Raw genomic sequence first — 72,089 nt, forward strand, 5'->3', positions numbered from 1 at the left:
AACCAGGACGTTGCATCCATCAATGCTGGCAAGGGACCAGCACTGTGCAACAGTTTTTAAGAAGCATCCCCGGGAAGAGAGTCAAGTCCCAGCTGTCCCAGCTGGTGTGGACATGGCACACCTGATGTTAAATGGCTGGGGAAGCAAGAAGCTGAGCAAACATCCAGGAAGGATGGGGGTTTGTAAGGATGGGGGTTACTGGCATCAGCTTCTGGCTTAATACAGTAATGTGGAAAAAAACCTGCTGTTGTGATGGGCCCAGGGCTTGGCCTTTGGAAGGAGGGGCTGCCCTCGGGCTGTGATCGATACAGCTCTCACAGGACTGACTGTGCTGTTGACACAGGAACTGCTGAGGGCAGAGATGTCCCCAGTGGCCAGACAGAGCCAGCAAGGGCCAGACACTAAATCCAGAGTCACAGAATCATGGAATGGTCTGGGTTGGAAGAGACCTTAAAGACATCTCATTCTCACCCCCTGCCTTCAAGGGACATCTTCCACCAGACCGGGTCGCTCCAAGCCCTGTTCAACCTGGCCTTGGACACTTCCAGGGATCCAGGGGCAGCCACAGTTTCTCTGGGCACCCTGTGCCAGCGCCTCCCCACCCTCACAGGGAGGAATTTCTTCCTAACATCTAATCTAAATCACTCATCTCTTAGTTTAAAATCATTTCCTCATGTCCTTTTGCTATCTACCCTTGTAAAAAGTCACTCCCCCTCCTCTTTCATGAGTCCCGTTTAAATACTGAAAGGCTGCTATGAGAAGCCCAGAGCCTTCTCTTCAAGTGAACACCCCCAGCTCTCCCAGCCTGGCTCCAAAGCAGGGGGACTCCAGCCCTTGGAGCATCTTCATGGCCTCCTCTGGACCCAAGAGGTCCATGTCTTTCACGTGCTGAGGACTCCAGACCTGGACGCAGCGCTGCAGGTCCACGTGTTCACCCACACCTGCTCAAGGATGGAGCCCTTCCCTTGACTCAGCTGCATTCAGGGGCAGGGCCAGAGCAGACACTGACCTGGGCTTACGAGGGGATGGTATAAAATCCTCTGGGATTTTGTACTGGCAGGTGCAGCTCCATGGCCAATGCACTGCTGTAAAATGGGGATTCCTAAGGCGCCAGCACAGCACAACCAGCTCAGTGCAGGGGGCTCAGCACCCTCGTTCCCACACCGTGCAGGGCTCCTGCACCTCAGGGTGCCCTGAGCACGCTTCTCTTGGTTCACGGGTGATCTCACAGCCCTATGGCAAATAATGGCATCTGTGGCTGGGCTATGGGAACCACTGGCTTAGAAGAACCCCTTTTTGATTTCTGCTGCTGCATTAAGCTGAACTAGGCCTTTTTTTATTCCAGCTCACTTTGAAACAACATGTCCAAAAAAGGAGCCCCCCCAGCTATCACTGAAAACAGAACCCATCTGGTCTACATATATAACTGAGATCCTACCTTTGAGAAATGACCTTGGTTTTTAAAATTAGATTTTAACATTTGTTATATTATGACTAAGGTCATGCAAATTCTCTGAGTAAAGAGAAATTTTCTCTTTTACAAAAGAGAAAACTAAGTTCAGTAATGTTAAAATTTAAAAGTTTATGCCAACATCAACAGGAACATCACCCCTAGACCAGTGCTCAGTTCAAATGTTTTCTAGATGCAACGTGTTTAGTTGTTCTTTTATATTCACCTAACTGCAACTTAAAAGCATAGCTGTTCTCACTGCTGTTCCCTTCCATTCCCCAAACCAAAACACTTAATTTGTCACTGAACGAGACATTTTTGGTAACTCTAACTTTTTATCATTCACCCAGGGAAAAAAAAAGTTCATCCAAAGCATTACGTTTTGTTTAGGCAGTAAATCAAAGGAAATCTGTATTTCAAACAGCTTTAACAGGAGCTCTTGTTTTAAATAGCAGAGCGAAAAAGGAAAAAACTGCTCTTAAACTGTGAATAGTTCAAGCAGTAGAATATCAGAGTAATGAAACAAATACTCACTTATTTTTTCTCTCTGGGTGGTGACCAGCCCACCCTCCAGTGTGGGTTCTTTGGTCATAGCCCTAAATTAGCACCGCAGCCATGCAATGGGACGGGGATGTCAAGGAGCCAGCCAGACACTCCTTGTGCAAAGACAGGAATATGAAACAACTCCATGCTAATCACTACTTTTGTTATCCCATTGTGCTATTCATTTTGGGGGAATCGTGTTTTTACACTTTATTACCCAGTGCTGTGTCCTGCTCCATTAAAATCAATGGCAGCCGAGCTGGCAGTCGTTTGGTTATGGCCTTCCAGGCAGCTCCAACACTTCTGGGAATCAGGAGCACAAGAATAATGCCTTTCAATAAGCAGCTTATCGACCAAGCAGGAGTTAAGTGAACCTGTGGTGTACTTCTCAAGTTTCTCTCCTCTCACATGATTATTGCACTTTATTCCTGCTTTGCTTTTGTTCCTTGGACAATCGATCCCTTGGAAGGACTCGCCCCAGCCCAGCAGGATGGGTGTGCTGGAGTAAAGGGACAGTGGCTTTCTCCCCTGGGTCCCACCAGCTCCTTCTCTAAATTCTGGGATCACCGGCTGCTGCACCAGTAACCAACCCACTGGAGGAGGATTTCCAGCTTTCCAACCAAAGCCAGGCTCACAGCCTGATTTTCAGAGGGGCACATGGAAGGAGGAGAGGCTGCACAAGCTTCAGCACAAAGATTTCCCTCAAGAAGCACAGGAGACATTGTCTATGCTTTCTCCCAACCCCTTTAAACAATTTCACTAGAGGCACTGCAAAGAAATCCAGGGAGGAAAAAAGCAAAGTGCAAAAGAAAAGTCAGACACAGTTTTGATTTTTTTCAGGGTTGAAATGGAGAAGCCCAGCAAGAAGCAGTCTGATGAGTCACAGTAAAGCCAAAACTGGGACATGACAGACCTTGTGCTTTCTCTTTGGGGATGAACTGATCACCTCTCAGCTCTGGCTTGGCTGGGATGTCCCATATCCACTACAAACAATGCTGGTTGGACCTGCTCAGGTGATGGACCCAAGAGCAGCTCTGTGCCCCAGCACACAGAGCTCTGACCTCAATGCCTCTAATCACAGGGCTTCCCACAGACATCCCAAAGCAGAAGAAGGAAATCTTAATGCAATTTATGCTCCAGTGTTACAGGAGAGACCCAGCACTGAGGCTGAAAGTCTGCAGGCCCTGGGAGCTGACATCTGTTAAACACCTACTCAGGTAACTGAGGCTACACTGCAGAACCAACAGCTCCTGACCTCTGCTTGGTACCAGGCAAGGCACACAGCCGCCCTCAGAGGTTTTATTTCTTTAATTTCATTATCTGGTGCATTTTACAACAGTTATGAACAGTATCTGACACTCTCAAAGACAGTAAGCATCCATGGATTACAACCTGTACCCTGCAGCTCCTCTGTGATGTGCAAAGCAGCATTAAAAGCATTATTTAAGCTCCAGCCAGGGACCATCTCATTGACCAAGACAAGTAGAGGTGAAAGCATGTTGAGGGTTTCTCCTGTGCTCAGAAGCTGCTCCCATGCCTGCGGTGTGCACAACATCTGCTGTGCAGGGCACCTGCTGCGGTGCAGGCGCGGGACGTGTGGGAAGATTTTAATTACTCACCATGGCAACCTACATTAATAGCTGTAATCCCCCACAATAAAGTGGGTTGGTCCTTCTTCCACATCCACAGGAATACCTCCAGGAAGGACATTCATACTGTAGATGTGCTCTTGGGCACCCACCCGATGCCGACTGTGGAGCCTCAGCGTGAGGCCTCGTGTTAAACTGGAACACATCCCTGGAAGTGTTCAAGGACAGATTGGATGAGACTTGGAGCAACAAGGTCTAGTGGAAGGTGTCCCTGCCCATGGCAGGGAGGGGTAGAAAAAGATGGTTTTTGAAGCCCCTTCCAACCCAAACTGTCCTATGGCTATGAAAACCAGCCTGCCCCATCTGTGAGAGCTCTTTGGTCCAACTCTCCGGGCCAGATCCAGGGGGACCCCTCTATGTCCATCCCCAAATCCACAGAGCTTCCCATATTCTCGCACCTCTGGCAGCTGAAACAAGCTCGTCTTGTGTGCAATTAACCAGCTTGTAGCTGTTACAGGATGGTTCATCCTGAACTCATTGATCTCACCCCATTGATCCAAAGTTCGGATCAATTTGAAGCTAAACCTCTCCCATCAGTGTCAGGGAGATGGCTCTCCAGGAACCAGTGCTGATGAAACACGGTGTCCCTCCTCCCAGCAGACACCCCTGAGCCACACACCTGCATCTTGCCCTCCTGCTGCAGCCAGCAGCTCTGCCCAGGAACAGCTGTGAGGGTCTGTGTGCCGTGCTAGCAGGATACCAACTGCCCTGCATTCCTGCAAGCAATGACAGACCCTGGGAAGTGCCAGGACAAAGTTCAAATTCCCAAAGGAAAACAAAGTAAGTTGCCAAACTTCCCGACTGACTGTGCAGGGGTGGATGAGGAAAGTTCTGCCAAATTCAGTATAGAGCTGCTAAAAACTGCAACCAAACTGCAGAGACGAGACAGGGATGCACCAGGTAAGTGCACCTTTGGTGTTTTCACTTCTCCCTCATCTCTCAGTCCATAAAGGTGATCTGGGCCACTGCCAGAATCATCACAGCCACTTTTGGCTCTTGAGTTCCACTTCTAAACACATCACAGTTACTCCCAGATCTCACAAGCCTCCTTGGTACCAGGTTGTAGGGCCATGAGCTCTGCAGCCCCTCCTGCCACGGGCAGCTCACCACCACAGCACTGTTATGCAGCCAGGGCCAACAGCAGCAGCAGCTCAGGTTTCCCATGTCTGTGGTACCAACATTTCATATCTGGGTACTGAGCCCATCCTGGTTTCTTTTACACAAAATCACAGAGGGGCTCTGGAGATGACTGGAGCTACAGCACAGTCAATGCAAGGTGATCCCAGGCCCTCCTCAGCCTTACCCAGATGGACTTTTCAGCATTTCTCTTGGAGCAGTGTCTGTATTCATCTCCTACTGTGAGCTGTCAGTCGCCTCTGGGACACTCCCATGAGAAGACAACAGCAACATCTGTGGGGGACAAGGCTGCCCATGGAGCTCAGAATCCCCCAAAAACCCCACAATGGATGGGAAGAGAGACCCCCTCATTTCCTCATTCACTTCCTTGTGCTGAGACTTTGGGGTCGCAGCTTCCCTGGCTCGTGACCGAGCCCCTTCCTCTGTGGGAGCACGGGCAGAGGGTGACATTAATTATCTCAGAGGCAGATGTCTGATAAACAAACAGCCTTGGAGAAGTGTTGTGGCACTTCAGCTGCAGCGTCCTCTGCCTCACCTTGTGGGCTCCTGGGAACGTGCGTGGCTCAGGGCACCGGGCTTTGGGCACTGGGAAGGACCAAGGAGGGGAGCAGCTCCTGCTCCTGCACTTTTCCCTCCTTATTGCAAGAGCTTCTCATGCTCCTCATGCTCACCTCAGACTTGGCTCTTTTTTGTGGTTTCTTCTGGTTTGTGTTTGGTGTTTTTTTGTTGTTGTTTTGGGTTTTTTTTTGGTTGGTTTTGGTTTTGGTTTGTTTATTTGGTTTTTTTAAGTGGCAAATCCACTGACTCCAACAAAGCAAAAGTGCCTTTTGGGCAGGTAAGGACCTGGTTCTTCCTGCATTCACAGAAACACTTTGCACAAGTTTCATGCTATTTGTGTGAAGATTTTAATCCATCTTCCACAGTACAATCCCATGAGATGGACTAATATACCTATTTTACAAAGGAGAGAAAGAATAGCAACACAGAGGGTAAGCAAACTATTTAACAACATGCATTTGAGACATGGTCTTTGCTACAGATCAGCTTGAGGACTGGCAATACTGGGAGAAAGCAAAATTCACCTAGCCCAGATTCCTAAAAAGATGTGGATGTGATCCTGCTCTGGCATTTTTTAACAGGACCTTGAGCTCGTTTTGCAGGACCCTGGCCATCTGAAACCTGGATGTTCAAACAACCCCCAAGCCCTCCCAGTGACATCCAGGTGATGACGGCCTCAATAACCTCTTTCCAAACCAAAAAGCTCTCCCTGGCAGCGCAGGCAGGAGCCAAGTGCTTTTGTAAAGATTGTCTGGATTTTGGGTATTGTCCATGGGGACAGCTGAGGCAGGCAGGAATGACACCAACGTAGTGGGGGTCACTCCTACCATGACAAAAAGGCTTTTCCCAGCAGCCAGCTTTTGAGGCTCTTCCTTTCCCCACAGAATGCTCCTTTCCCACTGTCCTTCCCTGGGGATGTGCAAGAAGAGTTGATTCTCAAAGGCATCGCTCTCCTGTGGGTGGGATCCACGTGTGCCTGGCCCTTCCTCATCCATCCTGCACATCCTGGGAGATTTGGGCTGCCTGAAGCCACAGGTGACCAAATTCCACATAAATCCAGTAAAAGCAGTCCTGAAAGGGTGCCAGGCCCTACCGAAGGTAGGATTAGGCTCAGTTGGCTCTTTTGCAGGGAGGAGGGAAGAGGGAAAAAAAAGAAAGAAAAGAAAGCAAAAAAATAAAAAGAACAATGTTACGTTGTTTATAGATTATTCACTCTTTTTTAAATTAAAGGTTAAAACAGAGCCCTGAAACCTGAGAACAGACATTTTAGCAGAGGGCAGTCGCACGGAACCAAACCTTAAAAACCATGAAAGACCTGATTTATACCAGAGGGCCATAAAACACCAGTGGAAAAAGAACAGCAGTGTCAGTAGGAGCAGACTGTCATCTCACCTTTGACCCTGTTTTATACTGCTGTGTTTCTGCTGGTTTTCATCTGGACTTACTGGTGTAATTGGAACAAATGAGTCCCAAGGCTTTGATTGTGGGAAGAGGATCATGCTTGGACACTGCTGAGCACCAGCCCCAGCAGATAATGTGGTTTTGCTGTGGGCCAGGGACTTTCTATCCCTTCCACAGGCATTTGAGCCAAATCCCAGCAGGTAAGGAGACTTCGATGGCCTCAGCAGGGCCTGGACACTAGGAGTATTCAAAGGGGGGGAATCCCTCCAGCAACTAAGTTTTGCTGATTCTGTACTGAATCACACCAGACAATTACACACAGAGCTTCAGCCCACCGTGAATTAGAAGACCCAGGTTATAAAAGGACTGAGAAAGGGAACTGGTCATTAACTCCTATTGAGCAACTGGGCTGCTCCAACTCTCAAAGCAACTTCTTCCCAGCCGGGCAGAGGCCGTAGGGGTGGGCAGGGCTCTGTGTGTGTGTTTGCACAAATGAGATGCAATCTTAATTGTTTCAGCTGGACTCACATTATGAATGTTACAATTGTCCACGTATCTGGCAATTGAAATAAATACCCCAGAGAAGAGTTACAGGTATTTAGCCAGACCTGTGAGACAAGCCTGTGGAAGAGCCAGCTCCTGTTTCTCATCTCCAACATCCAACTGAGCTGCCTTGGGTCCACGGCCCACAAAGTTGAGCTTGGTTAGATCCCAAGGTAGAAATAAACTGGGCTCTTCTGTCATTTTGGGGGACAGTAACACACTCAGCTGTCATTTAAAGCAAAAGAAATTCAGAAACTCCAGGCATGGAAAGTCATGGAAACTGCAGGCACTACAAGCATCAACAAAGCAGTTGCTTCATTTCAGCAGGCAGTTTCTATTTCTCCCTCTTTTTGTTTTGTTTTGCAGACAGAGTGAGGCAGCAGCTGAGTAAGTGTGAAAAGCCATAAGAGCAGTCTCTCTTTCAGGCAACTGCCTGGTTCAGTGTAGGTTGATTGAATGGTAAGACACTGTTTGAACATAGTTGTAACTATAGCAAACAAGAAAGCTGGAAATTTGCTGTCAGGTGAGATGGGGAGCTGAAAAAAACACAGGGTCAAATGGCAATATGTCTTCAGGAAATGATAGCATAATATTCCTGGAAAGTCTGCAGAGTTAAAATTTCTCTACATCATCTTAAATATGGGGCAGATCACAGCTCGAGGAATCTGGCCATTTTAAACTTCAAAATACAGAAAGTGGATGTGTCCTGCTGGAGCTGTGCTGATGCTGAACAGGGTCACCACAATCTGGTCCTGAATACCTTCCCTGTGGTTCTGCTGAGCATTCAGGGCCCTACATAGGAGGGGAGAAAGGTGGTTTGGGGGGTTGGTTATTTTGATGTGCATTTTTGATTGTTAATTTTAAAAGCCATAAGAAATTCCTATGGAAAGATATTCTCTCCTGGCTCTTCCTGAAATTTATGCCACTTTACCAAGTAGTGAGAACTGAGAAGTTTCATGGGTAAAGGTAAAAAAGGTTTATATCTTTACAGATATTCCACATTAGGGAATTAGAGCTGGAGACCCCAAAGAAGATTCTCTGAGATAAAATTTAATGGAAAGTATTTTTCACTGAAACACACAAGAGAGAAAAAGCCAGACTGCTTCTGATGGGAGGTGGGAACCAGAGCACAGCATAACAAGGGGTTTCTTCACTGGTTTCACAGGAGACAGCACAGCCCCAGGCTCTGGCTTTTGAGAGGAATTCAGTGTTTTGGTCCTGGTCTGTTTGGGGTTTGGATCCTTGCTGGGAAGGGCTGCCCGGCCTGGCTGCTCCACATCCCTCCCACAGCTCTTGGCAGTGCAGCCCCCATGGAACTTACAGGGATGCCCAACCCTGCCCAAGGGTCACATAGAGGCTCATTCATTGGGAAACGTTAACAACTCCCTAAAGGGAAAAGAGAGAAGAAAAATTAGAAGGCTTGTCATGCTTCCTCCCACTGCAACATGAGAGTTTAAGGCATGAAGCTGACAGGCACCTGAGCAGCCTTGGGGAACAGTGACAGCATCTTGCTAATACCAGGTCACTGCTGCAGGGCAGGGGATGGTCCCCACCACACGGTCCCTAAAGCAGGTGGGGCCTGGATCCGGTTCCAACAACCCCCTAAAGACTGGAAGGACTCATAGACATGAACAGGATCAGGCTCTCTAAGCCATTAACAAAACAACACCCTATAAATCAGGCATTTCAGTTTCTTTTGAAGTGTTCCTAATAGCAGTAAATTTTAACAGCCTTTTCTTCCCTCATGCAACTCTGCATCCCCTAAGTAAGACTGCCTGGACCCAAGGGACTTGGTGGCCCCAGCCAGTACAGCCACTGCTCACCACAGGATACTCTGAATTAAAACAATATTCCAAGCAATAAATCACAATGTCTCTCCACTGAAAAGTGGAAGGTGTGAGCTGGGAGAGAGAAGGAGGGGTAGGAAAAAAAATTTAAAAGAAAGATGAGAAGCTTATCTAAATCTATTTACATGGAATGATTATTCAATTAATTTTTTCATTACACTTGCCAAAAAGAATTGCCCGTGTCTTTAATGCTGTGTGTGAGATTTCATTAATAATTAATAGCAGCTGCTCTTTCTCCTCTGCTTAGCAAGCAGGAGCGTTTGCCTCTGGGGGTCACACCCCACACCTGCACAGGGGCACAGCCTGAAGTGGGGGGACTCTGCACCCCCCAAGGTGTGTGTGGGGGCAAACTTGTGCCCAGCTGCTGTCAGTGGGCTTTCAGCTCCAGCAGGGTGGCGTTTGCCACTACAAATGCTGTGTCAGGCAGACACCGGATCGCAGGAACGAGCACATCCTCATTCCCACCAGACCCATCTCCTGCCTGGTGCTGGTCCTTCTGCTCTCCATGCCCCGCTTGGGGAGCCCAGTGCTGTCCCCCCACAGCTTCTCTGTCCTCCAAGTCTCTCCCACCAGCACCACCTTTGCTCCTTTCTGCTGAAGCTGCCAGCCCCCCCTGTGCTGCCCACTCCCGGTGCCACCAGCTCTCCCTCCTCAGTTCCCTGCTCCTCTGTGCTCAGGGTCCTGCCCTGTTTGCAGCAGCTGGGATGCAGAATCACCTTATACTGATCTGGCTGGAGGCAAAGAGCCATTGTAAGTCTCCTCCCACCACAGCTGCCTGAGACTTTATCAGGGCACACAAAGGGAGAGGTGTTTGGGTGGGGTGGAGGAACCTTTCCAACCTCCAGCCACACGAATGTTCCAGACTACAACCTGAGTGGAAGAGTGCAACTGCAAAGAGTGGAACTGCAAGCGCTGGCAGCAAACACAGCCAAGGCTCCTGGGGAAACTCAGTGTAACCTCTCCAGAGTCCTCCACAGGCACAGTTTCCCTGTACTGGATGTGCAGCAGAGGGACCATGGAATCACAGGATGGTTTGGGTTGGAAGGGACCTCAAATCTCATCTCATTCCACCCCTTGCCATGGGCAGGGACACCTTCCACTATCCCAGGGTGCTCCAAGCCCCATCCAGCAATCCAGGGGCAGCCACAGCCAGGACCTCACCACCCTCACAGGGAAGGATTTCTTCCAAATACACAACCTAAACCCACCCTTTGTTGGGGTGAAGCCATTCCCTGTGTCCTGTCTCTCCATCCCTTGCCCCCAGTCCCTCTCCATCTCTCTTGGACCCCCTTTAGGCCCTGGAAGAGGCTCTGAGGTCTCTCCACAGCCTTCTCCTCTCCAGGTGAACACCCCCAGCTCTCCCAGCCTGGGGCCAGAGCAGAGGGGCTGCAGCCCTTGCAGCACCTTCTGCTGGAGCCAGGGAGGTCAGGAATGCTCACACAAGGGGCTCTCCAGGACAGCACCGTGCCCTGTGCAGTGTTTGTGTGACCTTAAGTTCCACCTCAACTGTGGGACACCCGGGTTAGCTCAGACCATGGAGTGATGAAAGCAGAGTGAGCAGTGCAAAGAGCAGCTATAAATCACTCTCGTTCCTTCCAAATATAACATTTGTAAGAGACCCCTGGGTTCTTATAAATATTTAAACCAATTTTTAGCTGTGTATGTCTTACATCTGTCTTTATCAACCTGTAATCACTTCTCCACCTGCATCCCATGCCTGCTAATCCTCACTGACTGCTCCCCATGAAAATGTGTTTTCTGACCTTAGTTTGGACCAGAATCACCTGAATTCTGCCTGACATTTCTCTCCAGAGGCCTGCAGAGTAGCTTCTCATGGAGTAGGTAAAAACGAGAAAGAAGAGGTCTCTGGAGACTTAACCATTACTCAACCAAATCAATTAAAATATACATAAGAATCACAGAAAGAGTTGGAGTGGAAGGAACCTTCAGGATCATCTCACTCCAACCCCCTGCCATGGGCAGGGACACTTTCCACTAGACTTGTGTTGCTGCAAGCCCCACCCAACCTGGCTTTGGACACTTCCTTCTCTTGGAACAAGTATCACAGCTTGGCCAGCTGTGCACACCTGAACGTTTTATTGCTTCTCCTCTCCTCTTAGTGCCACACAAGCTGTATTATAATGACCTGGTTTCTTCCAAGGGGTGTGTCTCACTCTGTTTGACACAGGGAAAAAGTGGAAGGACAAAGTTTATCCACAAAATGTCAGCTGGTGTGGATTATAGCCAGAGGCTGCCATTATTCCAGCTTTCTAGTAGGAAGGAAAACAAAGGGGAAATTGTTTCTGAGAACCTCTTTAAAAAAAAGAAAAAGAAACGAGAAAGCCATGACTTCCCAAGCAGCCATAGGGCTGGTGAAAAACCTCAAGAATCTGTCAGTTCTGAATATCCTGTCTCACAGAGAGAAGATGAATGAAGGACAGGGACATTGAGGAGCAAGGGAACAGTCCTCTGAACCAAGGCTTCCCACAGCCTCATTCCTCACTCTTCTCTTACTGGCCCTCTAATAAAAGTCCTCCAGTGTTACTGTGCATGTGGCTGTAGCCACAACCACTGACACACAGCACCCCACGTCCTGGTGGAGAGGTACTGATGTGCAGCATCTCCGTGGTTATGGAGAGTGCCCAGAAGCCTTTGCACTCCTAATTTCATTATTTGATGTTGGTTGGTTTGTGATTTCCCATCCTGTTTTATGTATTAGATTATGAATATGCAAACCCCCTGTTTGCTTATGCATAAGTTCTAGAAAGTTCTCCCCTGCTTAACATCCCATTGGCCTCCTGTTGTAAACCCCTCCTACATGTTATACATGTAATCATGTTAATCATGTTGCATGTTACTCATGCAACCCATTGGTTGCTCTGTTGCTGTTCCCACCCCCTTTGCTTTTCCTCCCTGGCTATTCCCCTCAACTCCGCCCTATTTTCCCTGAGTATAAAACCCTGGACCCTCTCATATTCCTGGCTCTTCATCCCTGATCCTTCACCTGCAATAAAGCTGCTCGTGGAACCCATACAGAGAGTCCCTCCTTCTTCTCTGCCTCCGCCTGCACGCCCCAACAGCTTATCCTGGGGCTGGCTCCCTCGGGTGAGGAGCTCTCTCTTTGACTGCAGACTGTCAGTGAGGGTGCAGCCAGACCTCCGGGCTTTTCCCTGGCTCAGCGTGCCCTCACTCCAGGATGATCAGGAGAAGTCCCAGTGTCCTTTTCAGATGGATGGAGATACCTCATGGCTGGAGGTACTGCTGGGCTCTTTGCTGCAAGTAAAGTGCAGGGAGACACTGATGCTCAGTAGGGAAAGAAGAAACCTCATTCATGGCTCTTCATCTGCTGCTAAGGCTCTCCTGGTGGTCTGCGATCTCCCAGGGCCCCAGGAGGAGGAAAGGAGCAATGAAAGGATGAGCTTTCCCAGTGAGCCTGGAAATCTGCCAGATCCTGGCTTCCAGCAGCTCCTCAGGAGCGCTGCTCACTCCAGAGCACCCCACCAGCCCAGCCCTTCACCCATCACTGCTGGGCCACCGAGACACAGCAGGTGTAGGGTCAGGCTGGGGAATTCCTGCTCTACAGCCCCTGCTTTCAGCAGTGGGGTAACACTGACTCCTATGAAGGACAACTCGGTGCAGGAATGCACCAAGATGCCTCCAAACCATCATCCGGCCTTGCCTCTCTCCCCACCAGGGATGTTTGCCCTTCCCACATTGCCACCAGCCGTCACAAATATCCCTTCTGCCAGCAGCTGGGGCAAGGGACCCCCGGAGGAGCCAGGACTTGCCACTCCTCCCCCATGAATTAGCATGGAGGTGCCACCTCCTCGCTGGCACCGTGAAGCTGCCAGAGAACAGCACCAGCTCCAACACATCCCCCAGGCTGCTGAGCACAGGTCCTGACACACTGCCAGGGCTGGCCCTTTGTCCTGAGCTGTCCCAGCCCAGCAGCCACAGGGACCGCGGGATCTGTGCCAGCAAAGGATCAACGCAGCATCCTCAACCTGTCCTGGCACTTCCAGAACTTGCTGGAGCTGGAGTTAACAAAATCTGGGTTCAGTTCCCAGCTCAACTACACATTTCTCTTTGTCCCTTTGGGCAAGTGACTGAGCCTTGCTGTGCTCTAGTTTGCCATCTACAAACTGGAGTAAAGTTACAGCTTTTTTTTCTCACCACTATTTTGACTTGTCTACTTACATTACAATCTTTAGGGAGAAGAGGCTGTACATGCATATCTACCAAATCTAATATAAGTGATCTAATCCTGGTAGATTTCTCTAGGTATTACTGTCACACAAATTCCAAGGGCTGTGTCTATATAGACAGCTTAACCTACTCTCTGACGCCAGTAAGTGACTTATCTCAGCACTGTGCCCATGCACCAAGGTCTCTGATTGTTTTACATTTGCATTTCAGAACCTGAGCTCCTGTTCCCTGGGATTTCCAAGCCCAGAGACCTGATCCAGGTGTCCCACCCCATGCCTGTGGGCACAGGGCATTGCTGTCATTGACTCCAGAGCAAGATCTTCCCATACCATTCCTCATCTCTAGTCTCAGCAAATTATATAAATGGTATTTATACAGGCAAGTTAGGTCAATCACCACCAATTTTATTCACTCTAGTAAATGAGCCAAAGAGGGTTACTTCTTTTCTGTGCTTTGATAGTTCTCTTTCAATCTGTGGGATATGATTTCCTCACTCTAATTAAGAGCAGGACTCAAACATTTAAAGTTACCTACCTCCTCTCCAAGGACAATACTGTCCCACCCGCACATCCACCCCAGGGTGAAGAGGGACCTGGGATCTTGGCAGCCGAGGCGCTTCCCTGGGGAACCAAGCTGCTCTGGCATGTTTTATAGATATTTCCCCTCTCCCCATTTCTCAGCAGACACTGTCAGGACATGCCATGACTCTGCTCAGGGCTCTGTGGTCCTTTCAGGCCTAGCTCAGAGCATCTTGCCCAGGGCAAACCTCACCAGGCCCCAGAAGACAAGAGCTGCTGCTGCCACGTGTCTGTGCAAGGCTGGACACTTGCTCGCACAGGAGGGACGGGCTGGGAGCAGCTGCAGAGCAGACAGAAGTCACCTCCACATCCATACAAAGCTCTGTTGCCCACCCCCTCCATCCTGCTCTCTCCTTTGGGGTGGCTCAGCCTATTGTCACTTTTAGTTTGAGGAGTGGAAAAAGAAAGAAGCGAAAGGCAGAGCAGCAGCCTGTGCAGTCACTGTGTCCATGGCTCCCACACAGCTCCAGGGCCCCATTTGCTCCCAGGTAAAGAGGAAGCTTTGGGGACTATGGACACAGCTTGGATTTTATTTTAAAGGCTTTAATATTTGGAGCTGTATTGATTTATCTCAGCATGCCAGGGTACCACTGGTAACTAAGCAACACCGATCCTCTCTGTTCCGGGAAGCTCACGGGATTTTTGCCTATGAACAATATTACTTTGTGTATATGAAGCTAAATGGACCATAGGCACCATTTGTAAGTGGAGGATATTTGAGTTCCATACTTTTTTTATTTTTTCTTGCTTGTTATCTTTTTTGGCCTGGAATAGATTTGTCAGAACCACTCATGGGTCTGAGACAAGTTGCACACTCCCACCATGACCTTGTGCACTATGCTTTGCACTGACAAATATTTCCAGCTAAGAAGCACAATTATCTCAGAACCACAGGATATTCTGAGTTGGACAGGACCCACAAGGATCATCAAATCCAACTCTTAGCTCAGCACAGCTCCAGAAGATCCCCAAGAATCCCACCATGTGCCTGAAGGCATTGTCCAAACACTTCTGGAACTCAGACAGACTTGGTGCTGTGGCCATGACCCTGGGGAGGCTGCTCCTGGGCCCACCCACTGTCTATGTAGTATATACACAGTGTCCCCAGGGCAAACAGAAAACTCCAGGATAGCTCTCCTTTGTGCTTTCCCAACCTGGTTTCAGGCACCCAAAGAAATCAAGTCCAAAATCCAACTAATTATAAAATAACATGGAAAAGGTAACTACTCTGGGAACAGCATTGTCCATCAAGCCTGATGCTCAGAGCACCTTAGAATTAACAGATGCTTAATTTTAAGTTCTCAAAAAAAAAAAACCCTTACACCAGAAAAATACTTTAATTCCTCATTAAAAAATGTATATGTATTAATGACACATCACCTGGCAGCATAGGAGAGAAGATGCCCTCCTGGAGATGCTGAGGTGCAGGGACAGATAAGCCACTCTGATGTATCAGGCACTGCAGGCTCCCAATCTCAGCACTGGGCAGCAGCAGCAGCACAAACTGCCCCTTCCAGAGCCACTGCAGCTCAGGGCAGATCCCATGGCCACTGGAGCCATTGCTCAGCCTCTCCTGCAGCCACCCAGACACACAGCTAACAGGACAGGTTTAGGTGAGGCAGCTGCCCACCTGCTGCTGGTACCAAAATGAGCTCCACATCAGCAGCAGAGCGGTGATTAACTGATAATACTTCTCAGCAGCGTGAGCTGGATTTGCACCAGCCATCTACCAGCAAAAGCCTCCAACTCCCAGCAAGGCTCAATATTAAAAGACATCAGGAAGGAGTCTAGGCTGAGAGAAGAATGACCATGGATTAGGGAAAAGAGAGCACGAACCCATCAAGCATTTCAAAGGGAAACAAAATTTTCAGATGTCATATGGCTGCTTTTATCTGCAAATTGAGTTTTATCTGTGGGGGGAAGTATAAACCCTACAGAAACACTTAGCACAGTAGAAAAAAATAATGTTAAATTAAGCTTACAAAAATGTTTCTCTTTCTGAAAATCTTGGCTGGCGACAAATGGCTTGTGCCAAGTTATAAATCAAGTGTTGGGTTTCTTTAACGCTCAGCATCCCCTGATTTATGATGCCATCACAAGCTCTCGATTGATTTCTGACTCAGTGATCCATCTTCCCCCATAGGTACCTGCCCATTATAACGCCTTTTTCTGAGCAGCAGCACATTTCATGTCCCAGAAGGGCTTTAGAAAGGAGAGGTTGAATGGAGACCTGCTGGCTGGCAGAGCACAGGGCTGAGGGGCTCAGGTGGCCACAGAGGGAGAGGAGGTGGTCGGTGTTGGCACTCAGGAGCAGCCCTACTCACAGCATGGAGGGGTCCAGGCTTGCTGGCCATTGAACCAGCATGGCCTTCAGGAGACAGGGGTGCTGCTGGGAACAGCTTTCTGACTTGTTTGGGATGATAGAGCCTCGCTGCCTCCCCAGGGCTTAGTTCCCAAGAGCAGCCATCCCTCACAGGTGAAAACAAATTAAACCTTACAAGCTGGAAGAGTCCAGCTCACCAAAACCTTTCACCTGACAGGAAAGCCCTTTCCTCTAAAAGCATCCCACTCCTCAGCAAAGCCTGTTCCCACCAGCTGAGCAAGCCAAGGACAGCAGGGCTTACCCAAGGCTTAGGGGACCAGTGATGTGACACATTCCTGTGCAATGGTGTGGCCAAGGTGCACCCTCCATCAGGACAGGTGGGTAGAAGCTGTGCAAGGACTTGCTCAGCAGCAAAAGTCCCTAACCCCCTGGATATCCCAACCCAGAGAACACTCTCTAAGCCACTCTTGCCAACACAAAGCAGATTACCCAAGCACAGCTACTTATACTGAGCTTCCTCTAACCAAACCAACTGGTTTTCTGAGAGCAGCAGGGAGGGCAGTGGGGAGCAGCTGGAGCACCCGACCCCAAATGCAGCACAGCTGGAGGCTCTTAAGGAAACCCAAGCACCTTGGAAATGAGAGACTATGGGGATGACAAGGGGAAAAAGTAACAAATATTGACCACTCAAAACCCTTTGAGGTTTTTAGACTTCAGTCTGTCAGAGCTGTGTCCCAGGCAATGCATCAGCCCTTGGGGTGAGCACAGGGATCATGAATATGGGCTGGAAATCCCTGGAGTTCACTGACTAACAGAGCCCTGTCCGTATCAGCCAGGTTATATACCTTTATCTAATGCAACCTCTCCTATAGAAACGTTTTCTTGGGGAGTCCAGAAGCTGGCTGTCCACTCAGATGGTGCCTTTTTAACTTCTGAGATAAATAAGACTTTTCTGTGTCACTGTATGTGATTATTTACAGTGGCAAGGGCCTGTGAATGGCACGTGCTGTCAGTTCAGTATGTAAATGATGCCAGCCCCGTTTGCTAGATCCCATCAATTATTTTCATACACTTTTCTTTGCCTTCAGCTGTCAGAGGAACAGTCACCTTGATGTCTTGAAGTGGTTTTCTTCTCCCATTTCCTATGGGGTGTGTGACTCTACTTTGAGGCTTGGTGGGGAGGAGGACAGGGTTTTCAGAAGAAAGTGAGTTGAGGGAATGAAGTGAGTTGATGGCCTTTCGAACTCCCCCGAAGAGCCAGACAGAACAGCTGCCTCTCCACTAAAAACTGCTACAGTCCACAGCATCTGTGCTTCTGCATAGGAGTTTCAAGGTTGGGGTGGCCTAAGGAGCCAGCCCTGCTCTCAAGGGAAGGGTAGAACGTGGTGCTCACATCAGCAGGGTGAGCAGGATTAGGCCCTCAGCCTCACCCACGCGTATTTTTTCGAAGAGCCTTCGCTCCTCCCGTTCTGAAAGCTGAGTGCTGCTTCCACCCCCTTGTGCCTTTTTTCTCAACTCTTTCTCTACATTCATTATTAGTCTTTAGATTAGATTGCTCACTTCCCACACTTTATTGGGGTGTCTGTTTCCCATTCCCACACAGCAGTGCTGGATCAGCCCCCCTTTAGACCCTCAGCTGGCACAAACCAACTTTGTTGGACTGGCGTTGGCAGTTGCTGACCTGACCCTGTTCCTTAGAGAGAATTTGCAGGGGCTCAACAGCAGCCTTGCAGAGCTTTTGGAAGCAATGTCCCCTGTTACTTTGCCCCCTCTCTGTGAGCAAGCACATTTCCTTGGACACCCAACTCCAGCCACCCTGCAGTCGGGCAGGTGGCAGCACTCGAGCTCAAGGTGCTCATTCTCTCTTCTGATGCAGAGAGGGGGAAAAAAGGAAAACAAAACAAACCCATAAATCACCAAGCTAGCAAATGAAAATAAATACACTTAAAAATATTTCCATGCTGCTTTTTATTATTATTATTTATAATGGTATTACAGAATTTTGTAAAATTAAAGTAAATGTCAAGAAGAATGTAATAATTTTCCTTGGGGTTTGGCACATTTGTGTGCCTGACAGTTTCACATTTTTCTTTATATCTGTGAAGACAGGAGCCTGACAGGGCTATATTTTGTTACCCACTTTGTTCAATTTTGTCATAAATTGGAGCGAACAAAACAGTGAAAATATAGACACCAAATTAATCAAAGAAATCACATTTTAAAGCACCTCAGACAAACGTATGAAATAATCATACTGTGCCAGGAAAGCACATGCAAACACCAACATTTCCCCCTTCCAAACACACACACTTTGCTCCAAGAAGGGCAGAGGCCTCACCCCAGGGCCATTAGTGTTAGCACCAGATGTTGCTCCTTGGCTGTCTCACCTTGGAGAGCCGTCAATTAATTTCTCTCCCATGAACTTCTCTCCCTGCACCTGAAATTTATCCAAATCTCAGCTACTACATCCCATGGCTATGAGCTGCATTTTTTAACACGATGGTGGGTGCCTGACATGCAGCGGCTAATTTGGTGTGCCAGCGCACACGGTTACATCGTCACCTTTCAACAGGTTGTGTTCAAATTCACACCTCCATCCTCCCACTGCTGCTGCCGCCAGCTCTGCAATGCCTGACAGGGCGCTGTCACTGCCGGGCCACTCCAAACCCTCCCTTCGAACGGTGGCTGTCCCTGTTGTTTGAAGGGAGACATTTGCAGTTAGTAGGAAGAAGCACCATGCATAAAGAACTGCAATTTCCATGAGAATGACAAGGAGAAATGCGAAGTGAGTAGCAGGGCTATCCTCAGGCCAATCCTTTCTGCCTGAGTAAATTCGATTTGAATTCCTCTTGAAAGACCAGCTCTGCAGCACTTGGACTATATTGAAAAGGTCACTGGAGGCAATGTCAGACATACTTTCCAGCTGCACTACAAGTGCACTGATAGAGATTCCTAACAATGTATTACTGCAGCTGGAGATCCAAAGTGACTCTCAGAGGAATCCTCCCCACTTATCTGGCAGCAGCAGACTATTCCATTTCTCCCCTTTAATGCCTGGATGGAGGCGTTCCTGCCTTCTCTCCTGGACCCCAAACACTGAATTGGAAGCTCTTCTTGGAGCTTGTGAGACTTGGTGAGGATGGCTGGTGGGGTCTTGCAAGCCCTACGTTCATTCCAGCCACTGAAGTGACCACACTGGTATTCACTTGCCTTCCTCCTACCTCTGGGCTTCAGAGCACTGTTGGGATATAAATGAGAGCAGGAGCACAGCACAGCCATAGTGGCAGAATGTGTCTAACACCAACAGCATCCAAAACTCACCTCTGGCACAGACAGAAGTCTCCTGATGTCCTGCTAGAATTAGGCTTAAAACCTGAAACAGAAAATGTTGTCCCTGCCCATGGCAGAGGGTTGGATCTAGATGAACTTTAAGCTCCCAACCAGCCCAAACCATTCTATGACTCTGTCTCCTTTCGTCTCGAATTCAGTATTTTGCCCCGTAGCCCTGTACTAGGAAAACCTGAGTTTTCCTCTTATCCCACTAACAAACATCCCCATGGTGCTGGGAGCAGGCAGTGGAGGCATTGCCAGGAGTCCCTGTGCTCACCCACCCCAAAGAGCAGGAGAGGGGCAGCATCACAGAGCAAAGGGAGGGCTGACTAGCAGGGACCTGGAAAGCTGCCACATTCCCCTGCAAATGTGGAAGTGGTTCAGTAGTAGATTAAAGGATTTTTTTTTTCTCCCAGACTACATACACCCACCAATATATGGCAAATACTCATTTTAAGCTTATTTGTGTATGCGTTGCTAAATACCATAATGGTCTCCAGCTGTATGGCAGGAGGGCCCATTCACTGACATTTTACTGTTGAGTTTATTTTTTTGTCCTTATTGTATTATCAGTGTATTTCCTCTCATTTTGCTTTGTGCTTGTAGAATGCCAGACGTCTCCTATCACACCTGTTTTCTATTATTTGTCCTTTTATTTTAATTCCCCATCTATTGTGAGGATTCTGAAAATCATCTGATAAATCCCATTCTCTACTTTTAAAAAGCCCCTGAGAAGGTTTTAATAAATGAAATCTGTATTTTTCCACACCATGCTCAATGAAAGTGTCCGGTGAATAACCCCTGATTGTCAGGTGTTCCCATCCCCATCATCTAAGCAGGGGGGATAATTAGCAGACACATGAAGGTTTACAATTCTGCAAAAATCTCAGAAAGACCATTTGGCTGCTTGATCAGTAGAAGGATATTTTTAAAACTGCCATTTGAGATTCAGCTGTATTGCTAATTAAATGAGAATTTCATAAAAATAATCTGAAAAAAGTCTTCGTTAATTGGAGAACGATAACGAACAGACTTGCTAAACAGAGGCATAAACGTCAAACAATCGAAGAGGAATAATAAAGTGCTGCGTTATCGTGCAATGCCAGGCAGCTTTCCTACTTTTATTTTAAGTTTGAACTTTTAGCAATTTTTTTTTTTAATTTTTTTTTATTTTTTTTTGGTATTTGTGAATGGCATTCGAAAATGTGCTTTGCAATCATAATTTCCAACCCTTCGATTGGGTGTGAGCAATGCTTGGCAGCACTAATGGTGTCCTTGCTTCAAGTCTTCTTGCATTCTGTGAACAGCTTTTGTGTTCTGCGATGAATACGAGGGGGGAAACGCATTAATATTGTGTGGTTGTTATTCCTGCAGGGTAGTGGCATTATTGAATTAGTGATTCTTTGTAACAATAATGACTTCCAGTGCTGCATTGTACAGTAAAATACATGGAGTCAGGAAGGAACTGGGGAGCCCGTTGGAAGACTCCAACCCAGTTCTGTCGCTGCTGTTCAGCACTCAGCTGCCATGTGCTGCACCTGTGCAGGGAGCAGAGTGCCCTCCCTTCCCCACACCACTGGATGAGGATGGAGCAGGTATTTATAGGGAGCAGGCAGAGCTGCTGGGGCTGTGGTCCTTGGCAGCCCCACGCTGGCATGAATGTGCCATGCTAACTCCTGGCACAGGGTTGTGTAAGTTGGGATTGCTTGGACAGGGGAGGGGAGGGGAGGGGAGGGGAGGGGAGGGGAGGGGAGGGGAGGGGAGGGGAGGGGAGGGGAGGGGAGGGGAGGGGAGGGGAGGGGAGGGGAGGGGAGGAGAGGAGAGGAGAGGAGAGGAGAGGAGAGGAGAGGAGAGGAGAGGAGAGGAGAGGAGAGGAGAGGAGAGGAGAGGAGAGGAGAGGAGAGGAGAGGAGAGGAGAGGAGAGGAGAGGAGAGGAGAGGAGAGGAGAGGAGAGGAGAGGAGAGGAGAGGAGAGGAGAGGAGAGGAGAGGAGAGGAGAGGAGAGGAGAGGAGAGGAGAGGAGAGGAGAGGAGAGGAGAGGAGAGGAGAGGAGAGGAGAGGAGAGGAGAGGAGAGGAGAGGAGAGGAGAGGAGAGGAGAGGAGAGGAGAGGAGAGGAGAGGAGAGGAGAGGAGAGGAGAGGAGAGGAGAGGAGAGGAGAGGAGAGGAGAGGAGAGGAGAGGAGAGGAGAGGAGAGGTCCAGGGAGACCTTATAGTGGCTTTCAGTACTGAAAGGTGTCTGTGAGAAAGAGGGGGACAAACTTTTTAGCAGGACCTGTTGTGGTAGGACAAGGGGTAATTTGGATTTGGATTGATTTGGATTAGATATTAGGAAGAAGGTTTTTATGCTGAGGGTGGGGAGGCCCTGGCACAGGTTGCCCAGAGAAGCTGTGGCTACCCCATCCCTGGGAGTGTCCAAGGCCAGGTTGGATGGGGCTTGGAGCAACCTGGTCTGGTGGAAGGTGTCCCTGAACCTTCAAGGCAGGGGTGGAATGAGATGGTCTTTAAGGTCCCTTCCAACCTGAACCATTGCATGGTTCCATGATGTTGCATTAACAAAAAGCTGGTGCCTTGCAGCCTCTACTCTGCCATGCCCCTGCCCCAGCCCTTGGCACTGTCTCACAGGCCCACAGCAGCTGACACAGAGCTGCATGGAAAAGTTTGCAGTAATACATCCATTAATTTTACACCAGCAGAGAGTTCTGAAGCTGTGGCTGCCTCTCTCGACATAAAATTTGCCTTCAGTTTGCCTCTGAGTGCTGCCTTCACACTCTCACAGCCCAAAGAGAGTGACTGTGACACGGAGACTTCAGCCTTAGCATGAAGTGTCTCTTGGATATTCCACTTGTGTGAAAAAACCCAAACAAACCAGCTTTGTGAAAGCCCAGAGTAATGAGAATTGACTGCCCTCCATGAGAAATATCGATTAATTACTCTGCAGTGGGAAAAAAGACAACTGTGATGATACACATTTCCCAGCTACAGCACAAACAATTGCTTTTGAGGCATAGAGAGCCTGGGCTGAGGAACCTCGTAGAATTAAGTCATCTCCAGCAGGGAGACAGCAGCCAGGTTTACTGGAGTGCAGGAATATAGCTAGATTTTGGCCAAAGAGACTTTCTTCTAACAGTGTTTGAAGCAAGGTCAAGTGTTTGAGTAAGCTGCTGTAGTGGCAGGTGTGCCTGCTCGTGGTAGGGGGGTGAACGAGATGGTCTTTAAGGTCCCTTCAAGCCTAAACCATTCTGGCATCCTGTGGTCGTCTCCTACACTTTTGGTTCAAGTTCAGTTTCAGCTTTTCTACAAGAGTCTCTTATGGGAACATTTACTTAAGAATCTGCTTGGGTTCCTACCCCCTGAGGAGCCTTCTGGGGAACACCCTTAAAGTTTCTGGTGCTGGTGGCAGAGCTCTGGCCATGCCATTCTGCTGCAGCCCTGTGCCACCTCCCTAATCTGCTTAGACACCACAACAGGGACACTGACCATGACAACCTGACCCACTCTAGAAATGGAAAAATCATTGCAAAATGGTATTTCTGGGAGTAGCAAAAAAAGAAAAGTCGATTTCACAGCACTGGACTGATATGTATCAACATGAGAATAGGAACCAAAAAGGCAAATGAAGAAATCAGCTGCACATCCTGCCCAGCTGTGGGCATGCTGTGCCTTTCCCAGTAAGCTGTGCACATGACCTGGAAAAGGAAAATATTAGAAAATATTAGAAAGTATCTTCTGCTGACCTGCTGGTCTCACTGGCTTCAGAGGTGGGACAGGACTTACAGTGGGTCCCTTTCCAGCTATGAAATGCTTGTCCTTCAGTGGCATCCAGGTACATCCAGAGCCTACACCGTACTCAGACCCTGCTGGGAGCACCCCAGGTTCAGCTCCTTTCTTAGACACAGCCCTTGGGTGACCTGAGTCATGTCACTTCATCTGTCTCTGCAACAATTCTCCTTTGGGCACTTGGATGTAGTGCTTCTTCTGGGCATGCTAGGAAGAAAAACACATTATAGGTGGTAAAAATTCAGATAATTGGATAAAAGCAGAAGATAAATAGAAGTAAGATTCCCCCATGCATTCAGGCACCTGGTTCACTCCCTCCAGGGGTGTGTTGTGTAGGATTGTGCAGATGAGTTATTAGAGCAGCTGGTTCTCAGCTGCACTTTGGGTCTCCAGTGCCACAGGTAGTTGTTGCTCTCTGGAAAGTAGAAACACAAGGAATAGGCTAAATGTAATGTATGTATTTATACACTACACACACACAAGGCAGGGAAGGCAGCTGCATGACCACTACCTTGCAAAAGTTGTAAGTTCATGTTGTTACCGTTCCAGCCCATCACCACACGGCCGCTCCCTGTGAGCAAAGTGTGGGGGTGCTGCACACTTCCCTGCTGCCACCACGCTGGCAAGTCCCTGGCAAGTTCCAATCCTGGGGCAGGAGGACAGGCAGCTGGACCTGCCACACGTGTCCACGTGGTCCAGGTGTGCCCAGGTTGACAGAGGTGCAGAAATGGAGATTTTCCCTCCCATAGCTTCCCTGCTGCCACATTTGGAGCTCGATTGAAAAGCAGGAGCCAACTGGTTCAGCTCTTCTCCAGTGCTACACACTATACTCTCTGAGGACCATGGGCCTTGGCCATCACCTGCTACAAGTAACCTGTGGGACAGACTATGGCCAGGACACAGCAAAGTGATTTAAGATGTGAATTTTTATGACATTTCTATACTTACAAAAGCTTTACTATAGACAGAATTAGATGTGAAGTGTTGGCAGAAGCACAAAATTATTGTCAGTGCCCTAACTCCCTGCTCCTCCAAGAGTGGAGGGACTTCTGAAGCCTGGTTCTAGAAAATGCCACCATTGGGTTTCTCTGGTGCCTTAGGGAGAACTTGTAGGTGGCATTTGTCCAGTCCAGTCCAGCCCAGCTCCATGCACTGGGTTTTGGGGTTTTGGAGACCCCCCAGCTTTACCCCTGTGGGTGAATAATGTGGTGCTGACAAAAGCATCTTCATACCAGTATTGCTGTGCCTGTGTCACAGTCACAGTCTATTTACTGGAGTGATGTACTGGGATAAGTGCATGCATGTAGAACTGTGCTGGTAAAAGCAGGTCCTCTCTCCTCCCTTACAAAGATCTGTAATTGTATATACCTTGCAAAATTGATCAGCTCTGAAGCATCTTCTCTTTACACTTAGAAAATATCTGAGCTGCTCACACTCAGGCAATTTCAAAGGTCATGGACAGTCTGATTTGTAGATGGACAAAATGTAAGGTTCAGCCTGCAGACAACCAGTCCAAGAAGCATTGTGTCACAAAGACACTTTGTTGAATCCCAGGGGCACCTTGATTAGGTCAAGACAAGCTTTAACTCTGCCTTTCCTCCCCAGACATGCTCACGATGGGGTTGGAGCATGGAGGGCGGTGCCATCACTTCTCCAGCACTTGCTGCAGGAGGGATGACCCTGTAAGCAGCAGTGAGTCCTGCATGCCTGAGCCCAAGGAGCTGTGACCCTGGGAAGCAAGTGGGCTCTATTTCCCACTTAGCCTCTGGCACATGGACCAAGTAATTCCAGTAAAAATAAGATCCTAACTGGTCTGTTTGAAAGGGCAGAGGTGGCCAAACCAGCTCATGTGAGCAAAGGTGCTAAACCAATTATCAAAGATTTTCTTAGCCCAGAGTAAGAACAACAGGCTGGGATGGGTGGGAGGCTCATTTACAGTCCTGTATTCCCAATACTTTCCTTTTTCTCCTCTGCTGCACTCAGGCATTTCTGTAAGCAGTGCGTGGCAATTCTGGGCACACACCACACCAGCAATTAATTGGATTTGTGGGCCTCAATTCCAGCACCCCTTGAAACGTTTCTAGGGGATCATAAAAGATGGGGACTGAGCAAAGTAGTAAGAGGCAGGTACAGTGTGGAGAGGACCCTTTTGTTAATCCTGCTCTGCCTATCTTTCATTAGCACACCTCATTATGACATCCTATAGATTTGTGCTCTGGCTCCACTGGTGAGAGGCAAATGATGTTTTAATGAATGATGGTGCCTCGAGCTGATAAGGGACTGTCCCTCACTCCCACTTGAACAGAGACTGTGCTCAGCACCATGTGTCCAACTGCACTTAACGTAATTGGATGAAACCTGTAATAGTTTGTTCACTCCAAGTGGGTATAAAAGTCACGGCAAAAAGTCCCAATGATAAAATATCAATTGCTGTCCCTTGCTCAAGGGTATAATTGTGCTTAGTGGTACTTGAGGACCAAAGAATCCAGGCTGGAAGATAATGGGAGGAAGCATGTACAGCCCAAGGCAGAGGCACCTTCAACTCAAGGCTGCTGAGGCAGGGGCCAGAGCAGGCAGAATGTGCCCAGACACTGGCACTGCTTTTGGAAACTGTCTCCCCAAGCAGTATTTACTCATCCTATGCTCAGAGGATACTCAGAGTAGCCTCATGTGGCTCAGTCCTGGTGCACTCATCTTCCTCTGCCTGTGAGGGTGGGCAGGCCCTGGCACAGGGTGCCCAGAGAAGCTGTGGCTGTCCCTGGATCCCTGGGAGTGTCCAAAGCCAGGCTGGACAGGGCTTGGAACAACCTGGGATAGTGGGAGGCATCCCTGCCCATGGCAGGGGGTGGAACAAAATGAGCTTTAAGGTCCTTTTCAATCCAGACCATTCCAGCAGTCTGTGATTCCTGCAGCTCTGGCACAGCACTGGTGTGGGAGCAGTGGCCGTGGCAGTGCCTGCTCCAGCTCTGTGCTGCTGCAGCCCCATGTGCCTCAGCCATGGTGTTTTATAACATTTTCCCAAAGCCATTACTTTTACACCCTGAATGATTACTTCATTTAGCACATACATCAGAACTAAAACACCCAATATTAGCTCATTTAAGTTCATGCTCAGTGATGGATTAATCGTTTCTCTTTTCTGGAGCAAAGCCCAGTCCATTTCATCTGAGGACCGAGGAGAAATGTTCCCTTGTATCTTGAAGTTTGAGACATCTGCTGTGCTTTGTGGATCTGCTTGTCCACAACCCCCCCTCCCCCAAGATGCTTATATATATTAAAAAAAGAGATATTGCTAAAGATATATATCACACCCATTTTTTTCCCTGCTTTCAGAACAGGTGCAAAGGAAGCATATCAACAGTTGAGTCAGTCTGAGCCTGTGTCTGTGTGTCCTTTTGAGGTTTCAGATGTCACATCATGTTACAGTATTGCTGTCTCATACTATCGTGTGTCATGGGCCACACAGGGAAATGAGGAGATTGGAACAGGTCCTTAATGGACAAACACAATGAGAGCAGATACCTGTGCTAGCTCCAGCCAGGCTGAGACCAGAGAATCCTGTGTGCTAAATATTATGGCCAAAATAAAAGCAATGGGTGGGTGATCAGACTGAAATGCTTGAGGCCTCCTGTTCCCCAGAATTAATAGAAGTGTTGGTCAGTCAGTGCAATGAGTAAATGATGTGAGGGAAGCCCCTCTCAGTCACCCTCGTGGCCAGCAGACCTGTAGCAGGAGCCAAGGCTGGGTCTATGGCCCGTACCAGGAGCCAAACTGGGAGGCATCACTCAGTCAAAACTACCTGGGCTCCAGTGACAGTTTCTCACCTCCAGGATCTCTCTTCTACAGAAGCTGTGCCTGATGAAATCCATTTTCTTCCAAAGCATGGGTAGCAGATGTTGTTTTTGGGATGTTTTTCCCTCCTTTCTCACTAAAACATCAGCAGTTTGTGAATAGCTGATGAGGAAGGAGGGCAAAGAGAATTGGGTATGGGATTGGAGATATTCCCAAGCTGTTAGAGTCACTTTGTTATTGAGCTCTCTCTATCTCCTTGTCTTGTGTTTAGTCAGAGACCAAGAGTGCCACTGTCTTTCAGCATTGTGAAAACACATGGAACGAGAAAACAGTGCTGAAACATTTCAGGCAGTCTCCCTTACCCTGTGCTCAGCTATTAGTCTTATTGTCAGCAGGAGGAAAGAGGTACGTACCATTCGAAAGGATTTAGAACTCGCTATGTGATTTCAAAACACAGGATCCTGCAAGGAACTCCTCTCTTCGGTGTCACAGGCAATTAAGTTTTTAAGAGGTTTTCTGTAGCATTAGCAGACCATATAATATTCTCAAAAGTGCCTTTATAGCATCCTATAAGGACAAACTTCTTGCATCTTCCTTGGAAAATAAAAGGCTAAATTCCAGTACTGGAAGGTGACCAAGTTCCATTTCATGGATGACTCAAGGTGGCTGGGTGTGCACTGCTGCTGCTGCCCCCTCCAGCCATGGCTCTAATTCTCTGGGGGGAACTGCTCCCCACACCCAAAGCTCATTACCAGGAACTGCTCCCCAAAACCAAAGCCCTTCACTAGGGAGGGAAGGCTCAGTCCTGCCTCTTTGCCCTGTGCGTGGGAAGCATCCAGCGGCAGGGAGAGTGAAAACCAGAGTAAAAAGGGTAAAAAGAAGCAAGGAAAGCCCACCCTTGGGATTGGCCCTCAGGTGCTCCAGAAGTATATTTCTATTAGACACTGCCATCCTTTCAGGCTGTAATGTATTCCCTCATTATGGTAAACATCCACATGGCATTTGTTTCTGGAATGATATTGCACAAAGCCGTGTAGTAAAAATGCCTCTGATCTCACAAAGCACAAGGCTCAAGACAAATAAAATCTGTAAACAGTTCTGCACTCCAGGATGTTTTATGAGCTGGACCAGCGTTTACTCAGGGCTAATGCTGAAGAAGTTCATTTGATCTGCTGGAAAAGGCTCTGTTCCCTCAGGAGGCTTCATTCCTCAGGGGTATCAGCACGGTCACTACGATCCAGCTCTCACTACCTTCTTCCCTTTGCTGCTGCAAGCTGGTGTCATTCATTGCACAGTTCCCTCTCCCAGCAATACTTCCCTGATATTTAGAAATGTATATAAATGTCAGCAGGCCGGTGGCGGCCCGGAGGAGTCTGCAGGCAGCAGGCACGTGTGGAGCTCACTGGGTTGGGTTACACTGAAACCTGAGTGCTGGGAAAGGGCCAAGCACTCCCCTCCCAGGGCTCCTGGGCTGCACTGCAGGCTGCTGCTCCTCAGGGAGCCTGACACCGGGCAGTGGCAGGAGAGGACAGTGAGCGATGGCATCTCTCCCATTATCTCCAGCAGTGCCAGTCTGAGGTGTGCAGGGGGTGCACGAAGCCAAGGCTGTGCAGGAGAGAGGGCCAGACCCTTGTTTGAAGCCCCTGTATCACGATGAAAACTGGAGCAGGGCCGTATATATGACATGATGAGAATATTAAAAGGATCATAGAATCATCATGGAATCATAGAATGGTTTGAGTTGGAAGGGATTTTAAAGTCAATAAAAAATTAACTAGTTCCAACGCCCTACCATGGACAGGGACACCTCCCACTAGCCCACGAGCCCTGTCCAACCTGGCCTTGACACTTCCAGGCATGAGGCATCCACATCTAACTGAGGCTCTGCGATGTTACAGACCAGGCTGAGGCCAAAAAGCCTTTTGCTCACTGCAGCACATGGATTTTTGGATTTTAAAATACAGCTGTCAGTTGGGGAACCTTCTAGAAACACAAGGATAGAACCAGCATGGCACTAAAGTGACCCATCTGGGCTGACTACCTGACAGCCATTCCCAGGGGCTGACCTGCTCTGTGCCCTAAAGGGTGCTGGCTAATCACCCCATGGAGGTGAGGGAGATGGAATATCTCACCACACCCCATAATGAAATCAGGAGACATCCCAGGGTGTGATGAAATCAAGAGATGCCCATTTGGAAGTTGGTGGCTCCAAACCAAATCAGGGCCAACTAACCAGCTTGCCTTGTCCAGGTGAGTTCTGATCATCTCCAAAACTGGAGATCCTACAGCCTCTCTGGCCTCTCATCTGGCATTTCACCATCCTCAGGGTGGACACTTTTGGCATCATATCTCATCAGAACTTCCCATGCTGCAATTTGTGCCTGTTGCCCCTTGTCCTGTCAGTGCATCTCCAAGCACAGTCTGACTCTGCCTTTTGCACACCCTCCTCTTAAGGTCATCAACAGCAGTAAGATGTCCCCTTTCCCTTCTTGAAACTCCAGTTTTTCTCATTCTTGTCCCAGTACATTGATGTCTTTTTGTAAAGGGAAACCCAAAACTGGCCACAAAACCTCCAGTGCTCAAGTACACATAGGAACAGCTCTGGGATTCACATCTGCAGCCCGTGAGCAGCTCCAGCTGTGCTGCACTAATTCATCACCCACCGGTGGGTGTCAGGAGCTCCTGCAAAAAAGCAGAACTCAAAGAACTTTCTCAGCTGGTTCCCCTTTGACAGATTTCAAGCGTTCACTCTTCTCTCATCTGGCCATTTGTAAGGGGTTCACACGTCCATGGCTGCTCTGTTAGAGCTTGTCTGCACTGCTGGAAAGCTTCATTAGTTCAGGACACCCAGTGCACATCTACTGTTCAGAGGGAAAAGCAGAGGGGAACACAAGCCATGTTAGTTACAGCATTAGGGGAACTCATTACAGCCAAGCTCACCTATGGACCTAGGAGGATTTTATCTTCCTGCTGTCTTTACCTCACACAAGTCTTTGAGAAAAAAAAAAAAAAAAAAGTGATTTTTTTGCTAAAAGAAAGATCTCAGAATTTGTTTTGGGACAGATCAAAAAGCCCAAGGGTTTTGAAAGATACCAGGAGGAAGAGGGAAGATGGCCCCAGGCAGCACCAACAGGATGAGATACGATAAATGCACCAACTCCCCTGTCTGACCATGAACCCTTTCCTTAGGAAATTCCAGAAGGGTCCAAATCTGGCATGTGAGAGGAGAAAACTATTTTTAATAAGGCTGGTCCAGGTCTTCCTCAGGTTTACAGTCAGTTCCTTTTTGCAGCTTGTACCTAATGGGGATTATGTACATTACATGATCACATCAGATGCTGTGGTCCCATACCTTTAGAAATTTCATTCTTTTTTTTGAGCAGCAAACCAGAGATTGTGGAAAGACAGAAGGTATGACTGAAAATGGGGAAAAAATGGTGGGGGAGTAAATGGCCTTTTGCAGTCCTGACTGAAAAATGGAAAGTCCCCAAGTCAGCCATCCTTTTGGAAACCTCTGGCCTCAAAATACACTTTGTAACTGATGTGTTTTAATTCCAGGAAAAACACACTGAGCTGAGGCTTAGACCTTGGGCAAATTCGCCTTTTGGCTCAAACAGCAAAGATCTTGAGCTGAAAATGCCTGCTGCTGACAGTCTGTGCCATGGCTGCGTCCCAAACACTGCTGGCATAGCTGTGGTGGAAAAAATAAAATACATTTCATTCCCCAATGGTCATGCTGTAATGGCATGAAATTAGAAACTCTAATCAATAGTGCTTTACACAGCATGACTCTCATGTCAAAAGAGCCCATGGTTTAAAAAAGAAGAGTCACAAATAAATACGAAAATCAAGGCTGTGAAGCGTCAGTAATGAAGTATAATTCTGTCAAGCAGTCCCAGCCACTGATTCTCTTCACAAAACCTTCCCTCACCCAAGCCTTCGTTCTGCACACCTCCCTGCTCTTCCATCTCCACATAATTTTCCTGTATTTATTTGCCCTTCGCACATGAAATGTCACTGATTCGAGCGTGAGTGACGAAACTGGGGAGGGCAGGGCTGTGCTGCAGCCCTTGCTCTGCCTCTGCTTGGTTCTCAGGACTTTCACCTCTCTGCTGCTTTGGCAAAGGCCCCAGCCTGTATCTGCTCACCTCACTGGGGCACATGCTGAGACCAACCACACACCTTGCTTCTAAAATGCACCTCTTCTGTTCCTACAAAGCGTAAATAAAATGCAGATTATTATTGCTATAACAACAGCAGAAGTTAGAGTTATCCTATTTATATCAAAAATTATAGACAGCTCTCCTCAGACCCTTATTTTTTGTTTGTACAGGCGACATTGCTAGAAGAACCACCAGAGAGATAAAGTATTCAAAAATAATAAGCAGACTCCCAAAGGCATGAAGAGCTGACAGCTACAGGGCTCTCTGTCTGTCATACAAGTCTTTTGGGAGATTGTGGCATTTTGTTCAGGGACAGGGTTTGGGATTTTTCCAGCACTAGTTTTAAAGCTGCTCTCGCCATGCACTGCTAACATTAGCACAGCTTGGCAGGTGGAGGAGTGCCCTGAAAATAGAGAATTCTTGGAGTGGAGATTTTGTTAATTAGCCCTTCTTCCTGCACACAGCCCTGGCTCTCCAAGCAGCTCCTGTGGCAGGGGGGCAGTGATTGACCAAAGGCTGGATGCCTTCAGGAGGAGAAAAGGTAAGAGCTGCCTGGCTTCCAGACATAAATGAAAGTCCTCCAGAAAGACCTGCTGAATCCAAAGTCAGTGGGGAAAAGAACCTTACATGGCCTCAAGAGAAAGTCTCAGTCTTTGTGAGGAGTGTCGCTGGCAGTTTCTGTGTCCTTTCCCTAATTTTGCCACTGAACCACGGTACTTTGGTTAATTGAGTTACCTGCAGCCTCATCTCTAGCACAGAAATGGATGTTTTTCCCTTGAGCCAGTATCAGCGAGGACTGTAGAAACTGATTGGGATGAGGGGGGTTCGGTCGGGCCCGGCTGGTCGGAGACGGACGGACGGAGACGAGAGATCTCTATAAGCAGGTCTTTGGAGCATGCAGTTTATTGCAAAGGGCGTGGGTACAAGGGCACTGCTTAGAGCTGCCAGCTGCAGCTCCAAGCAGGCCCAAGGTGTAGGAGAGAGAGAGAGAGAGTGAGAGCAAGAGAGTAAGTAAAAGAGAAGAAGAGCTAAGAGAGACGGATTAAGAGCTAAGACCTAAGAGAGAACTAAGAGTGCGAGGTCCTTGTTACAATACAATAAATCATCTTCTGTACTGAATATTCTAATTCTCACTAGCCAATCTAATACAAGGTACAAATCCTATAGCATTTACATACAGCCTATAAGAGTTATTGCATTACCATAGAGTGTTACATTTTAACTTCTAAAAACTACTCCTTGGACCCCTTCAGCTGAGCTAGTAGGGTCTGCTCTGACCCTTGGACCTGTCTGCAAGCAGAGGGGATTGTTCAATCAAGAGGGGATTACCTTCAGCCGGCTATACCATTGTTTTCTAGTTGTTCAGTAACTAAGACTTTATATCTGAAAGGTGGCTTTCATTTCGATGTCGCTTATAGTTTTCATATTCCCAAAATCTTTTGTTAGGCAATCATATTTATAAGGCTTTCCTGTTTCATCTTCCCCAACAAGGACAAAGAAGCAGAGGTTACACACTGAGTCCATGGCCCGAAGCCCAGATGGAACCAGTGACCACAAAGCCCAGGTAACAACTCTGCGCTCCAGACATGCCGAACTCCGTCCCTGAGCAGAGGGGGTGGACTGGGTGACCTCCATGGTCTGTTCCAGCCACACCCATTCCGTGGTTCTGTGAATTCCCAAAGAGAGAGGGGTGTTTTGGAAACATTCCCAAAGAGAGAGGGGTCTCTCCCTTTGGAAAGGGCATGTCTGCTTGTGCTTCGTGCTGCTGAGGCGAGCCCCCCAAACACTTCCTGGAGAAGGTGTCCATGGCTCCCATCAGAAGCAGGGCACATGCAGAGCAGTTCCCACAACACTGCTTCAGCTCTCTCTCTCTCTCTGAACAGTTGCTTTCACTTCACAGCAGTCACTTACATCATTCCACGTCTGAAAAGTAGGATGAAAGCCAAAAATTATGTCTTTCCCAAGCTCTCAATAAAACCAGTGACTTGTGCAATACCTACAAAGCTTTAACTTGGGGAACTTCAAGTCACCAAGCATCTGTTAATCAGCAATGTGCCAGTCCCTGGGGATTGTGGGGATGTTAAAAGGTTATCCTGCTCTCCCACACATTGCACTGCTGAGCTCCATTACACAACCAAAGGATGATTGCACATGTGGCAAAGAATTTTTGATTCTCCAGATATTATTTTAGATGTGGAAACCCAGCTGCTGAATGCTGCTTTTCAGGTTAAACAAAACTTACAGCCAACACTCATTCTCACACTATTAATGAAGATAATCTTGCCCCGCAATTGACTTTTTTCCAGAAATAGCAAGAGAGGGATTTTCAAATCCTTTCAGGTTTGCAAAACGTTATCTCACTCTATTCCTTTAATCTCCTGATGCTGAAAGATGGATCTTTTTCTCTTATGGCTGAATGTACTTCTACACTTCAGCAGCAAACCATGAAAGGGAATCAGGCTTATGGAAAGAAATAATAAAGAATTTGCAGTGTTAAAACTTACTTAGGCTTCTCTGGACTTCCTCAGCTTTGAATTCCAACATGATTGACCAGATTGAATGTTACACAAAACCAACTGACAAGCTCTGTGTACAAAGGACTGCTGGGCAGGGGAAGGGACTGTACTCTGCTCCAGGGCGGTGGTGGACAGGACAAGAAGTTGGAGAGCTTGAGCACAGCCAGGGAGAGAGGTAAGTTGGACTGGGGAAAAGATTCTTACATCAGCACCAGTACTGAGCACTGGGATACACTGCAGGGTCTCAAGTGTCAGAGTTTTAAGAACATCTTGAGGAAATATGGCAGGGCTGAAGCTTATCCATCCTTGGAAGTGTTCAAGGCCAGGTTAGAGGGGGCTTGGAGCAACCTGGGATAGTGGAAGGTATCCCTGCCTATAGAGTGGGGTTGAACTAGATGAGCATTAAGATCTCTTCCAACCCAACCCAAACCATTCTGTGATTCTGTGATGACACTGCCCTGGAGGAAGAAGGTAACCTGGAAAATCTCCCAAGGTCCCATTCACTTTCTGGTTTCTAGAAAAACCCACAGATAAAACTGCACAGCTACAGTAAAAGGCAGAGCAGAGCATTCCCACAGCGATTCCTACTCTGGAATTGCAGGGAAGGCACAATTCATAGCCTGCTTTTTCATTTCCATGAATCTTAATTGTTCACATAATAATCGCAGAAGTATTTAATAATACAAAGCATATGGGCCAGATGTTCCACTGGTGTAAATCAACAGCACTCGGGAAGCTTCAGTGGTGCTGTGCTGGCGTAATCATTTGAAGCTCTAGTGCTGCATCTTTAAGGTGGCTCTCAGGATTTTAGTACCTTCTTACTGTTTCCACTAAAACCAAGTCACAGAGTTTATTGCCCACCTACAAATGGCCACCTCCCACCAAATGCTCAGAACTGAAGATCAAAAACCCAAAGTTCAAAATAGATTGACTTCACGTCACTTTAAAAGCTCTGGTCCAGCCTCTGCTGGCCATCACTACGTTTTATCATGGCCACATACTCCTCCAGCTGACCTCACCCTGTCCCAGGCAGGCACAGACAGCACTCACTCGGCCAGAGGTCCATGAAGTGCCTTGTCTTAGTCTCAGCTGGTGTGTGAGCTCTGCTTTATTTGCTTCCCACTATAAAAAAAAGAAAAAGCTTTTAATTCACTTCCTCCTGGGAGTTTCTGTGATGCTCATTGATCCAGTCTACAAGTACTTTGCAAACACTAATGGATCCAGTGAAACTCTCCACTAATCTCCTCCTGAAACTTGGCACCAAACTGCTCATTTCTGACGGCTTCTCCTTTTACAGTTGTTTTGCTTTGCTACCTGTTTCAGAGCCACTCCAGGGCTCATTAATTGTTCATCTTTTGTCCCTTGAAAATTTTCCTTTTAATCTTTCCAGTCACATGTTGGATACTGATGTGAAACAGACTTCAATTTGCAGGTCTTTCACACCTGCAATGATACTGTTTGAACTGATCGTGGCATTACCAGTTGCACATGGACATCTGTAATTGAACTGAAAAGCTTTGCAAGATGTATTCATTGGACTTCTGATCTCATTTGTTAGAGAGCCTTAGGGAATGAGCAATTTCCACTCCTCAATTTATGACAACTGGTCATAGTTACTTAAACGGAATAAAATAAATCCTGCGGCATGTGTCCCTTCTGGAAAACAGGTTGACAATTGTGCCCAGAAGAGAATTAAATTGCCCAGTGACAGTGCTGTATTGAGAGAAAAATATATTGATAGAAGAAAATAATGGTAAAGTTTTTTGTGGAGGTTCCCAGGTTAATATTCCTTCTGCTAATGTGACCCCCTGGTTGCGATTCTGGGAAATTTCAATAAATTGTGTGGAGACTATGCAAATAAGCTGGTCTGCTGTATTTGAAAATAAGCTATCCTTGTGTTAATTCTATCTGGGGCTAAGGGGTGGCCTACTCCACTTCCATAACTAGGGCTGGATTTTCAGCTGTCAGGAACAGCTGGATTTTCAAAAGACCTTCAGACCAGCATGGTTGGGCTCTTTGGGCAGCCCTGTGCATGCAGGGGGAATTTCACTGACCACCCAACCATTAATCCTCAAAATGTCACTCCTAAATCAGTAATCTTTCCTTTATTTCATGTAACTAGCAACTTAGGATTCTTTTTTTTTTTCCCTTGGGCTGAAATTGCAGTGTCTGGATATAAAAGCATCTGATTCTACACTCAGGCAGTTTTAAAGCTGAGGTTTGTGCTGAGGTCCACACATCCCCCTGTGCACCACAGGATCAGCCTGGCACCCTGCCACAATACCCAGTGTTAGAAAGGCTGAGGAACTTGGGAATTTGTTCCCATGTGCAATACTGCAGGAAGAACTCCATCTGGGAGTTTGTCCCCTCCATGTGCTGAACTGCCCTTCAGTCAGGGTCCTGAGAGCAGTATGAACCCCAAACAGACAAGGCTGTTTAACTACACCTGCAGAGCTTGGCCTGAAAGGAGGCCAGGTCCTTCTGCTTTCTAGCCCAGCCCTCTTTTCCACTGCCTTGTTCCTCTCATGTAAGCACCCCATTCCCATCTGAAGTGTGTGAAGTGACCTCCTGGAGAGCTGAGGAGCCTGTCCTGGGTGTCAGACAGCACTTGCCACAGCTATCAGTGTTCTGCTGTGTGAGGACACTAGTGTGGATTTATGAAATTATCTTAAATCCAAGCTGCACATTTCTTAATTATCAGTATTCTTTTCCTGTACAAGTAGAATTTGCATAATTTCCCAGCAGTAGAATAGAGCAACATCAAGACAATAAATAAAAAAATTCACCAATTCATCACAGAACTGCTCATCCAGTTGCCAGAATTGTTCCTTTTCCTTGCATAGCAAAAGCAGACACCAAGGAAGAGCAGATCCTTCATTTAGCTTCCAGAGAACCACATTGGCTTATGCTGGTTGAAGAGTTGGCCTTGCATTAGTCCACAAGTTCTTCATGGAGATAGTTTTGACAAAGAATGCCAACTGAGACAGTCATTCCAGAAATCTTTAAGCATTGGTGCTGTTACAGGCTGTGCTCTTGGCAGCAGGGAGCACTCACAGCAGTGCTGGGACCAGGGGACACAGGGGACACACACAGTGCTTTGCAGGCTGAGACCTTACAGAGCAAAGACTTTCACCATTTGTTTTTTAATAATATGGGAATGTGCAGCACGGGCAGCACATTCTTCAGGTCCAGGCAGGCCAGAGGTGCAATCAGCAGTGTCCTAACAGCAGAAAAACAGGCAGTGGATTCACACAGATCCCACTGCCTTCCTGGGGGGTTTGATCCTCCAGCACACCTGGGGTGTGCAACTCATCCTGCTCTGCCAGGAGCTCCTGGGCCAGCCTCCACCTGCAGGTGGGCAGCCTGTGCCCTCCTCAGCCTCTCTGCACCTGCTGGGGACTATTGCAAGTTGGAATTAGGAACCCAAACCACTGAAGAGCTTTAATCCAACTTCATTTCCTTGCTGTCCACTAAATGGCAATGACATGAACGTGATTTTTATCACTTCAGATAGTCCAGCTGCCCACATGAAAACCAGAGATATATTTTGACCCTGTCTTGTCTACATTTGTGAATGGTTCGAACACTTGCCACCCTGGCACCATGTAACTCAAAATGCCACTATTCCAAGTGATGTATTTTGAAGAGGGACCATTCTCCTGCTGTACTGTATCAAGGGAATGACAGGTTCTTGTGGTGTACTTCAGCAGAAAGATGACATTCTACTTTTGTGTCTTAAGGCCTCCAAGATACATCATGGGAAGTGCTGTCAGATTCCTGGGACCTAGAGGCAGGCACAAGGTGTTATTGTCAAAATAAAAGAGAAAAAACTGGGGCAGATCTTGAATCTGACTATCCCATGATGATAGCAACAGGCAGGGGGTCATGTAGGCATTCTCTTGTGGCAGATTGGGATGTTTCCTCATCACTTTATCAGTTCAGCCCAAAAGTGTGTTCCTAAAGCTATCAGCTCAGAATTCAACTTTTGCTTAAATTTTATCATATGCTTCACTCCACTGGACTTGCAGTGGTTTTGCACATATTTAATTTTAAGCACCTGCTTTGCTGCCATTCTAGCTGGGGGTGGTAACCTGGATTTTGTAAGGCTGAGCTTAGTTCTGTATAGTCAGAAGAAAAGCAGAATAGGGAAATAATTCAGCAAAGAGCAGCAAAGATATGTGAAGAAAGGACACAATTGCCCACTCACTGATACTTTATACATTCCCTGGCATCAGAGGAGCTAATTCCAGCACAGGTTAAGCAAGAGGCATAAAGCTGTAGTGGCTCCACCAGCCCTCAGCAGCAGGTGAAGCAGAGCTGGTGACAAAGAGCAAAGAGGGAGCTGCAAGAAGTCACAAACCTCTGCAAGGTCCAAATACACTTGTGAAACAGGTGACCCCAATGCAAAAAAATGCAAGAAATCTAAGATTTCTTAGAGGCCCCAATTGTAGGGCAGCCCCAAATCCCTGAAGTCAGATTCTCCATTGCAGAGCACCCTGAGTGCAGCGTGGCAGGTTTATCACCCAGCCAAGTGACACAAGAGTGCTGGCCAGAGCTGGAAGTCCCTGTTCCTAATTCCACCAGTGATTTACTGGCTCAGGTTCCATCTCCACAGATTTAAAGCCTCACACTGGCTCCTAAGGCTATGCTATATAAAATTTGATTGTTACATTCAACGGCCTGTAATAAATTAAATGAACTATCAGTAATAAGTTCACAGGCAACACAATCTTTTTTCAGTCAAGTATACTTCCTTAAAATATACCAGCACCATCAAATGTAACTAGATTTAATTTCATGCTGAAGAGTCTGTGAATATTCATTTTAAAATATTCACGAAGAGCCTAATTTTAATTTGTGTGATGTTTCTGCTAATACCAATGCCTACTTAAAATACCCATTAAAAAGCCTTAAGAATATTAACAGGGAATTCTTACAGAAATGCACTGGAGTTTTATGTTTTGAATTACCATTACAGGCTTTTTTGGTTTAAGTCCCGTTAAACAGATTTCGTTATTAACAAGAATATGTGCAAATTAAAACAAACCCATTAAAATCTAAAATTCCATGCTAAAGAGATTAGGGACATTTGAGTTATTTTTCTTCTGAAGGAATAAATGTAGTAAAAAGTGATAGGGAGTAAAACCCAATACTTAGAAACACTCACAAGATCCATAGTGGCTAGACAGAGGTGAGAAGTTCCTGATGTGCTTCAGAATAACCTGTTTCACACAAGGAATCATTTTCCTTGTCTTTTTCTGCTCCCTATCACAAAGATATCACATTTATAAAGCCTTTGTCACAGATCTTGTTAGAATGAGATGGGCTTTCAGGCTGCTTCCAGCACAAACCATTTTATGATTCTCAGATCTTCCCCTGGCTCCAAGGTGCAGGCAGGGATGGGATGGGTCAGGGAAGACATATATGGTCCTGTCATGGTTTAACTGCAGCCAGAAATTAAAGACCATGCAACTGCTCTCTCACTTCCTCCCCAGTGGGATGGGGAGGAGAATCAGAGGGAAAAAGGTAAAACTTTTTGGTTGAGATAAGAACAGTTTAATAATTGAAATAAAGAAAAATAAAATAGTAGAAGTAATAATAATAATAATAATAATAATAATAATAATAATAATAATAATAAATGTAATTAAAAGGGGAGCGAGAGAGATAAAACCCAAGAGAAAGAAGTGATTCTCAATACACCTGCTGCCTGAGGCCCAGCCCCTCCCCCAGCAGCATCTGTGTCTCCCAGGCAACTCCCCCCAGTCTCTCTATGGGGCACAACACTTCATGGTATGGAATGCCCTCTGGCCAGTTTGGGTCAGCCGTCCTGGCCATGCTCCCTCCTGGTTTCTTCTGCATCTTCTCATTGGCAGAGCATGAGACACTGACAAGTCCTGGATTTAGGGGAAGCACTGCTCAGCAACAACAAAAACATCAGTGTGTGATCAGCATTATTCTCACAGTGAACCCAAAATACAGCACAGTACCAGCTACTAAGAGGAAAAATTAATTCTATGCCAGCCAAAAGCAGGACAAGTCCCCACTTACAGCAGCTGGGTTTAGCAGACCTGGAGAGCTCAGACTTGCTCACCAAAGGCTGTTGTGCCTCTGATATTCACCCTGCCCTCTGATCCCCACCTGCCTAAAACCAGGCTGCTGAGGATGGCAGTAAAGGTGGTGATTTGAGCTTAAAACATGATCCAGCCCAGAGCTGGATCTCTGACAGAACATCTGCAAGGCTTGGTTTGGTGCTCTCTGCAGGACTGGCCTTCCCCTCCACCAGAGCAATTCAACTGCCCGACAGCCTGGCTGGAGTGGGGCTCACTGCCCAGCCCTGGAAGGGGCTGGACACTCTGGAAGGATGTCCAGCACTGTATTCATAAATATGGATCTATATGGTGAAGCTCACTCTGAGGTGTAAGGGGCAGTGAAAGCACTTCACACAGAAGGCACTGCAAAATACACTTTTCTTCCTGTTGCTTTGACTCCCAGCTGCTGTATTGATCCCCTCAGCTTCTAAATAACCCTCCATTCAATATAATCATCAATGAAAAGTCTGCTAGTCTCATAAACCACATGAATATTTACACTGCCTTGTCTAAAATGCATCTTGTCACCTCTCAGGTGCTTTATATCCCTGTTCCATGTCTGGTTACTCCTGTCCCTCTCTTCACCTGTCACTGGTGGGGCTGGGGGAGCCACTGACCCTTCCCTTGCTCCAGCCAGATGCAGCAAATTATCTGTGCTAAAACTCTCTTCTGTCAAGCTGCCAAATCTTTTGCATTAATCCTGAAAATTACAATTAATGAGTGCTAAGAGGATCTTTCCACCTCTCTGTATGGCTCTATTCACTTGGAATGATCCCTCCTGCTCTGCCAGCATCCAAAGCCTCTTTGGGTCACAGCTTTTGGCTCTGGGGCAGTGCAGTGCACTCAGCAAAGGGCAGGGGGCTGGTGGCAGGGGGGCTTCTGCCTGTTTTTGCTTGATATCCTGTGACAAGGATGCTCTGTATTGAAGATGGGAGAGACCTGAGTTAATAAGAGCCCATGGCCACCACGGATGCCGCCCCTGTGAAAGATCGTGTCAACATTTCAGGAGCTTGAAGCCAGCAGATATTGTGGATGTGCCACGAGGTGAAGGACAGGGCTGGCATCAGGCTGCCTGGGGTCTCCAGACCCACTTGGGCTGGCTAATGTGACCACTTCAAAAAGTTTCATCAAGGCTCTGGGATTCAATTTCCCAAGCTGCTAATGCAGCTATGGAGACCCAGCTCTCTGAGGACTACCAAAAATCTAAAAATACAGTATTTTTAGTTATTAAGAATCAAATCTGGGAATCTCATTGGCATGCAAATACATTTCTCTAGGTGCGAATTAGGGATCTCAATCAGGTCTGAATCAACTAACCCCATGGTGACTGTGCATGGTGAAATACCTGCAATAATCTTTCACATTTTAAAAGACACATTTTAAAAGAGATCTGCTCATATTTTTAAGCACAGTGTGGTTGCCATTCCTCCCCGACAATCCCACCTCCACCTGAGCTGCTGAACAGTTCCAGGAAATGTTCCTGTTCTTGATTTTTTTCCCTGGTTGTAATCAGCAAACACTCGATGGTGTTTAACCTTCAGCAAGCAGTAAGGAACTGACCCAGCAGCCCCTGGCTCTGGTACTTTCACCACTCACAGAAACTGAAGCATCTCCTGCAATTGAATGGCTTGGGAAGCCTTGTGCTCCTGCTTTCACAAACCTCTTCACTGACATTTCCTCTTCAGGACTATTTATCTTTTTTTTCCCCTCTGTGTGTTCACTTGACTCTAGTCTGAGTTTATACAAACCACTTCACCATGAATGGAGCATTTGTGCATTTCCAGTGTTTCAGTCCCAGAAATAACCCTGCAGAAATCACTAGAATTACACTGGGGAAAAAGCAATGGATGCCACAGGAGAAATAAGGTTTATTTCTTTATTCCTTAAAGAGAAAATGTTAGATAACTAACTGCTTCACTGAGTTAATAATTTCCACTATCTTCAGTCAAATTATTTTCCATTTGAACTAGTAATGAATTTAACTTGTAATTACTAGGTTTAATCCATAAATAATGTATAATATATATTCAATATACATATCCTTGATATCTATTAACCACTATGAGGTTAAGCACTTTTCCTCTCACTTTTAAATGCTCTTTAGAATTACAATCCAAAAATTAGGGTGGCCCAAGTACCTACTACCTTGAGCAAATCCTCTTCTGGAGAGGTCCCTGTCTGTCCAGGTGGGTACCTGGAGGTGGGACAGAGTTAACAGGGTTAGCTGCTCAGGAGTGCACACCCTCCCACTGTGCATGCACACCATTTCAAGCACTTAATGGACTTCTAATCACAGCTGGGGACTAAAGCTGCTGCCACATAAAACTGTAAGGATTTCAAGGCAAAGGGAGACATTTCCCAGCAGTAACTGCTGACATTAGAAACCTCAGCTCTGTCCACACACCACATCCAGTGCTGCACACAGACCAGGAGCGTCACAGAAGCGCTGGGCCATGGTGACAGCTGTCAGCTGTGCCTGCACCCTTTTTGTCCCACATTACTTTGGGAATGTCCACACTGTCACATGTTGTGGGATCCTCACACACCTACCTAGGTTTTTTATTAATTAAATTGTATAACAAAAATATAGTAATATGAGTTTAAATCTCGAATGTTGTACAGGTAATGGAGGTTTTGGTAGGAAGAGAAAAAATATGAGACAATCATGTGAACTGTGTTGGTCTGAAACTTGTGAATAACATGCTCAGAGCCCCCAGCTTGTCTGAGGCAGCGCTTGCTGGTGGCATTTGGCACTGATGTGTTCCTGTTAGTGGGGTCACCAATGCTTGGTGGGAGAGCTGAGGGATTACAGGGAAAAGCCATGTGGAAATAGCAGTATTCTAAGAGGTTTGATTTCCAGGGACTTAAATACTAGATCTACATGGGAAACAGGTGGGATGGTGTGCAATTAAAAGATGCTGGATTTGGGGAGGAGCCGGACAGACAGCAGCAGCATCTTACAGATACAAATAGAGTGGGGCTGCTCTCAAAAGAAACCCTGTCATTATAAAACAAATTTTGTGTGACTTTCTATGAAACAGTGATTTGGCCTTTGAGGTGGAGGTCCCAGATGTGCAGTGGCTTTCTGAGCATTGAAGACCAGGTGACAGCAGAAGGTAGAGAAGAAAACAGCATCTAGCTGAAACTGCTGTGTCCTGGGGGAGGTTCAGGCAGAGTTCAGGCAGTGGCTCCTGAGTACAAGTACCACCATGGTGATGAGATCCAGGGTGACCACAAGGTGTGTGACGGATTTAACACATCCTTGGATGCCAGAGGCCCTCTCAACACTGTGCCCATTGCTTCCAAAGGGAACAGAGCTGTCCCTGAGATCACCAGCCTCCTTTAGCTACTGGCACTACTTGTTTGGGCTGTGGGTACTTCTTCCTCTGAGAGGGCAAGACTGACTCCCTCGTGTGAGCACATTAGTAAGGCATTTGTAGATGAAGATGATGCTGGGATAGTGGTGCTAATAAAATCAGTGGAGAAACAGCATTTAGCAGCTGGGAAGGGAGGGAAACATTTTTTTCAGGAACACACAGGCTCCTGCTTTGATGTTGCATTCAAGCCAAAGCAAGGGCATGTTTTAAATTCCCAATAATTCAAGTTTCTTTTTAAGTTACCAAGCCTGGCTGAGCTCTTAAAGACAACAGATCTTGCTCCTGGGGTTGGCTTTCCTAGGCAATTGCAGCTCTTCTCAGAATACTATTTAAATACCAATTATTGTAATTCTTGGCAGAAATATTACAGGCATTCAGATTTTTTCTTAACAGCCAAAGGGAGACATTTCCAGCATCTATCAAACCTCTTTTATTTTAATCCACATTAAAATCTCTTTCCAGAAGGACTGGGCAATGGAGCATAATTTATCACCATAGTTTAATGATTTGTCATGGCTGCCCTGTGCCAAGCCAACCTGTCTGGAGAAACCCTTGGGGAGCAGGAGGGGTGGCTGGAGGGAGCAAAGGGTGCTGCAGCTGAAAAGTAATGGAGGATGGATAGGTGGGAAGCAGTGGAAGCAATATCCCTTTCCTACAGGCAGCAAATTCCCCATCTCCCACACTGTGGGGAACACGCACAAACTTCCCTCTGATTTTATGATGGAAGTGAGCAAGCAGGGCAGCCTTGGGACTCGGCTGGCAACAGCTGGCAGTACCATCAGAACTCCTGCCATGAGGATGGAGTCTTATCACCTGCGGTGACCCTTCCCACGAGGCCATGGCAGCCCCCCTTCATCCAGTTGTGAGGGAAAAGAGATACTTGGTACCTTGTCTGTTGAGACCCCGGGTCTGACCAGCGGTTTCCAGAAAGGCAAATGGTTCTCCTGCTGCCAAGAGTTGTCATGCTGCCTGACAAGACTGCTCCAAAGCTGTCATTTTTATTTGCTTCAATAGCTGCCATCAAATCAGGGCAATTGTCCTGGCATGAACACTGAGTCAGGAGTCCTGTGAGGAAAGTTTTAGTTGTTATTAACAGCCAGTACTATGAATTGAAAAATGGATGTTAGAGAAGTGTTGCTGTGTTATACAAAAAGGGATCCACTTGTGGCTCACTCCTCTACCCAGGGGACTTGATGGGTGCTGCCCATGCAGGGCAGCAAAGGAACTTGCCCTGCTCCCTGTGCCTGTGGAGATGGTGCTTCCCCATCCCAGCATGACCCTGATTCCCGAAGGACACAGGGCATGTGAGTCTGAGTTTCCATCCTGCCCTCCCTCACTGCCTCTTCCCGCAAACAGTTTCAGCCAGACAGCTGACCCCAACCAAATTTGGCCAAGACTGAAGTTAAATATGAAGCTTGTGCAAGTTTTGGGGGAACTGGGATACTGGAGAGATCCCCAGAGGATCCCTGCACAGTGGCACCATGATCAGCCCAGGGTGCCTGCTGTGACTGGGGCCAGAGAGCTCACCCTGCCCACCCTGCAAGGGCTGGCACCCAGGGGCATGCTGCACCAGCACAGGGAGCTTCCAGCTGTGCAAGGAAGGAAAGGGCCTTCCAGGCACAGAGGCAATAACAAAGTGTGAGGGAGGGCAGGGAACACAATTACCTGCTCAAGCAACAGCTTGTTATTTTAACACGCCAAAGCAGCCACAAGTGGTGAATGTGAGTCCTGCTTGGGCCCAAAACCCCATCAGCAACCCCCTTCCTGCTCCCAGTACAGGGAGGCTGGTGCCTGTGCCCCCAGCCACTTCCCAAGAGATGCAGAATCTATAGCTCAAGTCAAGGTAAAAGCTGTCTCTCTTCCTTCCTCTTGGTTCTTCAGCTGCACCCATTGTAAACGGAGCACAGCTGTGGTTCTGGCCCTCAGACTATAGGAGCTATAGCAAAGTGCTTAATGTATTCTTAGCTTTTAAAATACTATTCATCAGCTGCAATCAAAGAAGAGAGCCAGCATCATGTTGCCAGCCGAATTAATCACAGCTCCCCCGTTCCCCCTGCTCACACACAGGCACGCTGTGCACAGCAGTGGTGGTCCTGAGACCACGGCTTAGCAGACACTGGAAAAGGCCAAGGTGGTAAATGTAAATCCTGGCTGCTCTTAATCATGCTCCTAATGACCATGTCATCAATCATATGTGTTCTCAAGTGCTCAGCAACCACAGCCCAAGCGTATATTTTTCAAAGAATTCAATTCACTGAGGTCTCTCAAAAGCTGGGTCACCATTATTCCCACTCACATGGGAGGAGGGTTTCTTCTGACTTTCTGGCACTGACAGTGCACAGAGTCTCAGCATCTCCCTCACAAGCCTGACTGCAATGAGTAAAGTCAATAAAATTTATGCAACTGAAAATTTCACTGACCTTTAGAAGGAAACAAGCTAAAGAAAAACAAAACACATCAATAGAACAGATTGGGAAAAACACAGAGTTTCTGCCATTTCCCTAGTCGTGGTATTTTTCACTGGGGACATGGTCAAAACACTTCAAGAATTCAAGCTTCCAAGCTTCCTAAAACTGTTGGAACATTGAGAACTAATGAGAATTTTAGGTGTTACAGATTTCTCCTTTAGATCTCCGTGGGACTCGAGACCTTCTGGCTATGGACACATAGTGCAGAGATCCTCATGTGAAACAACCCACAGGCAAGTGGTAAACATCCTGAATTCCCAGAAATGGTACAAAACAATCCACATGTGAGTCACCCAACCAGATCAGCTCCTGTGGCTGGGTTCTGTCACCAGCTGATGGGTTGGCCACAGAGTTTGCCTCACGCCCTGTTGCAAAGCTGACTGGGAAGCCCATCCACGGCTCTCCTGCATGCCAGTGGTGCAGTGCTGTGGCAATCATTGCACTGATTGCATTTCACACCCCAGACAGAGCTCAGTCTGACCTGGCTGATGCCATGGGAGGAGCTGATGGAAGCCTTAACACTTCGAGGGGAGTTCAAGAAGATTTTACGGAAGCACGCTTTGGGGAAATTGAAATGTCAAGCATAATTTGGCACTTGAAACATGAAGGGGAGACACTTTGCATTTGTTTTCATCTGCATCTTCCCCTCCTCTGAACTGTACATGCTCCATTTCCTGCTCTTCCCTAAGCTTTCATTAGGCAGAGCTGAAATCTGCTGGATTTGAGGAATCTCCAAGGATAAACAAGTATCTGGCATTAACCTGCTCTGTAAAAGTCAAATTGACATGTCTCACTATTCTTCCATTCTTGTTAGGTAAACTAGTCCAAATCAAGCTTTTCCCTGTTATCTTGCTTTTCCCATCCATTCATTTGATCTTTCATGTAAGACTGGAGGATTACTGCTCACTAGTCCAATTCTTAATAGATAGGGATTCACTTGAAAAAAAAATAAATAGGCTTTTGATCTGAGTTTCAATCTCAGAGCTGGTCTCTGGGGCCACAGACACTCATCAGGGGCTGAGCAGGCAGCAGGCAGGCACGGGGCAGCTGAAAGGGCTGGGAAAATGGAGAGCTTGCTCCTCCCTGAAATAGAAGCTATCTCATAGCTGTCAGCATGAGAAGGAAAAACAGGAGCAGGCAAGCAGGCATCTGCCAGGTGCAGCTCCTGGGAATGCTGATAATGTGTTCTTGGGAGATAAATTTTTATTTCTCCCCATCAGCTGAGTCAATTCTGGTGAGAGAGAGCACAGAGCCCCACAACACTCCAAATCTTTCCCACAAGGATTTTCCATGAGGGAATGCTCGCTTGCAATATGGGGAATTTCTTGCACCAGTTTTGTAAGTTTAATTGAAATTCATTTTTAGAGAAAAGTCAAAAGAGCTTTCCGTATTATAGAAACACGTAATACTGCAGCAAATTCCTTAAAAATATTCTCCTTGCACAGCCATTATGAGATATAACTTAGCCTAAGAAACGTAGAGTCACACTAATAGAAGACATTTCAGCTTTTTAAAGAAAAGCATTTTAATCCACTTGAAGCATGGGTTTAGATTTGAGGGGTTGGGACTGTCATTTTCCAATAAATTTTTGTTCAAAATTTTTTACATGAGGCTAAAAGGAGCTTCTAGTAATTCACTATAAAGTACAAAAATCCCTTTATTACAAGCCTTGGAAGTGACCTTAAGTGACCAACATTATTTCCATCTTTGACAAGGAGCTGCAAGGTACAGCACCTTTTGTGTGAAACTGCCTGAATTTTGCCTAAAAAAAGAGGCAGCACATTCAGCAAAATTGTCCTTTTAGATCAATGGGACAATTTCAGGAAAAATCACTTAAACAGCCCCCTGAAGACCTCTTCAGGAGCACCTGTGCAGATTTCTCACCTGGGGTGCTTGCTCCACCAAATGACCTGTGGTTTTGCATGGCTCCAGCTGCAGGGGTGGATTATTTTGGGGCACGCTTTGTCACTGGATGCAGAGTCTTTCTACTGATGACCACTTTGTGTCAGTGAAAGCAGATTGGATTTGAAATGAACCCCACTGATTTTCCATCACCACTTCACTCCCTGCCATGAAGAGGAATTCAGGGCAAGTGAACCCAGGGCTGCTCAGTCCTCTCTGGGCAGGGGAACAAGGCACAGCCTTTACTCCACATGTGCCAAGGCTCTCCTTCAGACTTGCTGGCAGCTGCCATAGAAATCACAGGTTTAGGGTGGTGCAAACCAGGCTGAAAGCCCAAACCTGGGTTTTGTACATCACCCTGCCACAGACCCATTTGGCAGCAGCTCAGAGTAGCACCAAGCTTTTGTCTAAGTCATAGGATCCCAGAATGGTTTCGGTTGGAAGGGACCTCAAACTCATCCAGTTCCAATCCCCCTGCCACGGGCAGAGACACCTTCCACTATCCCAGGCTGCTCCAAGCCCTGTCCAATCTGCCCTTGGATACTTCCAGGGATGGGGCAGCCACAGCTTCTCTGGGCACCGTGTGCCAGGGCGTCACCACCCTCAGGGGGAAGAATTTCTTCCTAATATCCAACCTAAACCCACCCTCTGGCACTGGGAAGCCATTCCCTGTGTCCTGTCCCTCCATCCCTTGTCCCCAGTTCCTCTCCACCTCTCCTGGAGTCCTTTAGGCACTGGGAGAGGCTCTAAGGTCTCTGTGGAGTCTTCTCCAGATGAACACCCCCAGCTCTCCCAGCTTGGCTCCAGAGCAGAGGGGTTCCAGTCCTTGGAGCATCTCCATCGCCTCCTCTGGACCTTCTCCAACAGACCCATTTCTCTCTTGTGCTGAGGACCCCAGACCTGCATGCAGTACTCTAGGTGGGATCTTACAAGGGCAGAGTTCTACCAAAACCAAAGTTTTGAGGTGTTTCTGGAAACTAGCAGTTTGTAAACCCAGCAGCAAGGACCAGCACAGCCCCTGGCATGTATGGGAAATTCCTGTGAGAGCCCATCTCAGAGACAAACACAGATAAACAGCAGGATTTGAAGTCCCTGCACTGTGTCCCCCTCACAGCCACCACCACCCTGCTGTGCTGTCCTGGGTGGTGGGGGAAAAACAATTCTCCTCCCGAGGCAGAACATTGTTTTACACAAGCAAAACGAAAAGTCATCTGGGCATCACTGTCAGGAATTGCCCTGGATGCAGCACGGCATGGTTATCTTGTGAAAGGGAAAAAATAATACCCACTTCACTGGTTAAGGTGTGTAGTCCTTCTGAAGGTGGATAAGATCTCTCTCAAGTGAATGACTCTGGTATTTATTATGTCAGATTATGGCACTTCAGTTACAGGTTCAGATTATAACAAAACTGCAAAAACAACCACTTACTAGATATTAATTTTATCTTTCAGATTCGATTGTAAATGGGATACAGGCCCCTATGTATATACTACAGTCCTTAAAATAGCTCCATCTAAATGCAAATGCGGGCCTCTGCCTAACACAGAGCTGAAAGCCTTCCCATTAACACACCAAGAGATAGGGGAATTAATTTAATGCTTAAAAATTCCCAGGGATAAGAGGAACTTCTTTCTCTTCACATCTAGCATCATTTTCTCTTCATGACCAAAGCACCCATAATATGATAATTTTTACCTTTCTCAAGCTTACTGAAGGAAAAGACAGTACAATCTCTCTCTAGAAATTACTTTACTGGCTGTCCCCTCCTGACCAAAACTCAGGTCTGGGTATACTTGGGAAGGGAAGCCCAGGGAAAGACAAAAGATGAAGATGACTTCTTCACCTTTTGAAAGAAGGTTGTTGGGATTTAATTACTCATCTTTGCAAACTAATCAAAAGCAGAGATTACGCCTGACAGTGTTCATGTCTCACCAGCACCCTCTTCTCTACCTGCTCCCCTAAGCCCATGGCACACAGGAAGGAGGCTCACTGTATCCACCCCCACCTCCCACACACACAGCGTGAGAAACTGATTTCTCTTTGGAGGCCTTTGGTGATCACTCAGTGGCACGTGGAAGGTGCTGGCCTCCACTAAAACCAATCATAGAATACACAGATCCATAGAATCACAGAATGGTTTGGGCTGGAAGGGGCCCTAAAGACCAGCTAGTTCCAAGCCCGTGGCATGGGCAGGGATGCCACCCACTAGATCAGGTTGATCAGTTCCTAGACATGCAGTACCTTCAAGCCTGCATGGCCTGGAAAGCAGGACATGGCTGTGGCTCCAAGCCCTGGTGCCAGCACAGCCACAGGCCCACGGTGCCCAGCGTGTCCCTGCTGCAGTTCCCAGCCCCAGGGGATGGCAGGGCAGAGGGGAAGGGGGCTGGCCTGGCTGTTCACTGGATCAGAAGTGTGCCATGGGGAGCTGTGCTCTGCAAACACCTCTCCTAGGTGCCAGGCAGCAGCAGACAGCTCTGCTGCCTTCTCCTGCATTGTGGGAATTCTTAGCAGTATATCCATCTGTATCAGGAAAGCATACTGTACATGGCAAATGCATCTCTTCGATATTTATGAAACTTCTCTAGAAGCTTTTCTTAAACTTGGTGTCTTCCCACCAGAATTTATGCAGCCCAAATTTGTTCCACAAGAGTGTTTTCAGGGAGAAAAAAGAAGGAAAAGTCATACATGTACATGCACATGCAGGGAGAAGCATCAGACAATGGGGGTCTGAGCAGACATCTCAGAAACCACAGACAGAGAAACAGAATCATCATGCAAAAGCTGAACAAATGAGAGAAATATTCAGGCCACTCCCAACAGACTTGCACTCTGAAGTAGGTCTCTGTCTCTGCACAGTTCAGAACCCAAACACATCAATGCCAACGAGGCTGTGTTGATGTGAAGGGTAAGTTATGCACTGACATAGAAGCAGCAGTGAGTTACATGCAGAGATTTGCTTTGGATTGTCCCACATGCCACAGGCTGAACTTACCCCAAAACCCCCTAAAGCAGAGCACTGGGAAGGAACTGCTGTGTTCCTGCTCTCGGGGGTGTTTTACATCACACAGCACTTCTCATTCATTGCTTGCTGCTGAATTGCTCCCGAGGTTACAGCTTGCACTGCCAGGAGCTCTGCAGAGGTGCCAGAGCCAGCTCCTCTGAGCAATATGGACGTATTTTCACAGTCATGAAGAAATTCCTTAAACTGTTTTCTCCCTGGACCTTGTCTTGTCAGTGCTGGGTATTTCCTGTGCAAGAACTCAGTGGCTGGGCCTCTTGTGACTGATCATCTGCAAGTTAATGCCCTAAATGGCATAGGAAAACTGAAAAAAAAAAAGGTACATTCCCATGGCAAACAGATGTGCCTCAGTTTAGGGAACTCTCCAGCTCTCTGAGTACAGAGCCAGGGTTGGTGAGAGTGGAGTTTCCTTCAGCAAAGCTAAAGGGTCTGGCCTGGCCTTTGATCATCAGCAACATATAACAGGAATTTAAAGAGACTCGTGAAATTTGGGAAACAAAAGACTCACTGCAGCTGTGAGCTGATGAAGAGACAACTACAGACTGAAAAGATGCTATAAAACTCCACACATAAGTCACCGCCATAAAAACATCATTTTCCCCAAACAGCTTTTGTTACTTCATGAAACACAGCACTTTCCAATTATTCCTGAAATCTAGAAAAACTTTATGAAATATTGACATTATCAGCATTACTGATATTCCCACAGTAATTATTGTTCATAATAATTAAACAATAAGGCACAAAATCTGGCGAGGCTTGTTCCTGATAACTAACCTTTTAGACAATTTATTTTCTGCTCTTATAGAGGCAAACATCTTTTAGAGCCTAAAAATTGCTGTTCTTCACAATTTTCACTGGGATTTATATTAACAAGGACATGATGTGAAAGCAGGATTCTAGTTTCTCTGGGGCTTAGCTTTTTTCCTTTTAACTATTTTTCTAGCTCAAATTACATCAAATTATGAACTGAAATCGAAGATTGTACTCAATTCTGTACTTGTTGAGGATCTGGCTTGCTAAAAGGGAAGTTATTGGGGAAAACTTCCCTGACCTTAGAACTACAAATGTTTGCTTTGCAACACACAGGAATCTGGCCTTTTCCCGTTCTCCTCAGTTTTGGGCCTCATGGATTCCAGATTTGGCTCCCCAGTAGAGCAAAAAAATATACCATAAAGCCTTTCAAACAGTCATTACAAAGCACTCCAGCTTTACTAACAAGAACTCTTACTTATACCCAGGATCTAAGCTTGAAGGGATCTTGAAACATCACAAATGTTTCAAATGGTGAGAGCTTGAGACGTTTTCAGTGAAATGTGGGAGATAAAAAGAAGATTCAGGAAAACCACAGGATAAAAGCTAAAGGAAAAATGTAATCCCAAAATAGCTCTGTTTGGAGTGTTCTTCTGGAAGAGTTATTATCCTGTTCAGTATGGCAAAACATCAAAGAGGGAATATTTCAACCAAATTACTTGTGAGCTGAATTTCTCATCTTCTTCCAGATCATCCCAACTTGCTGGTTTCCTTAATGTGGTCCTGTGGCCAAGCACGGCAGGGGAAGGCTCAACAGGAGAGGCCTTTCTTGTGCACCCAGCCTGGCTACACGGGCACAGAAGCAGAACTGCTGCAGCTGTCCTTCCCCACAATGCTGCTGTCCCACTCCTGGCCACACAGCCCTGAGTGCTGCAGCATCTTCAACACTGGCATTTTTCTCTGCAAGAGGCTTCCTTTTCTTCCCATTTGCACCCAAATGGCCCCGGCCAAGTCATGAGTTTGTGTCAGAATGTACCTCCAGTCCCCTCCAATCCCCTCCAGTCCCACTGGCTCCTGTTGGACTATCAGTGGCCTGTTCTCTTGGACCTCTGCTGGCTCCAGGACTTGAGGAGGAACTGGCCAAATGTCCATAAATAGGATTTTCCTCTATTGCTAAAGACCAGTAGTGTTTTATTTATTTCAAGAAATTCTAGTTGTGGCTTTAAGTATGTAATATTATGGGTCAAGCTAAGGAAGCCATTTCAGATTCTAGCCCGGGATGTTGTCAGAAGTGAACTTAAACTGCTTTTCATCAGCACAAATCCTGCTTCTTTGCATTCCTGTTTCTTCCTTGTGCCCCCCCACTGCCTCTCTCTCTCTCATACTCCTGCACTCATAGAGCAAGTCCTTGAGATTAACCACAATATGATTACAATTTAATTGAGGCCAGCTTAGTGTGGGGACATCCTTTTAACTCAGGAGGCCTCAATTCCACAGAACCATAATGAACTAATAATGAATGTGCTAAAGTCATTAAATCAAAATTCATAAAAGGGTGAATATTGCTTTCTTTTATAATAAAGCAATTAAAATCCCATATACTATAATAGATACTACTAAGGTGCACTAAGTGTTCTTTAAGAAGGTTAGTGTTTAATGCCACCACACACGAATTTGGGGATCTTTTCAAAATAGGACTGCAACACTATTAATAGATGATCAGAACTCTTTTCATGTCTTCTCTGGTTCAGCATTATTGCCTGCTTTAACAAATACTGGCGTGATTTCATTAGTAGAGTTTATAGAATAGTTATAATAAATCATGACTTGCAGTATAAAACTAACTTTGAAGCAGTGAAGCAGGGTACCATTGCAGATATGCTACTTGTCATTTTGGGTCCCTTCACTGTCCTTTTCATCATGACATCCCCTTCCCATCTCTAGTGCTCTGTTCCTTGGGGGTTAACAGCCCCAATTTATGGTAGCAGAGAAAGCATGAGGTGGGTACATCTGACTTTGCAAGTCAGGCCTAGCTGGGGAAAAATGCATGTCCTGGTATATGACCACCTGCCTCTTCATGTGGTCTTTGCTCCAAGGAAAACTCAAGTGAGAAGCCCTGGATTATTTTAAATTTGGATTTCATTGCCACAGGTATTGGAAAGCTGATGGTTATACTTGGACTCAGAGAGGGAAAAGGTCAGTTAACAGACTTTAGCTGCATGTTAACCATGGTGGTCTGGAGACATCTTTTCAAAGAACTGTAGAATATCCTGAGTTGGAAGAGACCCACAGGGATCATCCAGTCCAACCCCTGTGTCCTGGGTTCCAGTGTATTCTATTACCATCCTCATGAGCTGTGGAAATCAGGTGGGGCAGTGTTTCCTTGCCTCCTCCCCCCAGACTATCTTGCTGTTAATGGCCCATCATTGTCCTGCCCATGACTCAGAGATAACTCCCTCCAGACTATCTTCTGTTAATGAGCCTAATCAACACTTGGCCTCATGACTCATTACCCCATTGTGAGATGCTCCATCCAGAGGGAGGAACCAAGCATCCCATCGTGGATATAATCTGGGACTCTGAACACCAGACATCCTTTCCACTGGATTTCCAGAGGACAGGAGCTACACAGCCACCACTGGACTTTCTGAGGAAGAGCAGACCCTTTTTTTTCTACAGGATCACTGCTTCAGAGGACTGCAGCCACCATTCTACCAGACTGCTACCACCACCCTGCCTAACAGGGACTCAGGTTGTATCTTGACTCTGTCAGTTTGAACCAGTGTTTTCTTTTAGTCTTTTTTTTTTTTTTCCCTTTTCTTTAATTTTCCCCATTAAATTGTTATTCTGACTTGGTGTCTCCCACTGGTTTGTTTTCAAACTACCACACCCTGGCTCTGCACAGGACAGGCCAAACAATCCCACCCTGTATCTGAGAGCATTGGCTGGGCATTTCTTGAGCTCTGGTAGCCTTGGGGCTGTGACCATTCCCTGGGGAGCCTATTCAATGCACCAGCATCTCTGCTGGAAGAACCCTTTCCTAATACCCAGCCTAAACCTCCCATGACACAGCTCCAGCCATTCCCTCAGCTCCTGTCACAGGTCAGGAGAGCTGGGGCAGGCTCAGAGCAGTTGGTGTTCATAAGGCATTGTCTCTTTCCCCTTGGCCACGCCATGAAACACTCCCCAGCTCTCAGCTCTACTTATTTCTGCTCAGCCCTTGCTAAGTGGCCATGTCAAAGACAGACCCACAGGAGAGCTGAACCCCTCAGTCCCTGCACTCCAAAGATGCCTGGTGCCCCAAGCTCAGGTTCCCATCTAGGACAGCCCCTTCCTTGAAGGGCTCCAATCCACCCATGCAATGGCTGAGAAGAAAGAAGAGGCAGAAAGTAACTGGGATCTGATAAAAGAGCCGGCAGTGTCATACATGAAATCCCTATTTGTGCTTGGTCTTTGCATATTAAGTGCTTTAATTAATTAATTTTGAGTTAAATATTTTTAAATTGAATGTTAAAATTAACCCATCAGCCCAGGTACAAAAATCAAGTTCCATTATCAGTGTTTTCAATTGTTCAAAGTAGTTTATTAAGAGAGTTGCACCCTTCCCAGTTAAAAATTCCCAACTTAATGCTCCCTTTTCAAACTTCAAACCGCCCGTACACCATAAGAGTTATCTTTCCTGTGTTTACTGTATACTTTTACAAGTGTTTTAAGATGTGTTGGATGTATTTGAATACTTTTTTTAGGTGTTTTTACTTGTTCTTTGGTTCCAAGGCAAATTCCAAATACCCCAGTTCTAACAGCCAGCAGCTATTCTTAGCCCCATAGCTATCACCCTGTAGGCAAGCTCCATGGCAACCTGAATTTTAATGAAGGCATTTTAGCACCCTTATCTCAACTAATACCACCCCTCTGACAACGATGAGCCAGTGGTGGACAGAGATGATCTGTCAAAGGGAAAACACCAATCACTTTAAACAGAAGGGGCGGGCTGTGGGCGGAGCAAAGGCACTATAAAACAACCAGGCAGCCAGAGACACGCCCTCTCTCTACCTGCAGGCTGTGGGGGACATCAGTGCTGGAAAAGCCCTACTCCTATTAAGGAGCCTTTAGTAATTTTTTTGCTTTTGGACCAGCCAAAAGCCAGCCAAGCACTGTAAATCCTTTTTCTCTACCTGAGGCCCAGTGCTGTCTCAGCCAGAAGATCTAAAATCCCTGCGCTCCTGGGGCATACCATCTATCGAGCCATAGGATCCCAAATTTTTATATTTTTCTAATTTCTGTAATTTTTCCATTTTTCCGTTTTCAGTAAATTATTTTAACTTTTTATTTAACTAAGAATTGCCTCATTTCTCACAGGCAGCAAACACAAACATCACAATCCCATGCTACCGCCAGACCTTAAGTGTCTCCCACAGGCCTTTGGCCTCCATTCAGGAAAAAAATAATTATTGTGTGCCAAAAGGCTGGGATCTAAGCACAAGACAGATTATTGTTACTCACAAATCCACACAAGCAACGAATGTTCTTCCTGTTAATGACACAGTCCTGGTCACGCAGGACTTTGAAGACTGCTCAGAAGAGAGACCAGTGGAAGAAGTATCCCAGGGCAGGTGGGCACATGTGCCTGGATGAGGGAGAAGAGCCGACTGGCAGAAGAAGAATTATTAAATAGTACATGGTGGAGTAGGGGATTATCTGCAGAACATGATACAAGAACAGACAGATTAAAGGAACCCTAAATATTTATTACAAAGTCCTTCATATCATATGCAATAATACATGCCATAGCTGCTGCTGAATAATACAGGCAACAGCCAGTTGCTGAGATTGCTCTCTGAGTTGGATAAAATAGAATTAGAGGCTTTTATCCACTGGAGACCATGTGCTGTTATACATAATAATCAAAATCACTCAGAAAAGAGAGAGAAATAGCTCAGTGATCATTGTAACTACATCAGACAAAACATAATTTGTGCAGGTTACCACAGGCCAGTGCTGTTCATGCAGGGTGGGGAGGCACCAGACAATCACAGTTCTTTTCCTCCCTGAATTTTGGAATGGATGAGCCCAAAGGGATACAAGGACTTCAGGCCATAAAGGATTAAAACTGGGGGCTCCTGATGAGTCCAGGGGCTCTGCACTGGGCCATGAGCCAGTCTGCTGTACACTGGCCTTAGAGGGGCGTGCAGTGTGCTTTGGGCACTGCCAAAATGATTCTGCCTCTGTGCAACACACTGTTTAGGCACTGATTCTAGAGCTGCAGGGAACAAAATGATATTGCAACCAACCAGTTTGTCTCACGAGCCCATTTCTTCTGCTCACTAACAGGACAGGCAGAGAGGATCTGCTCCTGGGTTCCCTGAGTTGGCTAAAAATGAATTTACTTAAATGGAAATTCTCCTTTCTGTGGCAGATTAGCCCTTGATATTGACTCATGTCTAACACTTTATATACAGGCAGGAAAAGAGAGGGCTACCAAACAGAAGTAACTTGTCACCATGCAGCTGCTCTGTACCTCCTTCCAGAGCTGAGTCCCTTTTTCACAGTCTGGCCAGGAGCTCCCAGCAAAATGAGATTTTCCACCTGGCTGTGTAATGGTCATCAAAACCAGAGAGACCCTTTCCAGTTGTGGGGAGGGGGAAAAAAGGGAAAAGAAAGAAAACTGGTTTAGGACCAGACTTTCAAACCAGACAGTGATTTTTCAGAACCACTGCACAGTAGTAGGTACTGCCAAGGAATTACCTGCGATGGCAGTGAGATGGAAACACCACAACCTGTGTGATTACACCACAATCACAGAAATCATAGCAATCATGGAAATCATAGAAATCACAGAATGGTCTGGGTTGGAAAGGACCTTAAAGATCATTCCCACCCTCCTGCCATGGACAGGGACACCTTCCACTATCTCAGGTTGCTCCAAGCCCTGTCCAGCCTGGTCTTGGACACTTCCAGGGATGAGGTAGCGACAGCTTCTCTGGGCACCCTGGGCCAGGGCCTCACCACCCTCAGGCAACAATTTCTCCCTAACACATCATCTAAACCTACTCTCTGTCAGTTTGAGGCCATTCCCCCTGGTTCTGTCACTCCATGCCCATGGAAACAGTTCCTCTGCAGATTACCTGTAGGATTCAGCAGACTTAGCAAAGTAAACTCTCCCCCCTCAGAATGCTATTCCCATATTTACTTTTGGGAGTTTTGCACAGGCAGTTCCCACTCGCAGCAGCAGGAATTACCTCGAGCAATCCACCACGAGCCAGGAGAACAGGGATCCCAAGGAGTGTTGTATTTCTCCATTTCTCATCCGCACTGAGGAGGGGAGAGCTGACTCCCTGCAGGAAACCCAGGTGCTGAATTCATCTAACAAGCTGCTTAAAACTCCAAACAGATGTTTCTGTGTCTTTCCTGCTCCTCATGCAGGCTGTGTGGAAGCACCAGCAGGTTTACAAGAGAGCAGATGCATGAGCCATACATGCTTTAATATCAAGGCCTGAGTCATTGGAAAATGGTTTATGACGACTCTGTGTCCACATATTTTGAGCAATGCACCATAGGAATATAAGATCAGTCTTGTCCATAATGGAAATGTAGATTGGCCGGGCTGGAGCCAGAGTGGAGGCAGCAAAATTCCCACTGAAACTGGCAGTTATACCTGTGGTGGTGTGTTCCCTGCTCCTGCAATGACTCATGAAAATGTAGATTGGGTATTTAGGCTGGATCTCATCCAGTGCCTGGGGAGGTGTACAAAACAACTCTGACTTTAATGGATATTTTATCAGGGTCCCTAACTTTCCAAAGATGATGGAAGGATCATAGATTGACCAGTAAACACTGTGACAGCTATGAGAGCCTGGAAAAGCTAATTCTCACACTACATCGTTTTTTATACTCCCAGAGCAGTGAAAATTTTTCTCAGTATCCAAAATTTCTCGCTACACCCTCACCAAACACCACAGTCCCCAACAGTCATGAAACTGGTTTGAAGAGCAGACACAATTTAAAATCTCATTCCCAGAATTACTGCATATTCCCAGTGTTTCCTAACATTTAGGATTTACTGCTTGCAACTTTTTAATGCAAACTACTACTTTCACAGGAAAAACTGAAATCTGATATTCTGATGTGCTCAGATAACTTCAGGAACTGAGCTTTAATGAAAAATATGAGAAATCCTCTCCTTGTAGATTAGAGCAGGTGAACCCCACAAGATGACAAAAGTCTCCATAGCTGCACCAGAGTGCAGGGATAGGATCCACACACAGGGTCCCAGGTGATCCAGTGTGTTTTCTGGCTTCCTTATTCACAAAGCTGGAGCTCCTGGACTGGTGTGATTATTCAAATGATTTAACAGTGGTTCTTAAGGCAACTGAGACACAATCACATGAAGGTGAATCAGCCAGCCACAGACCACAGCCCTAAGGTGGATCAGGGAAAGCATACATTAAAAAATTTAATTTCCCCCAATTTGCCCATGGATCAAGGCACAGGATGAGAATGAACCTTTACAGTATCATCCTGAAATTGTAAAGTAACCTGGTTTCAAGGAAATTGGAGGTGTAAGTTGAAATCCCAAAGTTTCTGAAGGTGTGGAATCTGTAACCTTCTAGGTGGGTATGTCCCAAATTACTGCCTCTGATGGAAAAAAACATATTGACCACAAGCACCAGAGAATCCTGGGGAGAATTTCGCAAGCAGTAAGCACACTGATGCCAGAGGACCACTTGTTTAATACACACAAGACAGACTTGTTTTCTCAGGTAATGCCTGATAATAGCCAGTTATTAATCCCTTCAACTGTAAATTGGATTTTCCAGGTACCACAGACATCACTGACGGGGAAGTCACTGAAGCCTGACAGTAGAGACTGCAGGAGAAATCCTGCTCTCCCAGCAGTGCAGGGGAACTCTGTTCCTGCATCTTACAGGGACACAATTCCACAACTCCATGTGAGCTGCAGAGATTGCTACCAACTGGACAACTCGGGGTGGCCATTGCAGAGACTTTCTTCCATCAAACATCCCAGGACATTTATAAAGGCAGGAAAAGGTTTACAGCAAGCACTGGATATTGCTGCTTCACTCCCACCCACTGCATTTCACATGTTGCATTTCCTGACAAAAATGGGTTCCCTTATTTCTGAAATATTAAACACGCAAAGCAGAGCCCTAATGTAGGAATTATACAGTGCTGCAAAAGCTATCATCATGTCCATTTTTTTTTGGCATTTCAATGTATAAATATTAATCCCAAGGAGCTTTTATACTAATGGATAATTGCCTGTGGCGCACACTTAACCTTTGTCCACTTGAGTTGATTTGGTGGTGCTACCTACGTACATCAAACATCAATTCACCCAAATTGGCACCACACAAAAGGTATGTGGCCAAACTCCCTCTCTCCTGCAAAGCTCAGCTCTACAGGATTTGAAGAGTGATGCAAAGGAGAGCCCATGCCACATAGGCTAATTGGACTAGATCCTCCAATAGCCCATTCCACTTATGCCAGGGGAGGTATCCTGAGTTTGGGTTAGCAGGAAAACAGACACCATAAGAAGTTAGTTATTGGACCCACACAGATTCCAATTAACAGCCAGTAAACAATCTCACCTGGTATGACACATTATTCCTCTATCAAATATGAAACTTCTTGGGAAAAAACCCCAAACTACATTTTGTAAGGGCACAGAAAGGCAGCGCACATCCTCCTCTATGTGTAAAAAAGCTATGCTGATCTCCTTGTTCCAGAGAAATAAAACATATCCCGTAAATTTTGAGAAAAGAGGAAGAGGCAGGGATGCTAGAAATGGCCATTAGCTCCACTCCAACTCCTCCCTCTGTGCTCCATGAGAAGTGAGACACTGAAGGTCACTTTTGGCTTGGCACTATGGAGGTGGCAAGATATGGCCAGGCAGGAGCAAAGTGCCATGGAGAAAACAGCAGTAGGAAGAAAACAAATACAAGTGGGATGGGCACTGCAGCACTCAGGAGCCTTTCTGCAGAAAGAGGCCTTCAGGAATGAGAAGAAGCCACAGATGAACGAGAGCCAGCAGAGCTCTCCCACTGCCTGAGGGCCATTTCAGCATGAAGCTGGCACCTGCAAGAAAGCAAAGTGCTCACATTTGGCTTCTCTCCTCAAAGATCTCATGGCTTCCTGCTGCCCCCGGGTAAGCTCAGGCTGACTCACCCATGGCAGCTGTTGAGAGGCTGGTGAAGGTGGCAGGTATGCCCAGGGCGGTGGCAGGTAGGCCCAGGGCTGGGGAAGGTGGCAGGTATGCCCAGGGCTGGTGAAGGTGGCAGGTATGCCCAGGGCTGGGGAAGGTGGCAGGTATGCCCAGGGCTAGTGAAGGTGGCAGGCATGCCCAGGGCTGGGGAAGGTGGCAGGTATGCCCAGGGCTGGTGAAGGTGGCAGGCAGGCCCAGGGCTGGGGAAGGTGGCAGGCATGCCCAGGGCTGGGGAAGGTGGCAGGCATGCCCAGGGCTGGGGCAGGCAGGCCCGGGGCTGGTGAAGGTGGCAGGTATGCCCAGGGCTGGTGAAGGTGGCAGGCAGGCCCAGGGCTGGTGAAGGTGGCAGGTATGCCCAGGGCTGGTGAAGGTGGCAGGCAGGCCCAGGGCTGGGGAAGGTGGCAGGCATGCCCAGGGCTGGGGAAGGTGGCAGGCAGGCCCAGGGCTGGGGAAGGTGGCAGGCATGCCCAGGGCTGGGGAAGGTGGCAGGCAGGCCCAGGGCTGGGGAAGGTGGCAGGCATGCCCAGGGCTGGGGAAGGTGGCAGGCATGCCCAGGGCTGGGGAAGGTGGCAGGCAGGCCCAGGGCTGGCCCCATGTGAGGTGTAGGGGGGACACCAGGCAGCACACTTGCCATTAAGTTTGGAGATGCTCTGCCTGCCCAGACTTTCCATGCAGATTCACTCGTGTGTCTTGCCTGAGCTTGTACTCAGCAGGGAGCCGGTTCCTTCATGCCAAAGGCTGCTGCTAAAGTGCATTAACGATGCAGCAGAGTTCATCTTTGTTCTGTGCCATCTCTTGCAAGAGGGACAGGGTGTTTGCCTCGGTGAGTTCAGTGGCTCCTCCAGGCTCATCACAGGTGCTCCCAGGAGAGCACTCGGAGACCAGGGACACACCACGTGCGCTCTCAGCTCCACACAACCCTGGTCAAGATCTACATTCCCTGTGTTATCTTTGCACTCATATGAAGTGCAATTACCTCCTCATTTTGCAGCTCTTTGTGGCCATTTAATCTCTCCCATTTTGTTTCTGACATCTCCAATAATCCAACCCTGGCATTCTTTACAGATACTGCAATTACAACACAGAGCAGCTCTTGACAGGATGAGTTGTATTTTGCTTCCTTTCTGTAGCACTCAGGCCACCAGGCCTGGCTACATGTAATGGCAACAGAAACCATCCCTGGTGATTTATGTGGGTCCCTAGCAGATAGTGATACTGCTATATATCTATCTTAACCAATTAAATAGCTGGAAGCTCCCCAGAATTTGCCAGCAGAGCTACAATTTACATATGATTCTGTTTTCAGTAATAACTCCAACGTGATTTTCCCTTCCTTTCCTTCTGTTTAGGTCAGAGACTTTGCTGTAGCCACTCTCCTGCACCTCTGCCCCATGTCACACACTCTGCAGCTGGGTGAAACAGTCCTCAGGTTTTGACATGCCCATGGCAATTGGGATCATGGTACAAGACATGGGAAGGAAAACAGTTCCCAAAATACCCTTGACAAATGGGCTTTTTGCTTCAGCCATCACAGAAATGAGCCAAGCAACACCTTCTGTCTGATCACAGAGCAACAGAATGGTTTGGGCTGGAAGGGACCTCAATACCCCTCTAGTTCCCCCCCATGCCATGGGCAGAGATTCCTTCCACTATCCCAGTGGATTCTCCAAGCCCTGTCCAGCCTGGTCTTGGACACTTCCAGGGATGGGGCAGCCACACCTTCTCTGGGCACCCTGTGCCAGGACCTCCCCACCCTTACAGGGAACAATTCCTTCCCAGTATCCCATCCATCCCTGCCCTCTGGCAGTGGGAAGCCATTCCCCCTTGTCCTCTCACTCCAGGCCCTTGTCAAAATTCGCTCTCCATTTCTCTTGTAGAGAAAGATCCCGAGAATGACTAAGCAGCTTGCAGAAAATCTCTCTACACAGTGCAAGGCAACATCAGATATTTTTCACTACTTTCTCAACTCCCAATATATGCCAGGATGTGTCATATTCCCTTTTTTCTTGGCCAAGAAAATATTGCCTCCAGCTGCTCCATCAAAATCCAAAGGGACCATTGGCTGACTGTAAAAACTGGATGGTCCTCGTGGTAACCCTGCAGCTCATGCCCCTTCCTTACACCAAAACCAGCAAAAACCAAGCCCAGGAAGTCTATCCACAGATCCCAGTATAATGGGTTTCCTGATGTCTGGTGTCAGTTAATCCCTAGCTAAGGTGGGATCTCAGAAATAACTGAATCCTTCAAGAACAGGTTTGATTTGCAAGAGGGCTGAAGTAAGATTTAGGCATTCTGCCACTGAGTTTGTTTACACCTTATTTATATACATTAATCCCATGCTTTGGGACTTTTGCAGGTAGAGTTTGGCTACCTGCAGGAATCAGGAGGGATTATTTTCCCCTGCTGATTCCCAATTTGTCTTTTCAGCTTCCTCTTTATTTTCTGGCTCTCCTCCAAAGTGGTCAGTTTTAAATTCATCCTCAAACCTGGGGTAAGAAAAGACTCATTCCTACCTAATGTGTAGGATTTCTAGCAAGACAAATCTCAGCCTTCAGCACTATCATTCCCTGCAGAGTGTTACACTGGAGTTGACCCAGGCCTTGGTGCTTGCTGGGAAACCAAAGTGACACTCCAAGAGAAGTCATTGCACCGTGTCAAGGAGTCACAGTCCCCTCTGCACCAGGGAGCTGCACAAAGGGGTTAAAGACACCCTCAGGAGGGGCTCAAGGAGGGATTTTCTCCTGCAGCTCACAAGAAGTGTGGGGATATATGGCTGTGAGGGGCTGGGAGGAGAGGCAGAGCCCAACATCTGTTTCTCAGCCAAGCAGTCCCACTCTCCTCGTGTGACCTTGAACACGTGCCATCAGCAGCACTCTTGGAAAATCCACTCTGCACTGAGGATAATTAAACCAACCCACCTGGCAGGTGTTGGGGAGGCTTCTCCTCCACAGTGATTTGTGACTGTCAGAGCACAGCATACGTGCCACAAGGGAGTAGAGTTTGTGTAAGAGGAGCTCATCTGAGATTAGCCCTGCTGGGGCCCCATCCAAGCAATGGATAAGGGCTGTGCCTGCCGTTGGGAATATCTAATTCAACACCACACAGCTCCTAATGAACAGAAAAAAAGAATCTCATTACCCTGCCTGTACCTTGGCAGAAAGGATCTTAATGGATGCAGTGACATTAGGGTGATGCCTTTTTCCTTTGTAATGGTAAATGTAGTAGTGTGCTTGTATATATTCCTTAAAATCAGGTGTCCTGGGTTGCAGTGTATTCTATTACCACCCTCATGAGCTGTGGAAATCAGGTGGGGCAGTGTTTCTTTGCCTCCTCCCCCCAGACTATCTTGCTGTTAATGGCCCATCATTGTCCTGCCCATGACTCAGAGATAACTCCCTCCAGACTATCTTCTGTTAATGAGCCTAATCAACACTTGGCCTCATGACTCATTACCCCATTGTGAGATGCTCCACCCAGAGGGAGGAACCAAGCATCCCATCGTGGATATAATCTGGGACTCTGAACACCAGAGACACCCTTTCCACTGGATTTCCAGAGGACAGGAGCTACACAGGCACCACTGGACTTTCTGAGGAAGAGCAGACCCCTTCTACTACAGGATCACCACTTCAGAGGACTGCAGCCACCATTCTACCAGGAGGCTACCACCACCCTGCCTAACAGGTGTCAGGTTGTATCTTGACTCTGTCAGTTTGAACCAGTGTTATCTGCCTTTATTTTTTTCCCCCCTCCTTTTATTTCCCTATTAAATTGTTATTCTGACTTGGTGTCTCCCACTAGTTTGTTTTCAAACTAGTACATGAGGCTAAATATTATTTTTAAGAAGTTAATGAGTACTTATGGTGTATACTGAAGAGGCAAAGAACATCTAGAGCTAGTGGGTGTTAAGCAAAGCTCACACACTCAGACTCCAGAAGGATGTGTGTACACTAGGTGTATTTGTTGCCAATATTATGACTGGACTAGTTACACCAGTATGAAGTTTGCTTTCGTCTCACCCTCATTATAGTTCAACAAACGAACCCCTTTATTGATGACATAATGTGCATCCCTCTGCTAACAAATTATTTGCTGTGTGCAATTGATTTCTGCTGCTGTAATCACTACACACAAGTATCTTCTGTATCATTGCTCTGTAGAAAAATATGCCTTCCAGCAAGATTATACAGAGTAATAGTGTGATTACTCAGCTTCCATGAAGTTATCTATCTGTTTAACCTCTGTGCAGCCTTTACAGCGGGTTTATACAGATATGCTCCAGGAATTTATCCACCGACACTTTGTAAAACACCTTGTTAAACCACCTTCCATCTCAGCCTGAGGATGAACTTCCAAGTACTTCACAGACAGGACTGTGTCTAAGAGTAATTGCTTAATTTAGGAGAGCCAGCCAGCTTTCCTTTTTGGTGATATTACTCTTCCAAAGTGAATTTCACACAGGTGAAAGTCTCAAATCAGCAGCTCTGTGGACTGGACTCCTTGCCTGAGTACAAGCCTGGTTTCCTCTGTGATTGAAATCTGGTCCCAGTTGAAGGAAGTCTCCCCTTGCACCAACTCAGATCTCAAGTTCTATACTGGGAGGATGGACAAGGTGCACAAGCCAATGGGTCACTGCATCTACAGCCTCCTGTCCACCAGCACCATGTCCAAGTGCACTCCACAGTCCTTTCAGATGCTTTTGTCCCATTGCCCCAAAACAGGTACTCTCAGCCTGCTGGTCAGTATTTTGTCCAAGGGGGAGAATTAAAGGAAGTGAGCAGTGCCTGGATTTGAGATGATGGCAGACTGACAGCACTGCAGGATCAGTATCCAAGCTCACCTGTTTTGCCTGCTCCACAAAGATTCCAGGTAAAGGTTTGCTGGTAGGAAGCCTTTCTCACCAGATGTGGATGACATCAGCTCCCATCCACACCAGCTCTGGGCCCGCTCAGCACAGCTTCACCACGGCCTCAAAGCAGAGGCAGCTGCTGCTGCCTGACATTTCCCTGGATCTCTGAGCATCAGGTCCTCCCTGGCAGCAGCAGCACAGACAGGATGCTTTACTGCAGCTGAGGATCCAGCCCCTCTTGTTTATCCTGCTCTATAAAACTGTCTTGTAAAGGTCGTTACTGGCCCTGGTTGCGTTTGTCACGAGGCCATTTTGCTCCAGTGTTTTCAGATGTGACTGATAAGCACTCGTGCCTGAAATGCTACAGATTCACAGCCCCTTGATATTCCCAGGTACAACAGTTGCACACCAATCAAAAGCAAATGCCTTTCAATCACAAGAAGAGAAATGTTTCTGCTGCATTATGCACAATTACGTGCTCAGCTGTTACTCATAACTCGGAAGCTCCTGCTCCAAGACTATTTCAACCATATGTGCCACTTGCTCAGCCACTTTCTGCTCTCTTCTCAGAGAGGGAAGAGTAGGAGAGACAGTTTCACCCTCAAACAGCCATTATTTAAATCAGCTACTGCAGGAGGATGATTTGGGCTCTCTATAAATGTAAAATACAAACCATTAAGTCACCTCTGAGGTATCAAACTGAATCCAAGTGAGGATCATCCAAGTCCCACCATTCAAAATACACTTAGAAATTTACAGAACATAAGTGATGTCCTCATCACAAAGCTGTCTCAGAAAAATCTCCTATTTCCTGACCCAAAACTCTCTGCCACAGGTACCTGTACAGCTAATGGTGCCTGGGATGCCCTGCTGTGATACCCAAAACCAGCCCTCTCAGCAGGAATAACAACAAGTCATGCAAGGAAAAAAAATAGGCTATTTCCCCTTTTTATATGTGTGGATGAGGAGTTGGTGCAATTAGCTCCGTAAAGATGGAGTTTTCAGTAAGGAATGTTGTTTATGCTTCCACTTTTAAGATGTTCAATGATGCATTTAGGCCAGTGGTATGTACCTTGTGAGTGGTACACACATGCTCACGTACCCTGCTTGTCTGACAAAGAAAGCCATCAATAATTGCTGAGCCTGCGAGTACCAATTGTCTCTTGAAAGGAACTAAGAGACCTCAAGAGCACCAAGGAAAATAAAAGTCAGCTGGGAAAGACAGTAACCTGACAGGCTTCCCATCAAAAGATGTCTCTCAGTTTCTTAATTGCACAGGTTGCTTGTGATTACATGGGATAGCACCAGAAGTAGGTTACTCTGCAGAAAGAGGTGACAAAATAAGCAGAATTTGATCTTTGATCTAGACTCTGGTTCACCAAGGCTTTCATTTCTGACAAAAATAGAAAAATTTGCATCATCACATGGCAACACCACCATCAATGTGACTACTTCATCCACTGATCCCTGCCTCAGGCTCTTGCTGCTCCCCTTGGGCACTACAATGATGACCAAACTGGAAAGAGATTTTAAAGAACGGAAGCTAGAGTAAAAAAATAGACTGGTTAAAATATACTGGTGAACACCTGGTTAAAATGTACTGGTCAATCCTCTGAGAGACAGGTGGAGAACACAAAAAATTTGAGATTAAAAATTCATACATATATATACACACATATAAAATATAAATAAAACTCACTATATGCTAAGTCCTGAGGAAGAACCTGGCCTTCATACAACTTCACATTCAAAAATCAGTCAGCAAGACTAGTATATTTTTACAGAAATGGTAGGTGCTTACCTGGGGTAAGCATAGCCAGCTTCCCCCCTCCCTGCCAGCAGTACAGTCAAGGGTGTGATGGGTGAAGGCCAGGTTTGGGATTTGGGCACACCTCTTCTTGCTGTTTGTTCTAGCAAAGATGATTATTCACCATGGGAATACTCTTCCCAGTAAATACTCTTGGAAAGAAATCACAAAGAAATACAGAGAGGGCATCTGGCTTTCCTTTTGCAGCCAGGGAAATGATATCCAGGATGGAAAACAGTGCCATGAACTCACAGCAAAAGAGCACCTTGCCTTGTACCGTGGCCATCAGAGGAGTGCCAGGGCGTGCCTGCTTCTTCAGGACATGAATGTCACCAGCAGCTGAGAGGTGGGGAAGGGCCCAAAAGCCTGAGAAGCCAGAGGCACCAGCAGTGGGCACAGCCTGCCTGGCACTTCCATGGGAGCAGTCCAGTTGACTATTGTCTGAACACAAACCATAAGCCCAAGGGTTTCAGGAAGTGGGTGCCCTCCTTAAGGCACGTATCAGAAGGCTGATTTCCACACAGAACCTTGGGAGACAATTCAGTTGATGTGTTTCTTTTCTCCCCCTTCTTTTTGCCTTTTTTTTTCCCTTTTTCCTCCTAAGTTGCTTAGTTTCTCAGAACAGTGACAGTCAAAGGCATCAAACACTCTCCCTCCCCGGGCCACACATTTCTCCCCAGCACTCCAGTGCAGCAACCTGGGGCTGGCTCTTAGAAATGCACAGCTGACATATTGTGCATGATTAACACTTTAGCAAGGTCTGCTTTCTAGTCCAAATAAAAGCCCAAATAAGTTGTCAACTTCTTTTTTGGTTTAATTCCATCCAAGTCCAAAAGCCGCCCCAAGCACACTGTCCTCATCCCACACCCCTTCCAATGCCCAAAGCACACCAAAAAAGAGGTTTATTCACCTCCAAAGGCAAGGTAGGGCACACCCAGATGAGCACCTCAAAGACAGAGAGAAAAAGCTGGACAAACACCAAACACACCAAGAGGCCAAGAAAACTGACTAAATATCAGCATTGTTCTTGATGCTGCCACATTTAAATCCATTTTAGTGTTCAGATTTGGATAGGAGTTTCTGAGGAAGCAGCACTGGAAAGAACAGAAGAAAGTCACAGGGTCAGATAAAAACCATCCACGTGCGCATGTGGAGGGGAAGGGGGGATGCCTGGGATAAAGGAGGAAATTAAAACTCTGGAATATGAAATTATATCCAGAGTCCTGCATGATTCCAGGGTTGCAGAGTTCAAGACAATGAATAAATAAGATAAATTTAAACCCAAGCAAACCTCTAGGATGAGACAAAATTCATTGCAGTGTGTTAGAGCAGATTTGAGGAAGGAAATGTGTGTGCCAACAGCAATTACTATGGAGAACTCGCTGAGCACAAGTCTAGAAGACTGGAAAATTGGAAAATAACAAACCAAATGTGGTATCAATATGCAAAAAATGAGAGCAAGCCTGGCACAGGAAATTACAGGGCTATCAGCTTAATATTCATTACATATAGGAAAACACAAGGTCCCCATTGTATACAAGAGTGTAATTAAATCAAGGGGTTCAGCTGAAATCAACTGCTTGTGATGTTTATGAATTAGCAGCAGATTTGAAATGCAGCCACAGCCCCAGCATCCAGCCCAGGGCCTGGGGTTGTTTGGTACAAGCTACAGACCAACCTTGGGGGGAGTTTCCTCGCACACAGTGTAAGTTTAAAATCTCTCACTCAGAGGTTTGGGGGGGGGTTTGCCTCACATGTGATTCAGTGCTGAGGAGGATTAGCACAAACAGGCCATCTGAGGACAGTGTCTGGGGGAAAATGTTTTGGGCTTATTTACTGATTAGTGCTTATTTGTTTGCTGTTTAGAGCAATGGCAGTGAAGCATATCTCTAATTCCTCCTGCTGCTGCCCCGTCCCTCCACGACAGTAACTTCTGCAGTTACCCATGTATCTCCTGGGAAATACAGGAAGCAAGGCCAGACATTCACAGCATCACAGAATGGGTCAGGTTGAAAGGGACCAAGGGGGTCATCTGGTCCTACCTCCTGCTCCAGAAGGGTCATCCCAGAGCACAGGGCACAGGATTGTCCAGAGGGGTCTGGAATATCTCCAGTGAGGAAGACTCCAGCCCCTCTCTGGGCAACCTGTTCAGGGCTGGGCCTTGCACAGGGAAGTTCTTCATGATCATGTGGAACTTCCTGGGCATCAGTTCCTGCCCATTTCTTCCTGTGCCATTGCTGAGCATCACCAACAAGACCCTGGCTCCATCCTCTTGATACCCATCACCTTTCAAAGGGTCATCACTTGATGCCTATGGAAACCCCTGCTCCCATTTCTCCTGCTGCACACTCACTGCTCGGTTTGCAAAGTCACATGGGGGTTTTATTTCCAAAGGCACTGCCAGGCTCTGCAAGTGGAGCAACAGCAACATTCGCCATCCCAATGCCTGCTGAGCCAGCACTGCTCTGCTGGTCCCCTTCAAGGCCAGAGCCAGGAAGATTAACATTGAGACTTCCATTGCTAGGCAAGTGGCTTCAGAAAACTCTAAATCAGCACCCCAAATCCTGGGAAATAGCAAGGATGTGGCTCAGCCTTCAGATGAAGGACTTCTCTTGTTTCCCAGAAAAGCTGTGGCTGCCCCTGGATCCCTGTGATGCCTTTTCCTGGTCTTAAAATCAGGAGTCACACACGGTTAGAAGGGGAAAAGGGATTTTACCTTGGTATTTATTTTAAGGATCCTTAGGTGTACACGTCCAGGTCATATACATCGAGCTGTACCCCACCGAGTCTATCTCTGTCTTTGTCTTCTGTCTCCACCTCTCTGACCCCTTCCCCAACATTGGGTATAACATTATAGGTTTTACTAATTAGCATATCTATCAAAGATTCCCCAATGAGAGGCTCAAGTGAGCCCCCCCTCCCCAAGGAACTTTCCCCTGGATGGTTCTATCTTGGTTTACAGAATGTGTTCTGGAGAGGACCTTGGGGTCTGGGGCACACTGATCTCTGGCTACGAAGCTTCTAAAATGTTTTGTCTCTTAGCTTAACAAACAAGTCCAAGAATGTAGGCAAAAAAGCACTAGGAATACAAAAGTTGTAAAAAGGTATAACGGGGTATAAAGGAAAGGGCAAAAATCTTCATGGCATCATTTCCCCCCTGTGGCAACCCAGATGGGACTCGAACCCACAATCCCCAGCTTGTGTCCAAGGCCAGGCTGGATGGGGCTTGGAGCCACCTGGGATAGTGGAAGGTGTCCCCATGGCAGGTGGTGGGACAAGATGGGCTGTAAGGTCCCATCCAACCCAAACCTGTCTGTGATTCTGTGAATTAAATGTGTTTAGTCAGGTAGATGCCCCGAGTAATGCACATTAATCCTCACCTGCTTCTCCTCAGCAAGTAACGTGTAGAAACATTAACAAGCATTTCAAAAGCTCCTACAGTGCACCTAGCTGTCAGAAAGGCATTGCACGATCCCTTATTATCCTTAATAACCTCCAAGAAAAAGTATGAATGAACAGGGAGAGCCTATTTTGAGTGTGCAAATACCAAACATGATTTTGAAACACAGCAAGCAGTGCCAGAGAAAAAAATGCAAGTCTCTTCACTTTCATCACAAGTTTCTTGTATCAAGAAAAACATATGGAGGAATGACGCAGAACCTGACTGTGTTTTTTAAGTCAAAATGAGATCTTTGAAGAAATATCCTCTGAAATTTTGCACGTACACCATCAACACTGGACAAAAAAGCTTTCCACTTTTTCACAATGAGTTAAAATGAAAATCCCACAGCAGCCCAAACCTGGAAAGGATTTACAGAATAGATCCTGATTCCAAACCCCCTTTTGTGCAGAAGCTGGACTTTGATGATCCTTGTGGGTCCCTTTCAACCCAAGGTATCCTATGACTCTATGATCAGCTGTGGAGAGCCAGCCAGTTCTTTGGGTTATATGGATTTTCCTGATTGCACATTGAACAGGAAAAGCCTGTTCAAACAGGAAAAGCACATTGAGGGAAAGCCACCACAGCAAGTCCTGGCCACAGAGGTCAGCCCGATGGGCTCCAAGGGCAGACAGAAGAGCCAGAAAGTGAGGAAATGTCACTTCTCCTGGTCACTTCTATCAAGAAGTCTCATCCCTGTTCCAGCTTCCCTTTTCCCCACTAAGGCCTAGGCTGAGGCACCAAGAGCAGTTTTGGCAGCAGCTTGTACACTGCTGATGGAACACAGTCTAGTTAAAATGCACCTTACAAGGAGGAAATGAAAATCCTCAAGGCCACAAATTAAAAATTGTGACTTGATAGAACAACAATTTATAAATAGAAAGACCTATTTCCTGCAAAAATCCTGTGGACTGAGTATGGAAAACTAATTAGTGGACTGAATCACCAGGAAAAAAAAAAAGCTGTTTTCCTGTTACTGATGAGAAGATATTACTTTTCTAGCACTTTTCTTCTGGCACTGGTGATCAGCATAACCCTATGGGCACTCCACAGCCCCTCCTTGGTGCATTTTCTTCCTATTCCAATAAGACACCCTAAAGGAAAGGACAAAACTCATCATTAGCCATTGCTTTTATAGCACCAGCAGCTGCACACTGTCTTTTTCCTCCTGATTATATCATCGTGGAGCAGGAAGGTGTCAGTGCACCTAGAATGCTTTATTACAAATGCCAGCTCCACCCAAGAAGACATTCACAGAATGATAGAATGGTTTGGATGGGACATTAAAGCCCATCCAGTTCCACCCCCCGCCATGGGCAGGGACACCTTCCATCATCCCAGGCTGCT

Source organism: Aphelocoma coerulescens, chromosome 19 (genome assembly GCF_041296385.1).
Source record: "Aphelocoma coerulescens isolate FSJ_1873_10779 chromosome 19, UR_Acoe_1.0, whole genome shotgun sequence".
Taxonomy (NCBI): domain Eukaryota; kingdom Metazoa; phylum Chordata; class Aves; order Passeriformes; family Corvidae; genus Aphelocoma; species Aphelocoma coerulescens.